The sequence below is a fragment of the Sinohyriopsis cumingii genome, chromosome 5 (genome assembly GCF_028554795.1).
Source record: "Sinohyriopsis cumingii isolate HCF-2022 chromosome 5, ASM2855479v2, whole genome shotgun sequence".
Lineage (NCBI taxonomy): Eukaryota > Metazoa > Mollusca > Bivalvia > Unionida > Unionidae > Sinohyriopsis > Sinohyriopsis cumingii.
In genome coordinates this window covers 72,486,704-72,558,792 of record NC_142965.1, presented here as the reverse complement: position 1 = coordinate 72,558,792, position 72,089 = coordinate 72,486,704, and the positions used below count along the sequence as shown (strand labels likewise).

Sequence of the window (72,089 nt, the reverse complement as noted above, 5' to 3'; positions counted from 1 at the left end):
CTGAATCGAACAAAGGTGGAAATGACCATCCGGTCTATTGATTACTTATGATACGTTTCTGAACTTCAATGATAAAAAGGACAAAATACTATTCTCTTTTCGATCAATCACAAACATTAGGTTGCTTAATATTCAAATTAGTCAATGTTCAGAGAATGATCTCTGAATTATAATAACGCAATTCAACCAGTGTTTTTATTTAAATGTATTGTATACTACTGTACGGATAAGTGGTGTAAGTTTAGCCACCAGGAAAAGAAGTATTACTGGCACTAAAAGCAGTGGTATTTGTGTAAAAGAAACACCGAAAATTTACGAGAACAATGGTATATACAACAGTCCAATTTAATGCATACTGGGGAATGAAGTGAAAACATACATACATACATACATAAATAGGGGCCCCAAGTTGCCGAGTGGTCTAAAGCGCTGTACGTTACGGATCACTGCCATCTCACCTCTGTCTGCTTCGGTTCGAGTCTCGGATTCGGCTAATGTGGATATGTGAGAAAGCTTGCCAGTAGTTTCTCGTGGGTCGGTGGTTCTTTCCGGGGTTTTCCCTGGTTCTTCCTCCACCATTAATACTGGCCGCCGTGTATAGCATATCGTGTGCTGAAAAATGGCGTTAAATCCTACTACAACAACTACAACATACATACATACATACATACATACATACATACATACATATACATACATACATACATGCATACATACATACATACATACATACATACATAAATAGGGGCCCCGAGTGTCCGAGTGGTCTAAAGCGCTGTACGTTAAGGATCACTGCCATCTCACCTATGTCTGCGTCGGTTCGAGTCTCGGATTCGGCTAATGTGGATATGTGAGAAAGCTTGCCAGTAGCTTCTCGTGGGTCGGTGGTTCTTTCCGGGGTTTTCCCTGGTTCTTCCTCCACCATTATTACTGGCCGCCATGTATAGCATATCGTGTGCTGAAAATGGCGTTAAATCCTACTACAACAACTACAACATACATACATACATACATACATACATACATACATACATACATACACATACATACATACATACATACATACATACATACATACATACATACATACATACGTCCCTCCTGCGGGTCCGGGGTTGTAGAATTGGCCCGACATGCCTCACTACGTCTCATAAGAGGCGACTAAGTAGAGGCAAAAAAATAAAATAAATGGAAAATGAAAACAAAGGTCAGCACAAGAGAACAATAACTGTTTCAGACTCTGACGATGAACCATGTGGCGTGGAATCTATTCCTAGCTTCATGGTCATCCAGTCCAAAGATGAGTCTAAACCACTTGCCGCACTATCTACATTTTTAGTTGAAGAGACTATACTTAGATTGGTCAGCTAACCAAAAAGTGTTAAACAAAATAAATCAGGTGGTCCGCTTGTAGAGTGCGAACGTAAAGCACATACTGAAAACATCCAAAAAAGTAAGGCCTTTCATGACATACCAGTAACTTGTTTCGCACACGCATCATTGAACACGTCAAAAGGCGTAATCCTTTGCCGTAACTTGGCTGGAGACAGAGATACTGAAATAATCGATACTGAATTCGTATCAAACGAAACAACAATCTGCAGACACCAACACCATTATACTCTGCTTCAACAAACCAACAGTACCTAAAGTTGTCATAGCTGGATTCTTAAAAGTCAAGGTTGAGATATATATACCAAATCCTCATAAATGCTTCAAATGTCAAAAATATGGCCATCATGTAAACCCTGTCGCTAGAGAAACCAAGTATTTGGCCGATGTGGAGCCAACTATGGAAAGGAACACCATGCAAATTCAAAGGATTGTAACGCCTGGAAACATGAGAAGGAAATACAGAGGATTAAGTACACCTCCAACACCCCTATTCCAGAAGCCAGGAAGCTTGTACAAGCTAGAACGTCCCTCCCTAGTACGACCTTTTCAATTGTAGTTAAAAACAACCAAAAGGCAACGAAAGACGACCAAGCATAAACAAACCCACATGAATCCTCTTCGAGCTCAAGCATTCCGCATTTCAAACCGGTGAAAAACTCAATATCGACTGAAACTACATTCAAAAACACTATACCGACAAAACACCAAACGTAATCGCTATCAAATAGGCAGCAAAAGGGATCTGATGACCCTATAAAGCTGCACAACAGGTTTGGAAACCTTGAGGATATGGATGTAGAAGAAAGTGCTCTATGTTTTCAGGGTGGCTCTCAAGATAGCTCCTGACCGAATAACAAACAATTCACCCCCGTACTTCCTCCAGAGAAATAATTATACAGATTGCCTCAGCGAAAGATCTAACCTAGTTCCACAATCTTCAATTTAAACATATAATGAAGAACACCATCATACAATGGAACTGTCGAATACTTAAAGCCAACTACCGTGATATTCTTCTGCTTTGAAACGAACATAATCCTGCAGAACTATGCCTTCAGGAAACTTTCTTGAAAGATACGGACAACATCACACTTAAAAAACTACTCCTTGTTTAACAGCTATTCTCAGAATGTTGACAGGGCCTCAGGAGGATTTTCTGTTATTGTGAGGAACAGAGCCTCTCATAGCGTCATCCCTTTAAACACAATGTTGCAAGCCATTGCTGTAAGCGTCACTCTACATCGAGTGATTACCTTTTGTTATACTTACATAACACGAAACACTAATCTAGTAACAAGCAAATTAGACAATCTTGTTCAACAACTTTTCGCGCCATTTGTTTCACTCGGGGATTTTAATGCCCATAACATTTTATGGGGATCAAATCATATAAGTGACAGAGGTCACAAAGCAAAAGGCTTCATTTCTGATTTATGTCGATATGACACCAAAATACAGACATATTCACACACAGGAACGGGTACAATTTGTTCTCCGTCGCTGCTTTTGGACTATGAATACAAGGTCGCTGATGACCTTCGCATCAGTGATCACTTTCAAATCTCCCTTGAACATATTAATTCTACAATTGATGACGCAATTCCACAGTGGAATATTAAGAAGGCCGACTGGGATAAGTTTAAAACACTCTGTAAAACTATGCTTAAAGAGCATACAAGTTTCAACGTTATTGATCCTATTCAGCAAAATTTTTTATTTTACTCGAGAAGAAGAATGCAGAAGAATCTATTCCCATGTCCTCACCAAACTGTAAAAGAACTCCAAAACCTTGGGTCTATAAGGAATGTTAGGAAGCCATTAGACAACGCCGCGAAGCATTGAACAAATTTAACAATCGTCCGAAGCCCGAAAACTTAATTATATATCGTATTGTCAGGGACAAAGCCATCCGCACTATCAAATAAAATAAAATAGCATAATGGAATAATTATGTTTCTTCTTTACACACTCGTTCCTCTATTAAGAAAGTTTGGGACACTATCCACAAAATAAACGGAAAGAGAAAACACAATTCTCTCCGACATCTGAAACTGAACAATAGCAATTTTAGTTCACAATGTGACATATCAAATATTCTTGCAGACAGTTTCTCTAAAATTCATCATCATCTAATTATTCAGAAGCCTTCCGAAGAGTAAAAACTCCAAAAGAAAAGTCACGTTTAAAATTCACATCCATCAACTCGGAAAGTTATAACCAACTGTTCTCACTACTGGAGCTTATGGACGATTTTGATAAGAAACATGACGAAATGTACAACCAGTTTTTGAAACACCTTCCAGAATGATCATTAACATCTCTTTTGAAAATCTTCAATGATTTTTGGATTACTTGTAATGTACCTAAATTTTGGAAAGAAGCAACAGTAATACCAACACCCAAACCAGGTAGCGATAGCGCAGATCCGGTCAATTATCGACCTATTGTACTCACAAGCTGTGTATCCAAAACAATGGAACGAATGATCAATTCTCGGCTTGTATGGTACATGGAAACTAAATATTGTATATCTCCTTTCCAAAGTGGCTTTCGATATGGCCGGAGCACCAATGATCATCTGGTTCGACTGGAAACATTTATTGGCGATGCATTTATCAAGAAGGAACATTTAGTAGCGGTTTTCTTTGATTTAGCAAAGACCTATTACACGACATGGAAGTACGGAATACTAAATGACCTTCACGATCTGGGTCTAAAATGCCGTCTGCTCTCTTTCATATAAAACTTTCTCTCACACAGAGAATTCAAGGTACGAATGGTCTCTACCCTCTCAGATCTGAACGAGCAAGAGATGTTTGTGCCCCAGGGCAGTATGTTATCTGTGACGCTTTTCAATATCAAAATTGATAGCATCACCAAGTGTTTGGTTTCTGGTGTGGATTACTCGTTATAGGTTGATGATTTTCTAATATGTTATCGATCAAAGAACATGCATACAACTGAAAGACAACTACAGCAAAATATAAACAAGATTCAAAGTTGGGCCAATCCTAACGGTTTCAAATTCTCGAAATCAAAAACGTTAAGTATGCATTTCTGTCAGTTACTAAGACATCATGATGAACATTAACTCACGCTGGACGGAACACCTATTCAAGATGTTGAGAAAACAAAGTTTTAGTTATTATCTTCGACATAAAATTAACTTTTATTCCACATCTAAAGAACTTGAAAGCTAAATGCTTAAAATCTCTAGATCTACTTAAAGTGGTAGCGCACACTGACTGGGGTGTCTATAGAAAATTGATCCTCAATTTGTATATAAGTTTATTCGCTCCAAACTGGTCTAAGTTTGCGTTGTTTATGGCTCAGCCAGAAAGTCATATTTGAAAATGCTTGATCCAATTCATCATCAAGGAATAAGACTCGCTCTGTGAGTTTTTAATACATGAAAGCCTCCTCGCTGAAGTGAACGAACCACCTTTATCACATCGTAGAGAAATGCTTTCCGCACAGTATGCTCTCAAATTAAAATCAAACCCTCTGAACACTGCCTTTTTGGTTGTTCTTCAACCCCAAAACAAAACTTTATACGAAAATAGACCAAGCGTCATACCTTCCTTTGACATTAGAATATCACCCAGCCTTGACAGTACAAAAATTGATCTTTCTAAAATTTAGTAAACGTCCATTCCCGAAACACCACCCTGGCTACTTAAACAAACAAAAGTATATTTTACGCTACACGATGGAAAAGAAATTCGAAACAAACCCTTCCATCTTCCACAACTCGTATCATTAACTCTTCACCGAATTTAAAAACTACACAAGAATTTATACCGACGAATCAAAGGATAAGGAAAAGGCTGATGCAGCCTTCGTTAGTGGAAATCACACAACACAAGTTCTCTTACCAAATAGCACATCATTTTTTTTAGTTGATATCGGAGCAATAGACCTTGCTCTGCAATATATCGAAAACAAACGTATTTTAAATAGCATCATCTTATCCGACTACCTATCAGTAACTCAGTCAATAAACAATAGAAAACTTGAGAACCCATTGTTGACCAATGTTCTCGTCAAAAATACTAAGATGAGTACTCCCACAATATCGTATACTGCTGGTTACCTAGCCATGTTGGCATTAAAGGTAATAAAAATGCAGATCGCGATGCTTAAATGGCTCTATTTCATGAACCATCTGCTTTTAAAATACTTTATCATGATTTTTATGCCTAGTATCAAAGAGACTTTAGGTCAGAAGTGGCAGGCATCATGGAATGATGCAGTGAATAATAACTCTAGGAGAATGGACTCCTTCGTACAGAGCCATGCGTAAGGAGGATGTAGTCACTGAAAGAATTCGAATTAGCCATACTTTTATAACCCACTCCCACATACTATAAGGTGAAGACCCACCACAGTGCATTTTTTGCAATTAACCATTCACTGTTAAGCACTTTAGATAGAGTGTTTCGACCTGCAATCTAAGCGCGATCAGTATTACAATGTGTATGTCATGAAGGAACTTTTCGATACAACTAACATCACTTGTATTATAGAATTCCTGAAAGCAGTGAACATTTACTCTAAACTCTAACTTTTATGCCCTCACCTTGAACGTTTCTATGCAATGTTTTTTTCGTCAGTAATTTTCAACAACTTCTCACTTGCCTTTTTTAACGTATAATATTTACATTGCCTGTTGATCGGGAAGTTTTATATATTGCCCTTAACCATCTTCTTGTTATTTTTTTAACAATTTGGTTTTAATATCGCTGGTCAAAATAAAGCCAATTATCTTTTTTAAATAATCATACATATAACCTTTTGAATTGCGCTAAATAGCGTAACTGTGCTTGTGCGCACATACATACATACATACCGACCGACAAACCGGCCTACCAACGTACATATATATATATATATATATATATATATATATATATATATATATATATATATATATATATATGGTAGAGTTTTGATAGCCGTGACTATTTTTATACAGTATATACTCCAGACAGAGTCCTTTCCCACACATTTCAATCTCCAACGACAGTTGAAGGTTGAGACTTACATATGATAATATACAATGAATTTGACAACCATGCATACAAAAAAACAAATACACCACATCACAACAATGGAAGAATATTAACATACACGAGTAATATAAACAAGTAAAATACACCTTTGCGTTTTGATGAAATAATGGTGTATTATCGTATGATGGTATATATTTATAATACTCAGAACGGCTACGAATCAAGCATTCAAATTTTCTTTATGTGCGGTCTTCACCAGGCTAAACTATTTTCTGATTTATATTGTCATAATGGTTTTGTTTGCCAAAAACCTTGCTATTTTGGCAAGCGTTTCAATGTTAGACATGACCTTGTAATAACGCGGATTGACATTTATTTCACCTGCAGCTCTATATTGACGAGGTCAGTTTCCATGGTTCATTGTCATGCAAAGGACGATCAAGCAATCAGAGACACTCCTGAGAATATAAAGCTAAGAATCGAAACAATCGGTAAATAATCGTCCTGATATTTGCGAACAGTAAGAAGAGTACTGAAATTTTCATGAAGAATTTCAAGCGGGAAGACTTGCGTGAGTCCGTTTTAGTAATACCATCATTTTCTTTTCCTTCTTCCACTACTTCTTCTACAATACTATTAGTAGTTCAGGAACAGCTTGGTACTGAGAGTAGTAATAGAAGGTGAAGTAGTTGTAGTAGAAGCAATAGTTCTAGCAGTAGTACTAGTATTTTTTTGTTACTATTATTGTATATGTTGCTGTTTAGTCTTCTGTCACTAATTACCATTCCCTTCCCATGACGCAAAATTTCTCCTCAACGACATCAAGCTCCACCTGAACATTGAAAACCGAATGTGTGCCCTAAATGCATTATTGGGATACCAAACAGCACAAACGCAGAAAATTATGTGCAACGAATTTCGCATTTAATATATGATTCTAAAGGCACTAGATGTTTTGAAAGAAACGGATGACGTCTTTTTATTTTAAAAAAAACGTAACGTCATAATGCATCGTCATATATATCGAGTGGAGAGTGATTATTGGTGTTAAAGTGTGTTGAAATATGAGAGGAAAACTGAGGATCTCAATATTTGTTTTATATGAAAGCGATGATCATTCCTTTAGAAACTTGATGAAGTGTTTGTCCAACATATTGCATGGTACATTTTTTACATGTTATCAAAATAAATCACATCAGTTGCTAGGCAGCTAGTGTTATACGTCCTGTTTGCATTAGAGCTACTGAAAAAAGTACTTTATCTTATGTTTGCACATTGAGAGCACCGGTGTCTGTTGCATTTAGATGACGAAAATTGTCCTTGTTATTTTCTGTTCGTTTAATTCTAATTAGAAAATCTTGCAAATTCTTGGGTCTTCGATAAGCAAGTATTTGTTTATTTTTGTAAAGTGATTTTTAGGAGACTCCAATATTTATTAATTATAATGCATATATTAGGTAATAAAGGACTATAGTGTGTTGTGAAAGGAATTATTTTATTCTCTTTTTTACATTTAGCTGTGATTAAAGCCTAATGTTGAGTAAGATTACATGATTTGTTCAGCGCACAATCAAGTATATATGTTGGATAATTTCTAGTTTGGAAATATGTTTTTAATTTATTCAATGAATTTTGTAATTGACTAACATTTGAAATAATGTGTCGGCATCTTTTGGCCAGGCTATATGGTATACCGTTTTTACTTGACATGGGATGACAAGAAGAATGTTCCACATATTGTTGGATATTAGTTTTCTTGAAATGAATAATTGTAGAGATAGTGTTATCAATATTTTTATTACATTTACCTCTAAAAATGAAAAATAAATACTTGATGCAGTATAAATAAATTTAATCGTCGGGTGAAAATGATTTAGACGATCATGAAATTCAAACAAATTTATTGATCGCCTAAATTATTTTCACCCTACGAATAAATATACTTTCACTGCATCTAGGACATTGTGATATATTATTTGTTATGGATTGTTAATGGATAACATTTTTCTAACTAGACCAATTAAGTACAGACAAAAGCAATTTTATTATTTAATCTAGATAACTACATCTTTAATTTAGCTTGGTAATATGACATTTCCGTACAATTAAAATGGGGCTTTGCGACATAAGCGGCTATTATTTATTATCTCCCTTATGAGGATTGCTATTTGATTTAGTGAAAGATTCAGTGATCTGTTAAATATTGTACAGAAAATCACGATACTATGCTTAACTAATCAACAAAATTGTTTCAGGGAGTGAGGAGGGGTGATTTCTAAGAATTTATCATGGAAATAAGTAATAAACGTGATGAACGTATGAAGGAGAAGGTTTCTTCACACAATACACAAACTTTAGTCACTATCACCGAATGATCTGCGACCAATTCGTTTCATCTGATGCCTTACAATATTTCGTGTAGTGCAAAGCGTTTTCTGTAATTCGTTCGAACTCGCATACGGAGGATCTGAAATGAATACAAATTTAATTATTTTGAGGATGTTATTGTATAAAAAATATTATCAAATCCGTCTATGTTCTCTTTACTGTTTTCTTGAGTTATTGTGAATCAATGATGTTAGAACGGTTGCATCATTAATAGGTCATCTAACAGGTCCGTAATATCAGTCTACTAATTATATCGTAGATGATTATGATTAAAAACCGTCAATTATTTTTTTTGAACGTTAATCGCAAAACTAAACTACGCCAACATGAAAGCGACGTGCCATTGTACGGAATAATTATCTGGAGAGAAAAAGTAAACAAAGTCTAGCGTCTAATGTATATGCGTACATAACAGATCAACGAAAATATGATATTTGTTTTAATAAGTTAACATATCTACAGCACTTTTTAAAATAAAAGCGATACGTATAATTATTTTAATTAAAACAAAAATTCTGTACTAATACCTAATACGTGTTTTTACGACAATACGAAACATATGAATTCCATGAAATAAAAATTGTTTTGATAATGTATATCTTTGTATTTTGTCACAAAAAAATTAATAAAACCTATATAATATACAGTAGACAAACATTGCTTAACACTACGTCATTTTTGTTGATAGTAACCGATTGAGAAAAAGATGTTTATAATTTAATGTATAAAACAGCGCGCATGCTATGCAAACAAATATAAGGTAATTTCCCATATCCTCAAAGACATAGCTTATTATTGGTAGATATTGACTAAAAGTAACTTTATTGATGCTTATTCTTGTTAAAAAATATGCGCATGTTAATTGTCGAAATGTTAAATGGCAAGATTGAACAAATATTGTTTCTTTTTGGTATAAGACCAAGTCAAAGTCGGACCAATACGTGGCTTACTGTAACTGAAACAATGAAATAAATTCAATACACGAAGAAGAAGAAGAAGAAGAAGAAGAAGAAGAATAAAAAGATGAAGAAGAAGAAGAAGATGATGATGATGGTCATGATGACGATGACGATGATGATGATAATGATGATGATGATGATGATGATGATGATGAATAGGAAGAGGAAGAGGAGAATTGGAAGCACTGCAGCATACTTTCCGACCCACCTCCTTAAATGCATAAATATTTGAAAGTACATGCAACTTACCAGCGGTACATATTCTTGAATACCCTTCTGTGATCTACCTCACTTGTTTGCAAATAAAAATAATGGATCATAACTGATCATTGTGATACGTGGAACTCTGATGTTTCTACGGGATGTACATTGGACTTTTTAAAAGTATTAAACCTCTATCCGATGTAATCTTATCACAATTGAGATCAACACATGATAAAGAAATCTTACAGGCACAGATATCTATGTATATCATACAGGCATTTGGTGTTCTAGTCCATTTTGTTGCAGTGAAATATAAAATAACGTGTTTCAATCGTTTTAGAGAGAACTACTGATATAAATAATATGTCCCAATAAAAAATATAAAATTAAAACATAATAATTTAAAAAGTGTGAACATGTGAAAACTGCAATCGGATTGGTGAATTGAAAACTCAACATGACAATGCCCTTATCGTCTTCGTCAAAACTCCGTAATGTTAGATACATTGATTTTAAACAAATTGTCAACCGATACCGATTTGAACTTAACTTGCTGTAATGCAACGTGAAGTTTAGTACATTTCTAATACTTCAAGCTCTAAGCTGCTTATTAGTCATGACCATTTGTGTTAGTCAGCATTTAAGATTAAACAAAGCCGACGTTTTTGCACCTTGCTTAGCTTTAAAGTACATTCTCGGCGAGTTTTCGAACCTTTTGGAAAGAGCCTATCTTTTTGTGGAACCGATTAGCAACTATAACGGATGCAAAAAGGTGGCCACGTAGTAGGAGCGCAACCAATATATTCTCCATGCATTTTATGGAAGATCTAAAATATAAACCACAGTTATTTTTGCATAATATTTGCTTCCACTGTCCGATATTAAAAGTAGCAAACATGAAAATTTCATAGTAGCTACTAGCGACTATAAAACAGAATGACAAATATTTAAACAATCAATTATAATTATTTAAACTAATAGCCGTTAGTTTGGTTCATAGTGTACGTTCTACAGAAGAATAAAACATATCTGATGTTGTGCGAATTCGCAAATAAACCCGATAAGAAGAAGAAGCGCTCTCAAACGTGTGAAATAAATGTAATGAGTAATATCTATTAAGCGTGCAACGCATCAGATGTTTAGATTAGTTATTAAATAAGATCAGTAATGTACAACTAAGATGCTACCAATACTGAACATACATCCTATTTCATATCTATTTACAAAGGTGTAAAAGGACAACAATCGAAGTGAAAATTGATGACATATATGTATGGCTCTCTTGGCTGTCATACCATAGTTAAATAAGCACCGATAGATTCATATATGGGGGCTTCTGTTGTATCATATGATATTATATAGGAACCCATATAGTTAGCACAGAAATGGTAATACAGGGACAATAGTGTTTACGGAGTCAAGCAATGTATTGGCTGACCTCATTGGGGTGACATATTAATTTTGTTAGAACATACCTCAATATGTGCCACGATAGTTATATATGGAAAATAATGTGTTAAATTTGTTAAATAGATTTAACATGGGAATTGTATTATAGGCTCAACAGTTTATGGGTCTAAATTATTTATGGGACAAATGTGTTTATTATGAAAAGGGAAAATATTAACTTTGTGATTGCTATAGGCTCTTTATACGCTGAAAAATCTATGATGTTACATGGAAACTGTGATAACAGATTTAGATGTTATCCAGCATACTTCGCATCCCTATAAATAGTGAGCCATCCCTGTAGCATATCGACGAGAATCCCCGTAACGTTAAATGCCCTCTTCGCTCCACGTGTCTGGGGTAGTGTCAGATATCCATTCAGATTACAAATCAACCAAATCAGCAGTCGCACTTTAAAAAAGGCTTGTCAGGTTGTGTAGTAGGAACGAGTGTGTTGTCCCGACCACAACATGTTACAGTGCATACACGCAGAGCTACAGTACAAAATATGGAAAACTTCCAAGACCAACACTTCATAGTGAGTACAAACACCGACTTATAAGACGATGGTTCAACACAGCAACAACAACCAAGTGGGGGACTAGTCAAAATCACCTTGGGCAATTTTTTGCCCAGTACACTTTGATTGATGCTCGTGAATTCAACAAGGCGGCAACCTACATATTTCAAGTCAAGTCAGGAAATGAACTGCGGTGCTGCTTTGCCATGCAACTAGATCGATGCTGTACCCTGCGGTATCATCGATGAAGCATGGCCGTGAGGCTCCAAGACTGCCATCAAAATTGATGCCGTTTGTATACCTTACCGATCGACCAGCGAAATGAATGCAGCATAGTCATATCTGGTTTAATGGTAAGAGGGATTCTATGCCTGTACCTACCTACAGATTTCATCCTTGCACCAGCAAACACTCCGGTAGCTCATCAAGGTATGACTGTCAACGATTACACGTTTATTCTAGCCCTGCCTAATAATTTTGACTTTGAAAGTCGATTACAGATATTCAAGGGCAAATAACCTGATTTAGCATACCTGTTTCTTATTAGTTGAAACAGCTGCCGAGAGAAACGTGGCTTCACCCAAGACCAAAGTCTAAATCAGAACAGGAGTGTTACAACGTGTAGTGGATTTATGCATACAGGAATGGTCTCTATGTAGTCCCCTGAAAACACATTAACGTTGAGATGATGCCCGTAGTACAGTTGATATGACATGCCGACAAGCAGCGGAAACAAAACCAGTATTCAAGTGGCGTGTGTGACGCCATTCATTTCAGTGTTTCTTGACTCCTGAAACAAAAGATGTTACCCCTCGCCCCAACGAAGTGCACATTACTATGTTCGTCATCTTCTCAAGTCATAATCTTCCTCCAAGAAAGGAACAAAAAAGGGATTCCGTCTTTGTTTAGAGAAAATCTACGATGTCTTCTCGGTATCGACAAACTCCAATCCACAAAACAAATAACTCAAGGAAAACCTAAATAGATCATTGAAAGCTGCGTGAATGTTGTTTGATTGTGCCGAAAGGAGCTGCAAATTTTTCCAAGATATAGAAACAAACTCTAAGAATGGCATCTTAACGTTTTTTGCCAAATGGTTAAAAAGAAAAAAGAAAACAAAGAGATGCTGGTTCAAAAAGGAAGTTTTCTTCCCATGGTGATAATAGACTTGCTAAAATGAGTGGATGCTTGTTTGTTAGGATGGATTGTTGGGCCATTTTTGGGAGGCGCCTTGAGGTACCTTTGAATTTTATAAAAAGAGGAAGGCTAACATGAGTTCTATACAAACGATGGATGGAGGTCAATCCTTGATACAAACAACGGATATATCATTAACCATTATAACCCAATCTCAACGAGTTATAAGTTATAACAAGAATTGCAATCGTTGATGAATTGAATCTATTTGTATTGACCCGTTAAATAGCAACGGTACGATCAAGCATTGCAGCGTCTTCAAATCATTCTCCACAATGCTGTAAACGAAACAGATCAACCTGCTCTGAGAGTTTTTCTATTCGATCACGAATCGACGCAATGATCTACTCAAGGACTTGAACCTTTCTTATTCATATTGTTTCAATTAGCAAATAAATTTAGATTTTCAAAAGTTTTTTTTTGTTATGTTAACTTATATTTAAACAAGTCGCATTGGCAGTTTCGTGTCGTTCCCGATTTTTTTATCATTATTTTTATAGCACTATTATTTAATGCCATGGTTAAATCTGGAAGTTAAAATATATTTATTCGCAAGTAGCATACAGGCACGTGCTTTTTTGAGCACTGTATAGTACGGTCCTTTATCAATACACTTTAATTGTCATCATAGAAACAAGAATAGTATGAATTTTAGTAGCTGTATGTTTGACGAAGACGTACACGCAAAATATACACTAGTGTGTTTTGGTTCATCCAAATGACATCAGTATAGGTAAACAGAATATAGCATAACAGGAAATTTACGTCAAATATTTTCTGCTTAAGCAAACATTTAAAGAATCATTCATCTCTGGTGATATATTTCAATTTCGTTGTAACCTGTAAGTAAATATTCTGCACTCGTGACATATGCGTCTGTTGTTTTGCAGGCGTGCTTTCCCACTGATGAAAAGATTGTCTTGCTTGAATCGGTGAGCTAAACTCATAAGCAATCCGTTTCTAATTTGTGTTCTTCTTCTTCTTCTTTGTTTACTAGGAATTTGATATTGTCCAGAAAGTTCAGTTTGACCTGATTCTTTTTATAAACACACAATAACAGAAGCATTGTTTCTATTTTTAACTTGGTCTCCGATTTTGATTCAGAAATCACTGAGACAAGTTAACAACTTTTTATTTTTATTTTATTCTAGGAATAACATTTCTAGTTTTTATCACGGTCATAGTGGGAGGACATTATTTATAAGTAAATAGCCTCCACTTCACAATTCTGGGTTTTCTGAAATTGTGTAGTATTCAGGTTTCATACCGATGTCTATAGAGAAATTAATAAGTTGGGCTTTTACCCAGGAAAGTGTGTGTCTGTGACCAGTTTGGTGTTGTATTTTAATCTTTATTCAGATTATCTGGATTCTAAAAGATAATTCTTTTTCCTGGAAATATTTGAATGCTCATATACAGAATTCTTGTACAAGACATTTGTTAAAATTTTATTCGGAAATTCAAACACCGGAATATTATTGACTGTGGAATAACAAAGAACTGTAGACGATGCAGCATCATAAAAGCTATAGTATACGTCATCGCCTTCCATTTTTGATTTTTCGTCCTGACTCGAACTTGAATTCATTAGAACATTTCATTATTAGAACTTCTAAAACTTAAATCTTGGATTATTCTTTGATTATATTTGGATTTGATTCTTAAAACCATAAGTTCTTATTTTTTAATTTTTACAGTGTTTTTCCATGGAAATAAATTATTTGTTACTTTTTTAAAAGCTTGTTGTTTTCACTCTTTCATTTGTTATTGTTTTTTAGAACCTAATCAAGTTTAAAAAAATTATTATTATTATTATTATTATTATTATTAAGCAGATTATCTATATTAAACCGCCTTATTCTATTCTTAAATCTCGCTCGATGAATTATGTAAACAAAATCTCTGCAATTGAGCAGATCAATGATTATGCTATATCCATAATGAGATTAAATCACATGACTTTAAGATGTGGAGCTCATTAGTTGAAGCGGTCAAAGGATGACATATCAAGGTAAGGATGTACCGATGTATGCTTGTTTGTAAGGATGTAGGAAGACACGTATGTAGGCCATCAAATATTTCTTCTTTTACTCATAATTTTACTCCTTCTAACATGAATACGGTGTTCCGGTTCTCTCATTTACACGAAGGTATGAGATTGCCCTGCATGCATTGTTTCAAGGAATAATGTCCAATCGTACAATTTAGTGTTATTTTATCAGCTGGTAAGGTACAATATACCACACGCACACACACATACACACACACACACACACACACACACACACACACATATATATATATATATATATATATATATATATATATATATATATATATATATATATATGCAAATGAAACAGTATCAATTCACATGCTCAGCACCTCATATATTAGATATTTGGTTTGACCGGTTTACAAGTATACATTTTTTTCAGCAACATACTGAAAAACAAAAAGGAAAGCTTTGCCGAATGTTGTATTTATACATCATTATTTTTCTCTTTTCAACTTTAGAACTTAAAGGGACACATTTGTCATCATCGTAACCAACCCATAAGGACATCATGTTTTCCATTTAAATGATGATCTCAGTTCATATTAGTGGTTACAAAGCATCTATGCACAGAATGGTTTCTGATCGACTTATTTATTAACACAATATCTTATTTATTTAGTGCCAAGATTGATTTAGCCGCCCATATATGCTCTTATCTTATGGCAATTCCACAAGACGAATGATGTAACCAATTATTTAAGGGCACATACACAACACAAATTTCTGGGGTCAAAATAAGAGGTCATAGTCAAAATAACTGAAGCAGATCATGTTGTGGTGTATATGTGAAGGTACGAGTTCACAAAAAACCCATATTTAGCCTAGTTATTTTTAGGGATCCCTCTGATGACCTTTGTTTTTGTCGATTTCTCTGGAAATTAGAGAAACAAAATTACGTCACCAATATAATATTTTATGAAAAGATTTTTTTAATCACCATTCTTTAATTTGCAAGTATATATATTATGCGTCGCAATTATTTCAAAAATATTTGTACATTTTCGGCGCTACCCATTTGACTGTATATTGCCCGTCAGTGCCTTCCTGTGTCATACGGCAGTTTTAGATATTGCTGGAATAGGGAGACCGATATAAACGTATAATTGCATCCTTTATAAAACGTCATTGCTTCTCTCTCTCTCTCTCTCTCTCTCTCTCTCTCTCTCTCTCTCTCTCTCTCTCTCTATATATATATATATATATATATATATATGTATATGTATGCATATATATCTATATATGTATGTATATATATATATATATGTATGTATATATATATATATATATATATATATATATATATATATATATATATATATATATCCCCCAAAACAGGTACTTAACTCAGAAGAGACGTATATCAGTAAGATATTTGCATATATATCTAATAATTCTTCGTTCTTACAATTCAGCAAGATTCTAATTTTGAAATCACACATACGCGTAATATATATATATATATATATATATATATATATATATATATATATATATATATATATATATATATAATATATATATATCCCCTGTAAGTATGTATGTGTGCATATATGTATCAATGTATGTATGTATGTATGTATGTATGTATGTGTGTGTGTGTGTGTGTGTGTGTGTGTGTGCGTGCGTAAGAGCGTGCGTGCGTGAGTGCGTATGTATGTATATATGTTTGTATGTATATATATATGTACATATGGATGTATGTATGTATGAATATCTTTTGCTCTATCCTTGTTGTTTGCATTCTAAGAACATGGATACTTGTTTGGTCCTTTGGGGAGTCGTAACCGAATTATATGAGCGTAACTCTAAAACGTTTTGCCTTAATACATTGAATAATTTATCTTATCCGTAAAATGCATGAAAATGTCAAATACAAGACTTCATTTGATTAGGTATTGAAAAAGCGATTTGATATTGGATGAGTAGGTTTTCGTCCTTTTCCCTCTGCGATATGACAGATTTTATAATTATGTCGTCTTTTCCAGATGTGTTAAACTTACATAAACATATACGTGTTGAACATACGTAAAACATTTAGTGGGAACATTGGAAAAATGTGGAAAGACAACTTTACCACGGATTTTACAATGTTTATGTTTTATTATTCATCAATAATGTAGCCTGCTGAATTTCTGTCGACGCACGGACAATTTGTACCACGTATTGGTGCCTGACTCAAGTAATGGGCCGACGCATTCCACTATCATTGTGCTAAATGGTTCGTCAAATGGAGAAAAACATTGCAGATGAGCATTGGGTGTCTTTTGATTTGGTTTTCCTAATGGAGAAGCAGACATTTCCAAGGATAAATCTTTAACGTTGTGACATTATGAATCCTTTTATATGACGTGAGATTTCTACGATGACGTTATAATTTAATTCAGACGGTTCCTTACCTTATGGTTCATTTCTTAATATACAGTGAAACCGATCAGAATCAAAACCCATGGGACCCCAACATTTTCGATTTTGCGAACTTTTCGGTTCCCTGAGATTTTTCAGATATGAGAACATCTTTTCTTTAAAGTTCTTATGTGACAAGAGAGAGAGAGAGAGAGAGAGAGAGAGAGAGAGAGAGAGAGAGACAGAGAGAGAATATAAGTTCGAGATTATCACAATTAAGAATGCTATTACATTTCAGTGTTTTGTTTTAATTATACGTATTACTGAAAAATTAGTCGAACAGACACGTTCCTACTGGAAGTCATTTCCTGACTCATTGATAAATGCAGTTGCTCCACAGATATAAACATCCGACGCTACAAGAAGCATCTAATTAATGAGATAATTTTATGTCTGTACCAGAGGGATATTGGAAAGATGTATATGTATAGACCGCTATTAAAGATGCATAAATTTGACTTCATTGTGCTAACTAAAGTTTCCTTGTAGATAAGTGTAGTTGGTTTTTGCTCCATTTATATGGAAATAAGTCTCACACAGAGGTCACTCACATACATTTTCATTCCACAGGCTATCGCATGCAACTCTTTCTCGATATGTGCTTAACTTCCAACAGACCTAGCTCACAAACATGTATATTCCACAGACTATCGATTGCATCTTTTTCTCGATATGTGCAAAAGTTACATCAGTTCCTATGAGTGCGCATGAGACATGAGGAACTGATCTTTCTTCTTGTAGCACTCTAGACCTTAGCCTTGTTTCATATTTATCACATTAAAGAAGAATGTGTTTTCACGGTCGAATACGTTGCCACTTCTGAGGATGCCAGTATTGTTTTAATTTCATGCTGACATTTATCATGAATCTGATCTTAATAAAACCAGTGCCCTTCTTTATCAATTGGCAGTGGTTCTATCGCTGCTGATAGCGTTTTGCAAACGTCTGAACATAGCTCACTTCTCTTAACAGACGCTGGAATGCATGCTTATTCATTGGTTGAGTTATTTTGCTGATACCCGCAAAGTTAGCAAAACAAACACCCAACCATTCTGCAGGGATCTCCTATGCAATGAATGTTACTACCTTCTGCCTCAATTTCATCTTATTTGAGTTCTATTTACCATTCATTTTACGACATCGCAATATGTTTTGTAAGCTTTCTGTTGGTATCTTATGTGGTCTTTGCATCATCTTCACACGTGCCCAGCGTAGAATGTCATCATCAATTACATTCACACCTTGAATCAATTTAAATTTACCTCTGAATTTCTGCTGGAGCATTCTCGTCGATCTGGATGGTCCTTGTGCAAATCCAAAATGTGGTTAATTTTCTAGATACATCATTGTATTTAAAAAAGCTAAAATGTTATTAAAATGTCTCGTATCAAACGCCTTCCCTGACAAAGTCTTCTATTCTCTCCGGTCGTTCGTCCAAATACAGCTGATGTCAAAATTCTTTCGTCTTTAGAGCAGAAATCCACACACTCGACAAAAATTGGATCCAATGAGGGTGGAATTAAATATTTTATTCAGTGTGGACGCTTGTATTACTATATATATATATATATATATATATATATATATATATATATATATATATATATATATATATATATATATATTCTTGTGATATACTCAAGAAATCGCTCTGCTAAAACAAAACAACGCAAAGCTAAGTTTGTTTAAAAAAATAATATTAATGTCAAAACTCAAAATGTTTAATACACGTTTTGATTAAGTAGATTAAGTATTTGTGAATCTCTGCTTTTCTGTTACAATTTGATTGTCGATCGATTGGTGGAGAGAGAGGAGTTCCGTGATCTCTATCTCTCTCTCTCCCTTTCTCTGACTCTGTCTGTCTGCCTCTCTCTCTGTATGTCTCTCTCTCTCTCTCTTTCTTGTTTTGCTTCCTATCACTGAGATATACACTGTGCTATGACTCGATTAACAAATGACATAGAACCAGCGGTGAAATTCCTCCGTATGCGGAATATCCGTCTTTGAAATCACTTATAGTGCCCTAGTTAACATACTAGAAATTTGACATCGTGGTATACGGTACCAAGCATTCGTCTATTAATATAGGCAAATGCCTTAAAAGCTGGCTCCGTTTTATGGTGGAATGACTAAATTGGCCTGTTGTAACACATATATGAGTGGTAGTGGTGCTAGTAACAGACGTTTTAGCAGTAGCAGCAGTAATAATATCACGGAGAAGAATATTTTAGTGACAAACAATCAGGCTACTGATTGTTTTCGTGATGAGACGGTTTACATGTACTTATCGAAATATATTTATTATTATTTAATCACGTATTGTGATTAATAAAGCATTATAAATCCATGATTTGTTTTAAGATAATATCAGAAAGATTATTTGATATTAGTTCTTTAAAAATATATCTTTTCAGGATGTACAGATGAGACAAACATGATGCGTGCATTGCTAATATGTCTATGCTGCTTACTGGAGGTTTCTAAAGGTACTTTCAGGAGAAATTATATAGCGAAATGTTTCTTATCCTATATAGACTTTGAACAAAACTGAATATTTTGTTCCCTTGTACGAAATTTGTTTAAAGCTTTCCCGCATATGAACGTTAAGATTGTCATGTAAATATTTTATCGTTCTCTTGTATTAAAGAATAAATAAAAAGAATATATGCATGTTTGATTCCTAAGGTCAAGTTAGCAAGTATTCCGGTCAAGTATGCTTCGCTTTAGATTGATTTGAGACTATGAGAACATGAAACGAAACAACTCGAAGGGTATCTGTTCTGTGGAGAGGTCACGCATGCCCTAGTTGCTGATGACTTCAATACTTTTAGAAGGTCAAAACATGACTGCTATGTTTTTTTCACATTGTAATACTTTAAATGTTAGAGACTGTTTTTCATGACTTAGATTTTGTTAATTTGGTAGCTGTTGTTGTTGTTATTGTTGTAGGGTTTAACGCCATTTTTCAGCAGTATTATTAGTGGAAGAAGAACCCAAGGAAACCCCGGAAAGAACCACCGACCCACGAGAAGCTATTGGCAAGCTTTCTCACATACCCACAATGGCTAAATCCGAGACGCGAACCGACGCAGACAGAGGTCAGATGGCAGTGATCCGTAACGGAGAGCACTTTAGACCACTCGGCCACTCGGGGTCCCTGTTAATTTGGTACGCATAAACACCCTCTAACTGACATTTAAAGCACCATATTATGAATCTTCAGTTAAAAATAGCTTTTATAAGAGTCGTTTGAGAAAATCGTCATTTATTTATAATATGTCCGTTCGACTTGCAGAATGGAAAACCTTAATTCTAAGTTAGACTGTACCTATCGGATTAGATAAACACACACACACACACATACACACACACACACACACACACATACAAACACACACACACACACACACACACACACACACACACACATATATATATATATATATATATATATATATATATATATATATATATATATATATATATATATATATATATATATATATATATATATATATATATATATATATATGTATGTATATATATATATATATATATATATATATATATATATATATATATATATATACAGACAGACATTCAGGCAGACATATTGCTTTTCTTATTTGAAACAATTTCTTTAAATAATCACTCTTTACAGGAGAAAACTGTAATGGAACCCATATGACTCTCTATGAACTTGACCGAAGAACCTCAAATTACTCAGCAGATCTATTTGGGCACTACATATATGATTGGAATTTAGCTAGTGGGTGGTATGACGTTGGTAGAAGAAACATGCCAACTGATCCCAGTATCTTACATGTCGGTGGTGGTTCATGCGGAGGAAATTATCCAGTTTGGATGAATGGTGAGTTATTTCAAATATGTCTTTTAAACAAAATATATTGAGAGCTTCAAACTAAGACAGGTTTTAAGACTGGGTGTCAGAGCTTGGTGAACTACATATGGAAGCATGTCAAGCATACCTCCCTAATATTGTTGGACAACACGTTCATACTATTTCTGTACTTAGTTCAAAAGATGATCTTTCAGAAGTGCTAGATATGATCTTTGAAAAAGCGCATATGAAAGAGAAAACAATCCAAATATCAATTGACTTTGCATATCGACATAAAATAAATATGTGTTTGTGTACCATAGTAGATATCTTGCATGTCGATCTTGGGATAAAGTAAGCTGAGTTTCAATATTTGTAACATTCGTACCAGTTTAATAAGTCTTTGGTATGACTCGGCCGGGGATCGAACTCACGACCTCCCTCATCCGAGGCGTACGCTCTAACCAGTAGGCTCTCGGCATTAAGATGTTAGTGTTAGGATAATGTGATCGGGTGGAACATCAAAACAGTGATTAGTACTTATGTATAGCATTGCAGATGAGAATGACACAAAATACAACACAGCATATCTATAGTTGAAACATTTTTATTTTAATTTATAGTGCAAAACAAGCACAAATATTAGAATTGCTTATACACGGTTAAGAGAATGCTTAACACTATTCATTTTTCAACAAAATAAAAAATTATGTTATCGTTCATTTCTTTGTTTCTTTTTTCTTTCACATAGGTACAATACCCCTTGCCAGCGAAGGAAAAGTTACTCGCACAGCTTGTTTAAAGAGCACGACTAGTTTATGTGACATCGCTTTTGATATTGAAGTTATTAATTGTGGGACGCATATGCTGTACTATCTACGGCCACTTTATCATTATTATGATTATTCTTATTATTATTATTGGAGGTATTATGCTGCCTACTGCTTTGGTAAGTATTTAATATATGCAAAATTGACTTCACTTTACGTTTGTCCTCGTTTTGGTCGGTTCATAAAGGTCATTGGTGAAATCACATATCTATCTAAATTTTACTGAAACATTGCATTGATAATTAACATGGGATATAAAAGACGGATATTCGTGGGTTTGTAAAATAAATGTACTTGCATGTCATCCATTTTGTCCCACGGACCCCCCCCCAAAAAAAAAATGTATGTCTTTAGGGTCAAGTCATTGATGGTATAAATTTCAATTGCATATATGACATTTGTCTCATCGTCCCTAGTAATTATATGGCATAGGTGTCTTGAAAGTTTAGAGATTCAGTTTGAAGGGACCACCTTAACACTTTTCTTCTAAATACGCTGTGGAAATAATCGGCAAAATCTTCATTGCCCCAGCGTTTGCATAGTTATATAGATGTATAACAAGTGTGCGCTTGCAGGATATATATTTCAATGTTAATGGACCGTAACGGTTTATGCCTTGAAACGAAAGAGTTCATGGCTAATATTAATAGTCTGCAGATGTAAATCCCTTGGTTGACATGGACTGTATTATAATGGTTATTTATCAAGTAGAGTTCCGTCTACTTCCCGTGCAAACTCTAGAGATATTGCGATGACAATATCAATATAGAGTCCAGTTGTCCCCACATGAAGTTCAATATTTTACTTAGCCGTAGAATGATAATTGTGGTTCTGTGTGTACTGGTTAACTATATTAGTGTATATGGAGAAACTTAATTGTTATGCGTCTTAACAAAACGCAGCAAACACTGTACGGGTATCTTATAACAATTGTAATAAAATTTTATGAGATATAGGTACTTACAAATACGAGATTAAGATACAAATCATGCAACATAATTACTAATATTACCACGATCGAGTTCAAAGTCTTGGTAAATAAGATATTTTTAATGCGAGTTTGCACAATATAAAGACCAACAACGAAAGTGACCGAGCAGTTTATACAATGAAGCTTTAATCATTTGTTCCTATAACTTATACATCATACACAGCCGGCAAAACGGAATAACTGCATGTTACACCGGATAAATACTAAAGTAATATTCCTCACCTTGCGACCTTTAAATGAGTGGAACATCAACTTAAGCAGTCCTCTATTTTCGGAATGGAGGGTGAACTAGTTTCATGGAGGACCGATATGTGAATGTGAGAGAGAATTCAATCAAATTTACATAAGCTTAGGTAATGTTATTCATATTAAAAAACTGCCTAGGCCGTTGGTTACACGAGAGCATAAGCTGGGATACTGCATTTAGCACAACAATCACCAGCAAAGCACATTTCCCACAGTGTTATAAATGATGCAATTCACTTATCCAGGCGACGTTAATTTCAGAGTTAATTCAATAAACCTTTGAAACTACTAACTTTGTCATCAGAACACACAATTGATGACCACAAATAAATCTAACATTGCAGCTAATAAGACTATATTCTTCATTGTCAGTGAGTATGTACACCCAAGTGTGTGTCTTTTCAATAAACACAATCAATACAATTATTATGCTGTCGACAAGCACCTTCTTGCGCAAAGAATCATGATAAGCTTTCCTTCGCACTTTACATTTTATGTGCTCTCTATTGCAAACTGTGTAAGTACATAATTTATTTCACAAAAAGAAACCTATATAAAATATGTAAATAACATTTGACAGTATATAATCGAAGGGTGAGATGGGTTTTTTATTGTCGATGACGTCCGTTTCTCTCAACTTGCATTTATTCAACTTTGTAACGTTAACAGACGGATTTGAACCTTTTGGTGAGGAACATATTGTGTGTTTGCCTTCTTTTGTATTATGATTCCATTGCAAAATTTTCCTAATTGTCAATCTCTTCAATAAGTGTTTGTTGATCATGAAAAGTGATGATTCATTTATTGAAAGGCATGGACTGTTTCCGAAACATAAACAAAACATAAAAGAGAAAAATGATCACATATACGTTCTAATAATACTCAACTCAATTTTAAATGGCCATGGTTTTGTGACAGACGTGGATGTAAACATTCACAACCCTTCGATATATGAGTGACACCTCTCTCTCTCTCTCTTTATATATATATATATATATATATATATATATATATATATATATATATATATATATATATATATATATATGTGTGTGTGTGTGTGTGTGTGTGTGTGTGTGTGTGTAAATAAATAATTCGCGAAATGTTAGTTTCAGTTATAATAATGTTTATACGACTTGTCTTTAGTCGGCCTAAACCATTTGTTTTCAAATTAAAATACAACCTAAATACGTTTAGTTTCCATTCACGTTCCTTTACATGAAACAATAGATATAACTAATGCTCAAGTTCTATATTTATTTTTGTCATCTTTTATATTCAGTAAAGTGTATCGAAGTCATCGAAAACTCATCAACACGAAATTAACAATTGTTGTTTTCATTCTAGACCCTTCGGACCTATCAGAGTCTATTAAGGTGCAGCCGTGGCTTGTTTTCGCTGATGAAAAAGGTGTACACGGGAAAATATTTAAAAAGCCAAAATTACTGTTTCGTTGTCAGATAAATGAAAATATGACTGATGATCTCTACTACTCAGTAACGTGGTAAGACTATAAGCTTGATATACATTTCTTGGTATAAATTTTCAAACTTTTGTCAACCATTCAACTATCTTTAACAGTTTCCCTCTTTCTCTTTCACTCTATGTTTGTCTAACGTTTTAAAATAATTTCGATGTGTTCATCTTTTTCAGACTGACATATGCGAAATGAAGCCGATTGTTTTTCACCAGTGCTATGGTCGCAATCCCTTTCTAAACAATGATTATGAGAGCTGATACACATGTGCAATTGTTCATTTTACCTTACGTACCTACATACAGCTTTAATCACAAAGCATTCTGTATTTACCTTTTTATATCATAAAAGGCAAGAATTTCGTTCAGAAAATGTTTGTTGGTCATGCCATTTTACTGTTAACTCTGGTATAGAAGTCTTTATCTGCTTGCGTATTGTCATATAAATAGTAAAAGCACGGGAGAGAAACATTCTTACACTTACATCAATGTTCGGTACCTTGGAATAATCCAAATTCTAAATTGTGACCATATAACAAAATAAATTAAACCCTTCAAGGTTAACTTAAACTTTAGATTAAAATGATTTTACATCCTTTGTGGAAAAAGAAAGTTCACCATCACCCAAACTCCAGATCGGACGTGATTGGAAGGCTAGCTAAGGGGCTGCCTGCTTCTTCTTAAATTTCGACCATATAACTGGTGAACAAGTAGTTCGTTTCTTTTAACTGATGTCAATAAGATAGAACTGGAAAGTTAAACAGATATAGATGTGTCTGACTAAGAAATTCAAGGTGATGTTAGGTGTATGAAAAGGTGTATGAAAATGAAGTAAAGTAAAGTGTTGAAGAATACTATATTTGCTAGACCGTCTTCAAAAACATACATAATAGTTATCACATTATTTTCTGCCTGTCAGCTTCCAATTAATTTTATGTCGTACAGTTGTAAGTTTGCTCCTCTTCCAATATGCATTATGCCAATCACCGTCACTGACTTTGTTCAAAAACCTAATTTATTTAGAACAATTCAGAGTTCACAAATGTTTGGAACCTATTGGGGTATTTGCGGCAAGAGATCTTGAAGCAAACACTCCTTTTTACAATCTGATATATTTTTGAGCTCGTTCGTTGCTACGCCCGTGGTGATCCTCCAACTCTCGAAGTCGGCACAGAATTATATATATAAAATTTAATATACTCTAGAGAATATACACACTTAGTTTTTTTCCAAACTGGGATGAAACATGTGTGTGTGTTGTTGAGTATTGTGATGTGCATATCCCGGGGATTTGAAGGGATATAAAGCCCACTCATACTGGAAGTGTGGCACTGGTATGAGGACCAATTACATTATATGTGCGAGTTGTGTTTGTAATAATGCACCACTAGCTATAGCTCGGTGGCCAATTCCGGGTCCTAGGCGCAGAGTTGTAGTTCTCGTCTGGCTTTACTTCTTAGGAACTGATTGTCAGAGTTTGTAACATAGGAAGGGTTTGGGTGCATGACCTGCATGGGCTTGTAAAAAACATTGAACCAGCCTCCTGTTCAAGCCCAAATGTCAGTTTCGGTTTCAATGCAGAGGTCGGAGCCTCCAACCTTGCTATATTTTGTAGAGCAGCATGATAAAATGATAAACCTGGAGCGACTGTGAAAGACTACGTCACCAACATACCAGGAAATCACTGTTTGAAACAGATACCTTGGCATTTCCTAATTCCTTGGCTCATACTGTGCAGGATTCCTACAGCAAGACGTTCAGGTAGCAAAGGTGCCTTAACTTCTGCCTCGTGTTAACGTTGCTGGATAAAGCGGCACTAGTCCTGAGCATCGAAATCTCTTTGTGTACATCCTAGTTCAGAGGTACAGTTATCTGGGCCATACAATTGATGCGTCTAAGTTGCTTGTCGCCCATCGCTTACGCCACAATTCAACCGCGAATGCAAGAATAAATGAAGGAGGCAATTCTAGTGTAATTTACCTTGACGCAAGACACTTGATGCATGCATGTAACCATGCCACTTGCTCCTAGGTTGGAGCTAACTTTTATCGCAGACGTGCACGCCATCTTGATCCGTGATGAAAGTGAAAACAACGACAATCGCTAATTATAGTTTGCTAGTCTGTCGACTGAATATGACGCAAGCGATTTGAACATCGATGAGTTATATGAATTATTGGCAACACATCGGAGATCTAAACGTTAAGAGAATGGATTTTCAAGTAAAGATAAATGAAATCACCAAGCTCAGTGGCATGGATCTCGCAGTTAGTGATTTGGGATAGAAAAGAGACTCTGCTTGAACGGTTTTAGTAAGAATCAAGAGAAGTGGCCACAGTGGCGAAAATATGCACCGATGGAGAGGGCGAAGAGCGCCAAGGTCTGCTGAATACTAACCACTTGGGCCGTATGGCATGTCATCACACAAATTGGAACAGAAGAAGCACGTCTGCCACGTTGACTTTTTGGAAGATCATGCTAACGATTAACGCAGCATAAGGGAAAAGACACAACGTTTGACTCTGCTCAGTGTACCAGAGATCTGGCTGAGCGACAATAATCTTCGTTTAGTGAACGAACTGGGGGTGGTGAGTGATCTAGCTCACTGCAAACAATAAGCTGGTTCAGGCTGTATACCACTGTCGTGATGAGCATCACCAGGCTAGTTTTGGCCGAGGGGTTTAACCAGAGAAAGTGGATTTTGCCATAAACACAGCTCAACACTGGCTTGTTGACTCAAACTACAAACAAGTTTGTAAAGACTTCTTCAAATTCCAGAATAACGTTGTCTTTGGAATGACCATTTGAAATACAGAGCAAGGAGATCTGGGTTTTCCTGGTTAGGCCAGAGGCGAGGTAGACAAGCTTCATCGTCTGGTTTTGATCCAGCTTTTCCGACCCTACAAATCGCTGTCGTTTACAGTTAGAAGTCGAGCCTAAAGCTCAACTTGCCAATACGCAATGAGACTTTGATCATTGATAGCAGCAAGAGAATGATGCATAACTTTTAATATAACCTCGTTACAATCAGGTATGACAAAAGTGTGAGTCTTCTTTTAAATTAGACATGATATAAGATACGAATCTCTATGACAACAGCTAATAGTCGAAGAGCCACTCCCTCCGCATTGTTGTAACAGGAAAGTCTTGGGAATAATTCATGATATACGCAGATTGATAGGTACGTGTCTTTTACTTCAAAGGAATAGCGAAAAGATCATCCCACCAATCATCTTCATCACTGCGTACTTTAACTCCACATTTTATATTTGCAGATAGGTTAAATTTCAGTAATTCATATTTGTAATCTTAGTATTCATGATATCCGTGTTTTGTTTTTCTCAGGTATGTCAATGACAAGTTCCTTCTTAGCAAAGGCCCTGTGCTACCGTCTGATATAAATGAATTAAACTTGTACGAGTCTGAGCTAATGGAACGTGGATATAAACTGGACATTAACGTGAGTATGATGATGTATAGAGGCAGCACTCAAATAAGTATCAATCGTATAAGTAGGTATATATATATATATATATATATATATATATATATATATATATATATATATACGCAAATGTATAAATATATGCATGCACATATTCAACACCATGCATTCACAATTTCATTTAACAAATTTACCTAACCATGTATATTCAGGCAGATATATTAGAAATATAAAGACCGAAATATATTGAGCTGTATATTAGTGAATAAAATAGTTCCGATATAAATGCATACGTATGATTATTTTGTACCAGGCCAGAGTTTATTACTTGTGTTCGTTGATAGTTTGTTGAAATGTTTATTACGTTTATGTCTGATTAAATGATATACTTGAATCGTCTGGTTTATGTAAACTGTACGTCGAATTTGATATTATGGATTACCATGAACACAGACAAACCGAATAGCTGTACTATGCCTTTCAAGCACAAGCTTGTACTTCATGCATAGAGCATCGACGATCAGCTATAGGTCGTACACTAATACAACACACATCAACAGCAATCATAATAAAAAAATTGTTTTCTCTGTGTTTGTACCGCAATATATTCCCTTTATTTTCTACCAAATTTAAAGAAAGATTTATCATTATATTTTAAATGCTAATACTGATATTAATACTACGTTAGTGCTAAGTGTACATTTTGCAGTATAAAATATAATATCTATATAACATCCCAACATCCCAATGACAACGTTGTCAGGTCAAAAAGAGTGATTTGACACACACACACACACACACACACACACACACACACATATATATATATATATATATATATATATATATATATATATATATATATATATATATATATGTATATATATATATATATATATATGAATTAAAGCTAACTGGAGCAACTGGTGTCTTGTTTTATTTTTAACAATTAACTTTGCCATTCTTATGAACGAAATACGAGCATAACAAGATTGACAGAAGATTAATGGTTTATGAGCCATTATTTTTATCTGTAAGTAGATATCTTACTTTTGAAGTACAAAATGTTTCAAAACGAACATTTGACAAAATTTGCTGAGTAAAGTCTAGTTAAATAATTTTGGGCGAACGTCGTCAAATAAAAGCTGAAAGGAACAATTTTAGTATAGTCATTTGTATAACAAAGTTTAAGCACGCTGATAGTAAAAGCTATAGAAAAGTGTACGAAGAGTTTTGATGACAATAATATCTTGGTAAGTATTTAAAAAAAAAAGAAATACACTCTACCTATGCTCGCTTAGATTGCTTATATATTACTTATGTAAGAAGACTGACATAAACTTATATTATGTCTTATGTTTACCTGTGTCAAAACGTAGACACAATTATTTCAGATACACTAGTATCTTTCAGTTTTATATTCAAATATTAAACATACTAATTACAGATAGAAAGGCTATGATTTACGCCGGGAATTGGCAACATTGAAGTTGCAAGACTATTTGCATTTACATTGCTACAAATATGGCCATGCAATGCATTGACAATTAGAATTACATTGCATTTATTGCGAAAGAATTTATCATTATTTGAATAATTAAACTTAAAGCTATTCACCTTAATTAAGGTAATATGTCAATTTGAAGTTCAATTATTTCGATAATTAAGTATTCATTTATAACCCCAGAAATAGTTAACATTTCATTTTTAAACTAAGAAACTAAGAGAGTGACTGACTTGAAATAGAAAAACGAATTATAGCTACGTTATATATAACGAACCAAATTCTATAAGAAGTACATCTCCTTACTAAAAGCAAACTAGTTAGCAAGACAGCTTTTGTCAAGTTCCACTAGTGCTATTTTATAATTATTATTGTTTTTCAGGTATTTGAATTAAGCACATTTATTTTAAAATGCCAACGTACCGTATTGTACATGTACATATATATGTCAACATACCATATTGTACATGTACATATACTGTATATCAATTAATGGTTGAAATAAATTAATATATATATATATATATATATATATATATATATATATATATATATATTGAAATTTGTCTATTTCATTTTTTTGTAATATGCATTTGAACATATTTGTGCACATATTAGAACCACATGAATACGGCAACATCGTCGTGCTTATAAATGGCGTGGCGAGCGCGGATGAGTCGGCAGGTACCGATAACCATATGTCATTGTTTTTTATGAAGTCCGCAATTGTCAACTTGCTAACTCCTTGGTGATCTTCTTTGTGCTGTCAAATATGCTTTTGTGGCGACAAATATCTCTTTCGTCTACGCTTGTTTGATGGTTTCTCTATTATAATACAAGAATGACAAGGAATACAAACTTAGTGTCACAGTTAAATATGTCATAATAAATGAATAACATGCAGTCATTTTATTAGACATATTCTTAATTGACGTTGCATTTTATTCCGAAATGAATCTTCTTACTGTCTAAAACTTAAATCAGTTAACTATATATGTAGAGCCATCGAAATCATGTGATTGTTACGTACAATTAGTAAACAGCAAACAAACGTATGACACTTAATATTTTTAACTATATGTCTCTGTGAAAACTGTGGACGATTTCATTCTAGTGTAATTAACATCTTTCGTCGCAAAAATAGATATTACTCATGCAATCGCTGGTTGAAATACAGACACGCTACTGGACGTGATTCCAGAAACATGATCACATGATTAATGTATAGCATTAATGTCCCACAAGAATGTTACCAATGAGAGATTGATAAGTAAGAAACCTCCAAATTTGAATTGCTGAAATTGTTATTAAATTGACTGCACTTTCATATACGATTCTTCGAATTCTCCTATTTTGGGACAGGTTATTTTCGGATCATTTATAGGAATTTAACACTCGTGTCCCCGATTTGGAACGCTGATTTCTGGATTATGGGAGCAAATTAACGTTTAGGAAGTGCATTATGCTTCAACTATGTCCGGAGAGAGAGATTACCTGACAACATGAGTCCTATTAAGAGAGTCTCCTGTACATAAATCAAAAGATATAGCTTTAACTTCCCGTATATAAAAAATGCACTCGTACTTTACCAACGAAAATTAATCCGATTATAATGAGATATCAAACAGAAATTATTAAGATTTGAATCCAAATTATTGATGATAAAGATTTAGCAATTTTTTGTAAAATTTTTAAAATAAAGCACTAGCGGACACACAAATAACATCACTGTATCACACTATTCATATAATCATTTACTTTGTTGCAGACGCAGTTTTATCCGAATTTTTGTTTAACCTTAACGTATGAGAATTGTTTATTTCTAATATATTCTCTCTTCAAAGATTAAATGCATTATCAACACCAGCAACAGTACTGAAAGTTTTCGCGGCAATTCCACGACAAGTTCACAGTATTGGTTTGGAATTCGAGTAAGTACATACTTTCTATAGTGTCATTTTGAGCAACGTAGGAAATTCAAAAGAACATCTATAAATCTAACAGAGAAAACTCGATTATCAAGATTACAAACACTAGACTATTTATTTCATGCAAACTGAACTGAATTAGCTCCAGACATAAAAATACTTGTTCCTTCATAATCGACACTCTTTATTTGAACAGCCCGTGACATACAGGTGCGTGGGATGTCCAAAGATTGTACAACTTAAAATAGAGTTTTCAAAACTCAAGGTACAATGTACTCAAACGTTCCAAAAAAAAATCAAATAAAATTATCTGCGTTGGCTGTACATAATTGTCATGCACTATTTGCGTTGAAAGGAAAAACGGAAGACAAAACTACTAAGAAAATTAATGGAAATGTTATATAGACTTCTTTCTTTATACTACGCTCTTGGTCTTCGATAGAGGAGATGCATATTATCATATTAACATTGTTAACTTTATCTTTATGGCAACTTCCCCTTTCATTAAAGTATATTGTAATAATATCGCATTGTATAACTCCTCTATTATATCATATCCATAAGTTCACATATTTAGGTAGGAGATTTTCATCTCATCAAAGTTTGAAGTTGATTCAGAAAGCTGGTTATTGTACTCAAGATTATTACTGAATATCATTATTATTAATTTCCATCGTTATTGATATTATTATTATTATTATCATTTTAATATTACATTTTGATAATTAAAATTAAAATAGTATTTGAGTCTAAAGAAAAGGTGCGATGTCCCGAATAGGAATGGAAAATTCCGACAATAACATGCATACAGCACTATGTCACTAATGCTCATATTTCCAGGTCCTAAATCCAACCGTGAACATGATACAAGGATCATCGACTAATATACAGCTGCAGCCAACCTTTCCAATCGGATGTTCCTCCAAGGTTGGCGACTTAAATCCACAGATCAAGTGTTTTTTGTCAGTCCATATGTTTGATCCGGACGATTCCAATGATTGCAAACGTAGCAGTATATCGGTTACGGGAAGTCAGAAATGTGGCGTTCAAATCCCCGGTTTCTACTATCATCAATGGAGAGATGGGGTTAGTTACGATAATGTGACCGAAATGACAATTACTACTAGAGATCCAAACGATTATCGTGAAGGACGAAATAGATTCGTGTTGAAGCTACTGACGGAAGGCACTGGACTGAACAATATTGTACAGGGCAGCAACATTAGAAATATAGTCGTAAGTATGCTTAAAAACGAAGCAAAATCTTATAAAGTCTCTCACGTTCTCTCTCGTTCTCTCTCTCTCTCTCTCTCTCTGTGTCAGTATGTCCATCTGTGTATCTGTCTCAATGTATTATAACTTAGAATGTTAATTTATTCAGCGATGCAAACTATGTGCAATATACGAAAACAGCATTATTTTATATTCTTCTTGTCCACTGCAGCTAATATGTACGTTCCTCACAAATAATTACGCAAAAACTCCTACAACACTTAGAATTAGCAAGAAACTGAACAAAAGTCTTGGATATGAGTAACGTGATGTTTTATCTTCAGGTGACAACGTCCTTTGAGACATCATGGCAAGGGAAGACCTGCTACTCATATGTAGATCCACACATGAAATCATTTGATGGAAGGTATGTGAAGATTAAGAAGCTCTACCATTATAGATTTTTTTATGTAAACACCCTCCAGTGAAGATGACAAAATTAGGATTACTTTTGGAAACTTATTTGTATAAGCTAATATTTAAATCAGAACCGTATCTCCACAATCACTATTGAGAACAGAGAATCACACATTCAAATAGGCCTTTTCTATTTAAAACTAAGCAAGCCAAAGTTTGTATATTTCTCATCATAATAAATTCCACAATCGCATTAGCGGTAGAGTTTACTATCCTACCCCTGAATCCAGACTTACAGAAAATCAGCACATTTAATCTTTTCAGTCTATATAATAAAACAGGAAATGAAACTATTACGCATTATGTCCACTTGCATAGGTAGAGCCAGATAGAACTTTTAGCGTGTTATAATCAAGGTAGTCATTCCAAACCTTCAGAAATGCTGTGAATATCTTCGTTGTTTAAGAGATTAATCTGACTACCCAGAAAACAGTCAATCATACCGTTAATCCTGCAGTTGATGTGACCATTTAGCTTGCCGTCTATCATATTCCTTTACCATCATTTCTGGTAAACCATGATCAGCTAACTCAACCGCCGAGATATTGTTTTGTTCACGGCATATTTTTTGAAGTGATGCCGTCCATGCCAGCGGTAATGTTTTATACAGATATCGATGTGGGCCCTGATGAGCATGTTCTACATAACGAGAGTAGGACTAACCTAGATGCCATAATAAACTCATATCCTACTGTGGAACGAACTTTGTTCAGTTTAAAGGCTTTGGTGGAAGAAATATACAGTGTGTTGAATTTTCTCCTCGAACTGCCAGCGAAGCTTATACAATTCAGTCGTCATTAGGACTGGACGAGAAGGTTGATGCAGACTAATATGCATCCTTCAGTTTACTGCCGCAGTTAGCTATGATAAAGAAACGTATCACTGCTTGTCGGATAAAATTTGTGATCTGGATAATTTGGGGTGTTCGAGGATAAACCCGTTTTGGACAAGTTGAGAGCACAAACTGCCACCCTTTTTCATTCCGGTCCCGTACCCAGAAACACAAAAGGTAAATGCACCCTTAATCAGTTGGGATGGTTTATTGTGAAAACTCAAAGTGGTCATCAATTAGTGACGTAAGAGATGTACTGATCATTCTTATCACCGCATGATTCCATATAGCATGATGCTATTGGCCACACTATGACATTGGTTGGGCGTGTCAGGACCTGTCTCAACAATAAACTCTAGACATAGATTGGTGAACTCATACCTATCGCGGCAAGTTCGAATCTTCTCAAGCAGCTGTGGTCACGGTTATCATATCCCTGTCCGCACCGGCTTCTCCGTCACGCCTGGCTATTGTTGGGGAACACCGCAAAGACGTGGTGTCAGCCTTCCACTGCAGAGAAAATGTATACTTTGTAGTAATATGACGAAACCTGGCACGTGTTCCGGGACTAGTACAAAGTCAACAACATTGCCACATATGTTCCTTCATCATGCAGATGATTGATTTCTTCCTTTCCCTGATCGAAGACGAAGGGTTACCTCCGGGAACTATAAAAGCCAACCGCTCCATGAATTCAGACACTTTTCAGCATTACGCAGGAGGGCTATTGGTCATGCTAGACCACATTAGATGGGCTTTCAAAAGTCAACTTGAATAGGCAAACTTCTCTCGCCATGTTTCATAATTGCAACCTTTTATTCCAACAGATGCTTTACACAGAACGTCGCTAAAATGGCTATCACACAAGATATACTTTGTGATAGTCTTAACATGGTAATGTATTGTGCCCTTTGAATGGACTCCAGATGTATCCAGTTCAGATCAGATGTTTTAACGGTAATAATGACACAGCCTGGCTATCTTGCTAAGTTAGCAAGGAATCAGGTGGTCATCAAATATTCACTCTCTGCAAAGGACATTTACAAGTATTTGCCAGTTCCCTCAAGCATTACCTGAACTGCAGATTGAATAATCATAGAATACTATAGCGTCTATATCGTCCAGTAAAGTCAAGACAAGCGGATATTATCCCTAATGTCATATCATCTTAGCTGATGTGGGTTATAGATTTTGCATCGCTTGAACTTCAAAGAAATTAGAGTCTCCTCAAACAACTTTCAACTCATGAGATTGAAACAATCTCCGTGAGCCTGGCTTTCTGGCACTGTCAACTTGTTCGACCTTTTATGTATGGGATCTAGCTTCGAATAGACAATATTTAATATGGAGTCCTGTGGCTGTTTCCTAGATGACCACAAAACTCAGTTGACATCAGCACAACCACTTCACAATTAGTAGTTTCTCGCTTTATTTGAATTCACCAGTGAGAAGAATTACTTAATTTTCTTCTTATCGAGCAAAAGTTGTTAGGAATCGTTGAGCCGTTGTCTTTCATACCTGCCATCCGGCCATCATTTGCACTTGAGGTGCACTTGACAGCAGTAAAATACTTAACATTTCATACTCCTATTACCTACTCCATTAAAGGTAATGTGATTGGATAATGTATTCAAAGATAAAGGTAAAGTGTTTTGTAAACGGTTTCCCCGGATAACAAGTATATGGTACCTTGCAATAAAACTTTCCCAACCTTCCCACGCATGTAACCAACATCGTTGACCAATGGCTCAGTTCAACACTGGCGTCACCTAGTAGTGATTAAGAGGAGGAAAAGGATGATAATTTATTCACATAGGCTTTATTTTGATTACCTAGAAAGATTCCGTATGTAGAGGAGTTTATCTTCCTAACACAGTTGTGATCCATTAAGTATTCTAGGAGCAAATTTAATTGGAGGAAAAAATATTTTCTCTCTTTTAATGAGATAAAACGTCGACATCGGTTTATTCTGAATAAATTAACTCTAGTATTGTTATGACTAAGACACATATTACATTTGGGGGGGGGGGGATATTTAAAAGATCACCTGAGCTAAACTCTATGTCTTTACAATTTACGCTTTTTGAAGATCATGTAGGAGAAATGACCAAATTACTGTTTCCTTTAATCATGTGTGTGACAACGGTCTTAGAAGATTTCAATCGCCTCAAAGCTTACAATTGCAATGAACTTGTAATCTACAGTAGTCTATAGAAACTAAACTATGATCAAAGATGTATCACAATATTGCAACCATTTTATAGTTGATGACTACAAATTGTGATGCTCTTTTACAGATATTATGAGAACCAAAACATCGGTACCTTTGTCCTATACCGCCATAGGTCAAGCAAACAAGAGGTAATGCATAACACGTCCAAGATGTAATTTTATTTGACCACTTAACGTGTTCGATTTCTATTACCTCAATAGCACATTAACATTTTAAAAAAGGAATTGATTTTCAGTAGTTGCTGTTATATCTCGTATATCTTATATTCACTACGAGTTTGTCTTCTTTCTGCTTATCTGTGTTCTTTTAATGGGGTTTCTTTTCATCAGAACCCCTTGATGAACTTAATGTTATTATGCAATTAAACAGACCAGCTGTTCATTGTCTTTCCTAATGCACAGCCTATCCCAGATTGGTTCAGTATCATTTTTGTTTGAAAATTGGACTTTATAATTTATTTGTCAGATTCATTTGTAATACTGGCATACAGAATAAGGTGAAACGAGCAAATGATAGTTTATCTATACATATGGACGGTAAAGAGGTTATGCCTAGGTCATTTTAGCAGAAGTATAACTGCTTCATTGATTTGTATTAACATAATAGGCCTTATAAATGGTATTGAAATAGTATTATATGTTTCTTATATTTACAGTGTTTCGGGGTTTGTGTTTTTATTGTTCTTTCAATAAATACGTCTGTAATAATATTTGGTTTCTCATGTTCTACATAAATGCTTTGTCTTATTTGCTCCATCTAGTTAGTAATGCTATATATATAATAATATTTGCAAACATTGCTGCATCCATTTATATACTTCTATGAATATGTAATATTTTATACGAAACATATTTTTAGATTGACCTACCACTGTGATTATAACATTGCAACATTGCTTCTTTCATCGCAGCTCTTCAAAATATAATTCTTATGAAAGAGCATGGAGTGATTGTTCCTGAAATAGACATTCCATATTACAGGTTCAGATGAAAACAAGAAGATGCTATAGTGTTGCAACTTGTGCATGCACACTGGCTGTGCGTGCAGGAGGTGATATTTTCTTAATTGACCTCTGCGGAACTCCCGGACTCATAAAGCATGTCTCGTGCAAGGAAAACATTCTAGATGTCAGACAAATCAGTCCATATTTGTACAAGGTGATGTTAAAACCTGTTTGTTTGCCTATAAAAGTAATAAAGCAAACCTGAACATAACATATTATATGAGGATATAAACAAGCAACATACATACTAGTTTCTAATGAAAGTAGTAGTCTAGATGTGGTTGTGAAGTGTATTGGGTGATACGCGCTATAATATTGCATGTTCAATTACTGGTATTATATGAATTAAATTTTTAATGTAATAAATGTTGAATTGCATAGAGCCATGCAAACTACAAGGTAATGATCAAAGATGAATTAAAAACATGTTCGCATAGTGTCTTTTAGAATCACTTTCCATAATAGTTTAAAAACTGTATATATTGCAGAGAATATTTCACCGAATTATCTTTTATCATCAGTTTGTTTTAATATCTGAAGACACTTCCTGCATATCTCAAATTTGAATGAACAGTTTTTATTTTAAGTAGTCCATGACTCATCTACAAGAACACTTGTATCAAAATAAACTGTTATCAAAATATCAGGCAAAGCAAATCTTCGGTAATCATACTCGACATCCACATTGCAGTGAATATGTTTGTTTATGTGGCAAATCATTGTATTCCTAAAAAATATCTTACAGAACATTAAAAAACATTGGTTCTAGTGTGAGGCTTGGTATTTTTACACTTGCAAACTTCAGAAAATGAACATTTTAATTGCAATTGAAAAATAGAACCACCAATTTTATATGAGTCCGAAAAGAATAGACTAAATACGATACTTTTAGCCCTGGCTTTGTTATATTTATGACAATTAGCCCGTTACTTTTTGGCATCAATAGTTTTAGGCAATTTCCTTAATAGTTTTGTCTATAAAAGCATCTGAGTTTGGAGGCTGTTTCTTCATTGATATAATTGGAATATGTATCGAGCACAATTACCCAGTTGTCGTTTGAAACAAATTATAAATATATTATAGTGTGACTATACCGTATCTTTCTTGACAGATCTACATGCCACTTCGGACCATGGTCTATGCTACAATTAATAGCTGGTGGGGATACGAACCAACTCTAAATCTGAATATCTACCCGTCAGTGAAGGATGTACAGAAAACACAAGGGTTGTGTGGTGTGCTAAATGATAATGAAGGAGATGATTTTACGACGCCGTCTGGAAGCATAGTATATGACAATAATGAGTTCTCCCTATCTTGGAGGTAACTATATTGATGAAAAATTATTTAAACTTTTGTAGATTGAAGGGAGTAAAATTTGCCTGGTCTGTATGGAATTCAAGTTTGCTCTAGTACATGCATACGGACAAAGATGAATAAATACATGTTGTCATCCTCGGGAAGTACCACGTTTTAAGGTTCAATGTAGTTATAGAGCTGTCCGACTCGTGCAATGAATAATTTCAGCACTAACTCTCATGTACAGTTGTACCATATGTTATTCAGACATGCTCTCATCACAAATCGAATAGATGAAATAAGGTCAAGGGAAAATAAACGATGCGCATGCAGAATTTAACTATCCACTATTTCCTAAGGGGACGGGAGACAGTTTTTATTTACAAATTAATGCCGCAATCAGCGACCTAGTATGAAAAAATCATACAGAAGTGAGGTCAAAAAGGTCCATATTTTTGGATACCTATATTAAAACAAAGCATAAGGATATTATCCACTTGACCAGAGAAATCAAAGGCAGTTCATAGCAAAAGAAGTTTATGCACCCCAACCCCAAATTTCTACCGCCAATTTTCATGTCCGAATTTCATTTTTGACACCATGTGATGCTCACGGTGCAAACACAGGCCCTTTTCCCAGACGACAATTCTGCACAACAGTGTGTACTAAACAGGCTGATACTCTTGAGACACATCAATATAATATACTGAATTTTACAGTCGATTGTGTGTGTATGTGTGTGTGTGTGTTGGCCTAATGTGTGCTATGTTATCTTCATTTGAAAGAAACGAAACGGTTAAATATGTAAATTTTGACAGTTTCTTCAATGTGGCACAAATGTTATATTATTATTATTATTATTATTATTATTATTAAAGAATAAATCAGGCTGACTCATTCTTCGATCCCGTGAATCACGATCCTGTTTTGTGGGATGAAAATTCACTATTTTGTGTCTGTCTTGCTGCCTTGAATACCCCGACACTCCCCATTACGTCATCAGGAAGTAAGTTCGATCCAATCTGCTCAGCTAGCCTTTCTTTATCCTGTAATACAAAGGATAACGCACAGGGTTCACAATATGAAATATGCAACATCCGAACAAAAAGGTCTAAACAGTCATTTTCCAAAGAGATCGAGAGGATTTTGAGAAGAGAAATTGTGGACAACGACATAAAAGCTCATAGTGTAAAGAAGGTAGGTTAGTCATGCAACGTATTCACTGTTTGTTTTTAATGATCATTTTGTACACTGTTTTATTTGTTATGTATATGAGCTATGATGAACGCATTTCTTTAAAGATAGAATGTATTTATACTTTGAAATAAATCACTTACTTTGGTTACATTAAAAACATACATAAATATCTGTAAATGCTTAGTAAAAAGAGGAAAGATAATTTTTGCCCCGATTTACTTAAGTTCTTATTTACTTTTAAGATATTTACATGCACTTCTCTGTAAAACGTATAAATTGAATATATACTGGACTTAACATAAATCAACAATATGTCGTAAGCATCTGTCAAGCATGCAGCCTAGGTTAAACTGGCATTTCCTTATTAACAACAACATCAACATCATCAACAATATTAATAATTTATTATTATTATTATTATTATTATTATTATTATTATATACGGTGTAATAATATAATATCAGCATCTTATATCAATTGTTGTTTTCGATAACGTCTGTCTACACGTAAATAAGGAACAAGTTACACCGTCACCATCAATTTATTATATTTACATGGAAATTCGTATTCATGTTATCATATGTTTGACTGATCGCATTACGGCTGTATATCTCTTTGCCTAGTAAGGAAACATTTTCCGTTTATAATCAAGACATTGGAGCCTACACTAAAACGCAATGGACCGCCTTAGTACACTATTTTATTTAACACAGTCGTCTGTAAACAAGGAGTTATCAGTCCCGAAATGTACTTATATTATGTACGACAACCCAGTTCAAGTACGTCTTACAAATAAACATGTGCCACGAATCTCGTACAAAAGGAAAAAATGCAAAAGATATATTTTTCCTGTAAGTACATTCAATAGTGTTGAGTAGTATTTTGAGAATAGCCCCAACATTTAGCTTTGTGGAACCTATATAACAATCCAGAGTACCTCCCTTTATAAGAGTCATAATTCATTTTGCACTGAAATTCGTTTATCTTATGATATATACTATATATTCACGTAAGGACGACTGCTTATTTGTGAATATGTTAAGTACTTTAAAAGGGAAGCATCGAATATTTATTGGGAAATTATCAGTTTATCATTCACGGTCTCCAAAATTGTAAAGCACTTCTCTATATCTTCAAAACGGAGACAACTGTGTATTTGCATACAATTCCAGGAAAAAATGCGGTTGAATATGAAATTATTATTATCAAGTATAATTTCAATTTAGGTCACATGCAGCAAAGTATTGTGTGTGCCAGTAAACCAACCTATGTATGACGGTATATGTAATGACTTATTTTAAAACGCTGATTGGCTGATAATAATTATCAGAGAGCAAACGTTTGAGAAGAAGCTTCAGTGTCCATAAATAGTAGCTAATTATCTTGTACCTAAGACAATCAACTCCACATAGGTACTATTGGATGTGAACACGGATATCTCACAGCAAGGGCGTATTTTATGTGTAGCACAAAAAATTGAAGCACGCAGTTATATGTTATGTTGTTTTAAGTTTTTTCTCACTAATTTCTCTTTCGCAAGACGTAAGTGTGAGTTACCCATCGTAGTTCAAGACTATAGTGATTTGTCCAAATTTTGACGATACTATTATTGGGAATTGATTTTATCGGCGTCCATGTATAAAGCAATAAATATTAATACTTCCACCGACCTATTATTTATGCAACCTACCTGTCTTTGCAGAGAACATAAAGTAAGCAGAACGTCTTTTCGCTTTTGTTTTATTACATTTACGAAAGTGCAAAGTCCTCGTTGCACTCATATCCTAGTCAAGCCATATTTTAATTTGATACGTCGCTGTAAAATAAGTCTAAGTGAATGTGCTTTAATCACGTTTTTTCGAGGAAATATCGAACCAATTATGGTTTTGAATCGAGCAGGTTTACTATAACGTACGATGCACCTTGGTGCACATGCATGAGCCGAATCAATGCAGACCCATCCAGTCATTCATTTTCTTACAGAGATACATTACAAATATTACTTTAGATGAGGCATTAGAGGAATGCACACGTTTCTTCTCCAACAACTGTACCACGGCTTTGTTTGAAGATTGGCTGCCAAACAGTAATCAACAATCCATGAACAGTTCCATTACTAACTGTGCTCTGGATTATACGGTAGGTGTTATATTGCATGTGCCATTTGAAGAAGAAAAAAAACGATGTCTGTTCCTAAATGAGCGTGTTATCTTTTTCACACGCATTACCTTATACAGATTTTCATTCTAAAATATGCATCAATGTCAATATAATGAAAGTAGGACATATATATGTATTCCCATAGTTATGACCGAATGTAGAATCTGAAGAAATATCAGTAAACGCAGTAGAGATTATGTTGATATAGAGTACTTAACATGTATCAAATTGTTGCTAAAGTGTATATTACCTTTAAGGTAATCTGTATTGAATAATGTTATTCTCACAAATATTTGTATTACTGTCACGCCCAGAAAAATAAAGATGAAGAAAAGGAAAACTAATATTGATTAATTCCATACACACATACACAAATATATATATATATATATATATATATATATATATATATATATATATATATATATATATATATATATGTGTGTGTGTGTGTGTGTGTGTGTGTGTGCGTGTGTGTGTGTGTGGTGTGTGTGTGATTTTGTGTGTATGTGTGTGTGTGTGTGTGTGTGTGTGTGTTAAATTAAAGGTAATAAATGTTGCACTGATGTAATAAACATATAATATGAAATATAAATGTTATGGTCGGTTTTTTGTTGCACTGGATTGAAATCTTATGTGTGCATATAATGTCAACACGGCCCGGTAAAATAGGTGCCTTTAACACTGATGATAGAAAAAGATGATTATAGCATAGATCTAGGTGGATGTAATGTATATGAGTTTAACTCAATTATTTATCAACTTGCCAAAGTTTAGGTTTTGTAAAATATTTAACATGTACACATATACATATTATTTTATTGTAATATTGCAGTTATAATATGCTACTTATAATATTGTCCGTTTCAAACATGTAAATAACGTATAATGATTGAGTTTCAAATGTTTGTGGTCAATTAAGGTTTCGAACAATAAATCCAATATAACCTCATGAAATATGGACCCCACAAAACAGCAAGTTTCCTCCACAACACTAACATTTTGTTCCACAAATGCTTCAGATGTTATTGCATCAAAACATGCAAATGGCGACATACATGATGCTACAACTTGAAATTTTGACCAGTTACTCGTAATATATGTTTGGAATCAGTTTGCGTTTCTATTACATTAGTTACGATAAATTGTGTAATATGGTATACATAACAATACAGCAAATATCTGCCAAAGCACATACCATTTTAAATGTTTTGAGAAAAAAGTAGACATATACATATAATTAAATGAGGAACTTATCTTTAGGGATATTAGCTTTGAGAGGAAATACTAATGATTTATTGCACATAATGTAGTACACAGGGGATATGTCACTGGCCAGTCTTCACTGTGAGACCTACAGGTCTGAAGTTGATGAAGAAATCGGAAGAAACAGTACATTCAGAGAGGCCAATCCCGAAGTTGTTGAATCCTTTCATGCTATAGCATGTATTAACGACTGCAATAATCATGGTGTTTGTGTGAACGGTGCGTATTTCAATTCTGTCAATTTCATCATATTTTCACATTTATTAAATCTAATAATGCTTTTTGTTAACGTCAATCCTTCATAGGTTTTTCTCTGATTTTATAGTTTGAAAGATTGTATAATGTATTTAGTGGGCACTACATTTGAGATAAAATTGTGGTCTAAAGCGCTCTCCGTTACGGATCACTGCCATGTCACCTCTGTCTGCGTTGGTTCGAGTCACAGATTCGGACAATGTGGGTATGTGAGAAAGCCTGCCAGTAGCTTCTCGTGGGTCGGTGGTTCTTTCCGGGGGTTTTCCCGGGTTCTTCCTCCACCATTAATACTGGTTGCCATGTATAGTCTATATATATATATATATATATATATATATATATATATATATATATATATATATATCACCATATTAGGCGTCTCCGTTATTGTTTATTTATTGGTCAAAATATTTTTCGACGACCTGCATTAGTCATGATTTTTGGGAATATAAAATAAAAAGTATAACACTTAATTTATTATTGCATAGAACCATATCATGTACGAATCTTCCATTATATTCAGTCTTAATTAAATAATCAAACCGTTTACATGTTTGCTGTTTATTACAGGATTATGCATTTGTCATGCCCAGTACATAGAGGAGGATTGTTCAGTGTCCCTAAGCAAGTATCCTGTAGTGGAAGATACGTACTCTGGCGGACTCTGTCAGAAAGATAAAGATGAATGCTGCGGAGATATTCCAATATACGGAACTCGCTTTGTTAACGGCACTACCAAACAAAAACTTGAGATATTTAATGTAATCAATACTGCTTTTTATTGAAGTTGTACTCCATAAACTTGATTATTTTGAACAGACAATCCCTTGATTATTCCTTTTATGCAACATGTTTGATTACTTTGATCAAGAGGAATAGCTTTAAATCTGTTACTTTTAATTTCATTTTAATCTAAAGGTCTATCCTGCGGGCAAAAAAATGCGTCAAAACATATTAACTTATCTTTGCAACTTCGTTCTCTACATATATAAATGGACATGCATCTTTACAATTGTTTTATTAGTTAAGTAATAAAGCCTAAGAGTTGTGGAAATACAAGGTAATTGTTTATAAAATATTCAGTAGCATGAAGACCTTGGCCCCAGTAGTAATGTCATCGGATCTGCCTTTACATCAGGCTGAATATAGATGTGGTTGAGATAATCTGATTCTTGCCAAGATTTGCTTTGCTATTATATATGATTGCCGTAACACCTGATACATCATTCCTGAGTGTCTATTGACTGCATTGGTACGATAATTAACCTTAATGCAATATAGCATATGAGTGGCCGATTTGTTTTTATTACTTATTCTTTGATACCTTTATGTTACTTAGTTCCACCAACCTGACTAGTCGCAGTGCATTAAAAACCTAACCGCTTTATCATGACCGAGCAGTCCGAGCTATCGGCGTTCGTTTAATTTTACGACAGAAAGAATCCATGAGATCAACTGGAACTTATAAACAACAAACGAAGGCAAACAATAAATAATACCTGTTAGATAGAAAATGTCTTTCGCTGGCAACTATGCTACTGTCACATGACAATCTAAATGGGCACAGTTACTACAGACAGTATATGTACCCTCAACTGGAGAGATCAACTCTGTTACAGTGCTGCAGATCTTAAGTGGTACACAGACATAATGGGCAAATAATTAAAAAGCACAGAAAATTCGTAACTTAACTTTCTTTTATAAAACAGCATTTTGTCAAAAATAACTCTGCATTAATGTCTTGCCAACCGTGGAGTGTAAGTTAAGTAAATTGTAAATAAAGTTAATCAGCTTCTCTTTGTCCAATATATAAGCAGGGAAACTGACACGAGCAACACTTCACTCTGCTTCCAGTGATTACAATTATAAAGAGATGTACTGCCACAAAAATCGATAATTTTCCTAATATTGACATAGTTATAGAAATCATTGCCTAAAATATTTCACAATTTCGTTATCTAGTTATCTACATTTTTGTGTCTAAATGTTTGAACCTGCAAATGAAGATATACTAACTACAGATGGAGTACGTAATTACAAAATGCACTTGTTCCAATTCTTAAATGCAGTTCAATATACTACGTTTAAAAACTGATAGATTTGTCCTGTAATTCATGAACTTTTAAATTTCATAAATCGTCTAGTGCAGCTAAATATCCTCATTATTTGCTGTATCATTTGAAGCATATAGTACCTAATATGTCAATCATGTAATTATAATTTCGTTTTAACAAAAACGCTGTAGTTATCTGTAGATCCAATGCGAGCACTGAACAGTTTACCTTATAAAACATCTAAGTTTCTTTTTAGCTTGGTTATTTCTGAATGTTGTATGTTCAGTATATCAAATTCTGACAATCATTTTGAAGACAACTTCATGTAATATACACGCGACACGTATGTACTGTTCACCACGATATTTATTGTTCTAAGGTCTTTTTCAGATATATCTCGATGGAACCAAAGTAGTTGAAGTACCAATCGTCCAATTCATCCCCGTTCGAAACCCCTTCGAGGCGCATATAAATATGCCTTGCCACCGAAGTCAAAGATCAACTGACCCTGAAAACAGTTCCATACCATTTATATTAGGAACACGGGTGTCCTTGACGAATGATGGTAGAAACTATGGCCCTGCTAAATTGTACTATATTCTTGACTCCAAATGCCAGGGAATTATCAATGATACCAACGGATACACGTTTTACCTGCTGGTATATATATATATATATATATATATATATATATATATATATATATATATATATATATATATATATATATTCTAACACTTTTATTAATTGTTAGCCAAATTTTTAACTAGGTATCCTTTTTATATAACCTGTCGTTTAAAGAAAGCATATATCGTATCCGTCGCCGTATAACGATACATGCGAATGTATGAGTAGTGAAAGAAGTGCATTAGAATTAAAACGAAATTTTAAAATGCGCCATAAAGCTTATGCAAATTATTAATAAGACAGGTGATATGATTCAATATGTAACACTTACAGTTGTGGTAACAGACATTCCATTATGATATGGTTTAAATGGGAACATAACGTTACTAGAATAAGTAAAGGGTTTTGGATATTCCTAAATATTGTTTAACACACTCTAATGATTGATCAGAAGAAATGGTAACATGTATTATCTTTATTATTAATGAAAGGATGGAACATGTTTCATAACTGGTACATGTTACAGTGAAGGGGAACAACATTCGATCAATAGATGCCAGCAATGTCACCCCACACTTGATCGCTTCTCTTGGACATACAGTGAGTTATAAGATTTTTATTCACAGGTATTGACACAAGACACGATTTTGAGTATAACAAAACTAAGGAACCTACTTGCTTAAATGATCATGGAAGAGTACTTATCGAAGTGTAACTTTTTACTTAGTCATTCACAGAGGATTCTGAAATCTTTTTAAGGTTAGTGTCCTTCAAGAGTAATAAGATACAAATGTACAACTCAGCAGATAACCGTAATCATCTGCATTGCAATCAGTTTTGCAGTGTTACTCCTCGTTTTCTGACTTCGATAATAAAGCATTCGATTGAATGTAGTGTGTTGATTGTTTCTAAGACCTTTGACATTGTGCCAGAAGAAATGATTCCATTTTGGCTAACCATTGGTCTTCGATTGACATATAACAATGACACAATTTTTCAACATATGAAATAACTAAGGAACCTGTGAGGTAATGCAGAAATAATTTTCATTTTACTCCTTACAAAGGAAATACATAATAAATTATAGGTAGAAGAATACCATATTTTGGACCAAGAGTTGTTTTTTAAATGGAAAATCTGGCTATTCTGTATTTGGCCAGTATTGTGGGGTTAAATAATCATGGCTGAAAATATATCAACGTGTAAATATTTACAAAGTCATTTTTAAAATTTAACGTAAACTCATTTTCTGACTTTAAATACGTTGTGAGTCTCGTCAAAGCAGCTATTTACATTAGGATAGCTCGTGTGTTCCTTCTATTAACATCGTCCCACAAAACCAGCAAAGCTAGCTTGAATGGTGCTAGCCAGGGGATGAGTCAGCACAAATCAGGAACTACGTATATCATCTTCCCATGGCAGCAAAGCTTGGTTAGTCCGTACTTTGCTTGATATCATTTACTGTGCTTGTTTATTGTTTACTCAGATCGATCTCCATCCCTTTTAAATTCGCATCCACGGTTAGTGAGATCCGTTCCTAATATGTCATAGGACATCATTCTAAATATCCGCGGATTGAAAGCACGATGTCATACAAACTTGCAATACTCTAACAGGGTACATTTTATATTAAACCATGGCATATACTGTTTTGCTGTGTTTGCTTATAAGTTCCAAGTGTTGGTTTGAAGAAAGACCTTACAAATGTAATATTAAAACTTGTAGTCGATTCACGGTTGAGTTCGGCTGTTTCTGGTATTGTCATGATGTAATTAGTTAATACAAAATGCGCTAAAACGCAACAGGAAACCAAAATTATGACCGAAGATTTACTTATTTGTGTAGCAAAATTGTAGAGCAGTGTCACATGTCCATCTACAGCTGAACAAATGGCATAAAACGGTCTATTGATCAATCTTTATGGTAAAGAACAACTATGTCATACAAGCGGTAAATACATTCGTAATCAGATATATGTTACCATATCACGAGAGCTGATTTGCGTTTGCATCTATTTCATTTAAATGTTAGCGGGGCCGTATCAGACTAGTACAATAAATACTTATGTGTCTTCTGTGGCGCAATGTTCTTATTAATAATCAGAGACAGTTTGTATTCTGACAGGTCACTTTCGTCAATTTGCTATTTAACGTGCATTTTAATAGAGAGGACATCACAAAAACACAGTAGTGATTAATGTTTACACGATGCCAGAGGTTTTGGCTCAAAGTGTTGACCATTCGTTAATAAAATGCATTTGCAATATTAGTTATAGCGGCTGTTACTCCAAGAATGCCCATATTATATTAATCCTATTGGACATATCTGGATTTTCGGGACGAGCATCTAAGATAGCTTTAGTAGCTTCATAACATCAACACATCTAAAGTTAAAGAACACGGTCGTGGAATCATTACATTTGAAACGGCCAGTATATGATAATGACTAAATACGAACATAATGTATTAGAACATCAATATTAGTATATAAAAAATATTATATTTGGACAATTAGGTTTTAACAAGAAATATCTGATTTGCTGAACAAAGTATGTTTTCTGTAATGTTTTTCTTAAAATAGAATAATCGTTATATAATAATTTCTAAATCCATTTGTATTAGGTCCTATACGGTTGATAGCATTTTATTAGGCCATGTGTAATAATGTCATAGAAAGCAGTTGGAATATCCAAGGAATTCCATGTACTGTTAATTAGGTCAAAATATAGCCTATTGTCAGCCTATATTTAGATAATTTATTTTTATAATATTAAATTTTCTCATCCCCAATTTCCACAACATATTTAGGTAATACTTAGCCATGAGCGGAATAATTTACAACGCAAGCCCAAAAACCCACAACAAAATCATTATTGGTACAGTATTTGTATGTATGGTCCTTGCAGACTGTACAAGAAGCACTGAACCTCTGTTTGTAAAGGATATGACACCTGTAATAATTGCTGTCTGCATCGGGACACTCGTGATCGTATTGGTGATTGTAACAATAAGCATCATAAAGTGTTGCCTCAAAAAGGAGAAACGGTACCTCTCCTGTCTTTCTAGTGCTCTTTATGTATCTGTATTTCTCTGTTCATCTGTCTCTCTGTCTCCCTGTGTCTGTCTGTCTGTCTGTATGTATGTATGTATGCATGTCTCTATCATATATCAGTACGGCATATACTATAAAATTAAACATTCTTATTTCTTCAGATATCCATATTGTAAGAGCAAACATCAACTTGTGTGGGTGGGTGTTTATTTGTGTGTGTGTGTGTGTGTGTATGTGTGTGTGTGTGTAATGGAAAGATACATCGTCTTTGAAGTAAAACTTTGAATTAGGCATTTCTTCAGTTACTACTTAAATGTAAATTATATATTTCTTGTAAAGATACTTATCCGTCACACTTAATTAATAGATTTGTGCTGCTTAACGTTATTATCAATCACACGCGTTGATTAGCTTAATATTGCAATTAGGAGTATATGAATCTGACCTTTTCAGCATCGCGGGCCATTTTGAAATTAACGTCCCAGTACCAACAGTCGCCCCGAGGACATTCGACAAAACATTGCTATTTTGCAGTCAGCAGAGCCTGCGGGATTCTGGAATTCAGAGAAATGGAAAGAACGTCTATACCTATAATACAACCGGGAACAATAGACCAGGAACGCCGGGATCTCTGTCTTTTCAGAAGGTTTTCCTAGAGATGGAGTTGCCTGAAAAGTATTAAAACAGGTTTGGTATCAAAATAGGTTTGCTGAAAGTTACGTTTAACGCTGACGATATTATTACTCCAACGTCGCTGATTTCATCCTCTTGCAGCATCAATGCTATCAAATAATACATTGACTCTTCTTTCTAAATGCACCTTTTAAAACCCCATGTAGATTATAAGATTTTATGGTAACATATTTTAATTATTTTTTAATTTTGCTAAACAGTATTCTTGATGGAGTGAAGGGTGATGCGTTGAAATTTATCTCGCTTGGTTTTTTTTTTTTGTTTTGTAATACAGCCCAGACATGTGGTTAAAGCTTAAAACAAACTAAAGGATAATCGATGGATACTATCAGCCAGGAATTCAATGAGTAAAGCATCTTTTGTTTCCTAACTTTCTTTTAAGAAAATAAAATTTCAATATTCCTTCAGTGACATAGGTAACTTCATGTGGTATTGACCTCTTTAAAATGGTAAATAATGTTTCCCTTGTTTCTTCTTTTCCCTTAAGTAGGGTATGTTTGTCGTTCGCTTTGCTTTGTAATGAACTTTTTTTCTTTTTTTTTATTATCTGTTTAGAAAAATAAAGTGTTTTTTTATTATGCACAATTAATATGTTTCTAATTTCATCTCTGTTGTTAGTTTGTACGTTAACGATTTTTCTTTTAACAGGTTTGTCTTCCGGAATTGTAATTAAAAACTGACAATAACAAAGAACAAATTAAAGATTGCATTTAGGACAATGGAATCTAACGAAATTGTTATTATAAAGATTTACTGTATTGTTACAACTGGTCTTGTATCGTACTATCTCTCTGTCCCTTGTTCTTAGTTTACGTACTGTGCACATTTAAATATTACCGATTAACAAGATCTCAATCTTTAGTCAAATGGATACCTTTGTTATTTAGAGAATATCTAAAATTTATATTATACTTTTTCGTTTGTCTCGGTGTATGTTCTAAAGGTTTACAAATATCGGATACAACAGGTTAGACTAAACTGTTAACAGTTGGTCAAAGGTCCTTGAACGCAGCATGTTATTTCACATTTAAAAACAAACATTTCATTATGCACATTTAAAACATTTCTATTCATCTTTCACTGTTTGGTACCAAACGAGATCATTGTAGACAACAATGTACCACGTCTGGATTAGTCATCGTGTTGGATTGTGTTATTTCTACACAACAGAGTGTATTAATGAATAGTCAAATAAACGAATACGACTTGGGGTTTCGTTGTACACTAAGTAAGCATATTCATCGGTGAATAAAAGATTTTTAGAAAAAAAGTAAGCAAATGGAAACATGTCAGTATGGGGTCCCTAAAGAGACGCGACGTGGATTTTAGATTTGATGTTAGAAATGAGGTATTGCAATAACGAGCCGTGTAGAAAATTGAATTCACAAATATATTGACCAATGTAATTTGTAACTTCCTTACCCACGTTTTTCTCCGCCTGCGGAAATATTTTATCTTCATTGCACTTTGTGTGCATTTCATTCATAAAACTAATACTTAGATTTTGTTTTCTTTTTCTCTAATTTAATCGAAATAGTGTGCTCTTAAAATGTTACATTGTAATACATTAGGAAATTTGTTAATTTGTCAGTACTGTTACTTTGCCTTTGTACTTAATTTATTTGTGTGTGTCATTAGACGGAACATCGAAGGCCAAGCATTACAAGTCAACAATAGAATTTGAAAGTAAAATAGCTGCTAATCTCTAATGACCCAATATTGGTGTAGACAAACAATAATTATACATTAACTAGCTCCTTGTGTTACAAGACTAATTCATTTTACTTTGTTTTTCTTGATCTAGTTTTCGCAATAGCTTATTTTGTTTTGTATACTTTATGTGTGGAATTACACAATGTAGACCACTTTTTCAAATAAGATTAATATTTCACTTCCATCTGCAGTTTTTCATTCCTTGTGCACAAATAAAAAGACTATCACTGACAAGAAATTACAGATCACATGATTGACATAGGGTGCTCATCAAATTGTTATTACAGAGTTTCCTTTTTTCTTTATTTCTTGCTCTTTTTCTACCTTGATCTCATCCTTGTGTCACCTTTCCTTCACCCTTTTCTTGGAGAATATATTAAAGTCTAATCAACTAAAACGTTCGAAGTATATACATAAGTGATGACAATCTATACTAAGTCAATACCTAAACGATTTCTTATCATATTTATAATTTAGCTCTGAAATTGACACTCAAAGCATATTGGACAATACATGCTGGTTCAAAGCGATACAACATATACAAAGCTGAAGATATGTCCAATGTGCCTTATGGGGTATATATATATATATATATATATATATATATATATATATATATATATATATATATATATATATATATATATACTTTCATTGTATGGTTCCTAAGTGAGGTCACTGCAAACGAAAAATGTATAACGGCAGCTTTCGCTATAGTAATGGAAAGGAAACTACATGTACTCAAGATGGTGAGAACAATGAACACAAAATACAAACATGGTAGATTTTGTTGTACAGACGCTTAACATAGTTATATATCACTTAAAGTATCTTTCAAGGAATTAGTATAGACGGTTCCAATGCAGGACGTGAAACAAACATAAAGCATTATCCGACAATAAGTTTGAATTAATCTACAAAATTAATTTTCCTCCTGTGGGAACTTGTTCCTCTATTGTTAATTATGTGTATTTCCTGAAATGTGCATTTAATTTTATTATAGTTTCGTTATAAATATTATTTCCTTGTGAACTGCAATAGAGTTTAAACAATGGCTGTTATTATTTACTGCTTTTTATTGGCATCTTTACTTAATTGATTTTATTTTGCTGAGTTTAGTCGTTACACGATACGCCCGAGTGTATATTGTTACTGTTCATGATCCAAGTACAAATAAAAAATAGTGGCCATGTCAAAATCTAATGGAGAATAACACTGTGCCATTCACCAATGTGATGTAACTACTAGAAATGCCATGGACAGGTGATCCATTAAATAGTAATGTTGTGTTATTATTCTTTTGTCATTTAAAGATACATGTTCTGATGAAAATACAGACGCGACTAGTAAATAGACTAGTGTACCTTCTCTCACAATTTGGTATTTCCATGACATTTTTTTATTTAAAGCTTGAAAAAGTATTATTAATTTGCAACGCACTCATAAAACTTGCAGCTTGAATCAACAGTCTGCAGCTTGGTTGAGCAGAAACATCTGATATGTTAAATGCACAATTTCTATTGTTTCCTACATTCAATTTTTTTAATGTCCTTTTATGAATGTTCTTCCTGTAACATTTGCTTAATATCTTTTCATATGTTTCACTGTGTGATATATATTTTGTCATTTGAATTTCTTGGATAATCTTTGAAAAGACTCCCAGTTGTCTGTTTTAACAAAGTGTAGATTTATGATTTTAACGTATTTAGTGTAATAAGCTATAACCATCTGACTGCATACAAGTTTTTGTAACAATATTACGTTTGACTCTTTCTTCCGTTTAACTTCACATCAAGTAAAATTGACAATTATCACAAAGACTGTATCGTTGTAGCATTCAAAGAATATATTTCTTTACAAAGTGGATCTCATATTGGTCTCTCTGAATGAAGTGGTGAACGATAACGTGGTAACGTATTAAGAGAGAATAAGTACGTTAGGTGATCCTCACTTTACCTTATAGAATAGTACATATGGTTAAACGCAACATATAATCATATCTGACATTCGAAAAATGACATATAAACATTAAAAACAGAGACATGCTTTTATACATGAATGTGCGTCTCCATTATGTCTTGTTTCGTTTCGTTTTGTTTTTCTGAGTTGTCTTTTACAGAGTACTCAACGCCTCCCCCACTACTCCCTTCTCATCTGCAAGAAAACTGTTAAAGGGTGTGAATTTCCCATAAGGAAAAGCCGCTGAAAATGCTTTCATTACTCATAAGCATTCCCTAAAAAATATGAATTTACACTTAATAAAATTGAATTTTCGAAAATGTGTGTGGTCATTCATAAAATAAATTGTTTGATAAAGTATTGCAGTATAAGACACAATCCATTTTTTCTAAAGTGCTTGTGTACATAAAAGAAAACTATAAGTATTCCTTGTAGTAAATAAACATCATTTAAAGGCTAATTGCTCCAGACAGACCTATAACACTTTAAAGGTGATTTAGTTTTCAGCGACATTTCGAATGTATGTTCCTTCTAACGACGGGTAAAATTGCATCGAAAAATAGAAACTTACAAATAATTATCTGCCACAGTAGTTTGAGTCATGCTTCGCGTTAAAAATGCTCATGTTTGATGATTCTATGAATACATGTCACTAAAATTCTTCATTCACACACGCGCACACACACACACACAGCAAAACATAGACACACACACCAGAGAAAAGATGAGTGTGTGTAAAGCATGAAATTGTAAACTGTATACCTTCGGTGTGGTTATGTTCTTTAAGACGTTTATTGTGACGTGCACCGAAGCGAAGACATGAAGTATTTTGTATTATTCTATACTGAAAACCATTATTACCTCAGCTTAGGTAAGGTTCTACTATTAAGTGCTACGAGATTATAAATATGGATTTATATATAATCTGTACTCATTCAGCTTAATTTAGGCTTTATCAATAATTAGCACTGACAAAGCACGCGAGCATAACAAGCTGTAAAAACTGAAACCATAATTTCTCACAAACTCCGTTGTAAACTACATGCTGCCGAATCAAGCAATTGCAATAGTAAGGATATTATATAATATTTATTTGCGAGAGCAACAATTTCAGCGCGTATGAAATTTAATTTATCTTTTGGAAGGAAACAAATAATGGTTAGAGCGTCTGCCTCGGTTGCGGGATGTCGCGGGCTTGATTCCCGACCGAGTCATACCAAAAGCTTTTAAAAAATGGTACTAGCAGCTGCCTCACTTGGCGCTCAGCATTAAGAGGTTAGTGCTAAGACTGGTCAGCCTGGTGTCAGGATAACGTGACTGGGTGGGACATGATGCTACATGTCTGCGGCATTATGACCCAGTGCTATACATCACTATAAACTGTCACACTGCAGACATCGTAGCGATTATGACTGAAAATTGTTAAAGCTACGTTAAAAGTCCTAATCACACACACACACACACACACACACACACACACACACAGAAACCGGATCACAAATCAATCACACAACATAATATATGCGCTGTTCTTTCCTTTACAACCTTGCTCTCTGACCCTTTTGTTTCAAACGTCTTCGTTTCTACAGTTAGTCAATACATACATACGTTTGCCCCATTGAGTTTTGTTCTTTCCTCAATTTACCGTCCAGATAAGTCGACACAATTTTCTTTATATCCATTACATGCCGTTTGCATTAGACACAGATTAACTCGCGCGGTACCCGTTACAAATATCGGATAGATTAGGACATTCGCGGTTTTTGCAGCTTGTAGTCACTTGGGTCCTGTATTGTATATACATCCCACAGAAGACCTGACAGTGAATACACATCATACAAGTATAGTTTCATAAATAAAAGACCTAGTCTAATGGAAGGGTGATAATAAACAAATCACATATTCAAATAGGAGTCCGACGAGTTATGTCCCTTATTCACGTACCGCATATTTGTCCCATTACTCACAGACAAACCTCTGACGCATGGACGTGTGTCTGCCTGTATGCAGAACGTCATCTTAATTTAACCTTTCCTGGTAAATTGAATCAACTTTTAGCAGTGATTCAGCGGTCTTTTTTAATTATGCTTGCAACCTTTCACAACATATGCATATGATTTAAAGGTGGTATGTCTTGAACAGGAGAAGCACAGTGTATATGCCATATCATTACAGTCCAAAGTGTCTTGTTTCTCTAAAAAGTCTTATAATTTTAAATGTTACTTTTAATAGCAATATTTATTAAATGATTCCGAAGAAAGTTGTTATGTCAGATACAAGTGACAAAATTATATGGCAACAAGATGTTAATTTGAACGTGTTCATGTTATTTTGTCACATTGGTCGTAAATAGCATAAAAAAAACACTAAGGACAATAACAACAAGCATATAAAAGTCATATATGATACTATTTATTTCCATATCTAGCATCTAACTTCTTTTAACGTTTTAAAATCATGTTTCCAAGTTAGCATAAAATAAATACTAATTCAAATAAATGTCTCTCAATCTAGATTAGTATTGTAAAAGAGGGTTTTGATAAAGATACCACATATTTATGTTTGATTGTATGCATACAGGCATGCATGCATGTATGTATGTATGTATGTATGTATGTATGTACGTTGTTGGATTGTGTGCACTCTAGAACATATAACCAAGGTTATAACTGGACCCGACAAATTCATTTGGTTCTGTGTTACTTGTGTTGGTTGTTACTACACAGTTTACACATTATTGGTTATGTCATGCCTATAAAATGGAAGCTAAGTGCCTTCTTCAAGGATAAACCGAAAAAGACGACAATAGCACAGACAGGGCTGCTACTGAAGAACCTGGAATGCGACTCCAAAGCACTTCCAAGCTAGCTTCCATGGCTCCGTTTGAAATCGGTGATGTACAGATATGTATCGTGGGCCAGTGGCCTGTATTACAAATAAACACTTTTATTATTATCATTATCATTATTAGTAGTAGTATTAGTAGTAGTAGTAGTTGTAGTAGGAGTAGTATCATTACTATACGTGTTTTTGTTGTTATTATTTTTGTTGGTATTCTTCTTCTTCTTATCGATGCTGTTATTGTCATTTTGGTGTCACCCCCTCTGATGGTGTCACCCGGTGCAGTCCGCACCCCCCGCATCCCCTTAGCGACGCCACTGCTGTGCCTGCTAGTCATGTATTTAACTATGATCGGTTATCCGCTTATGAAATCCGACTAGACCGAGCAGTGTGTGCTCTGTAAAATTTGCAATTCTTCATTTTGGTGTCACCCATCTGAGATGGTGTCACCCGGTGCGGTCCGCACCCCCCGCACCGCCCCCCCAAGCGACGCCACTGTATCTATCTACCTATACATATATATATATATATATATATATATATATATATATATATATATATATATATATATATATATATATATATATATATATATATATATATATATATGTATATATATATATATATATATATATATATATATATATATATATATATATATATATATATATATATACATATATATATATATATATATATATCCTCTGTTTCTTCCTAGCTCCGTGTTTATATTTATATATACAGACCCACATTTGTCTATATGTGTGACACGGCTGCCATCCGAGAGGTCGCGGGTTCGAAACTCACGGCGGCATCCAAATTTTTTGTGTTGTTATTCTTCTGTTCAATCTTTCTTTTTATCTCGCTCATCCGAATTTTTATATTTCCTTTTGACATTTTTTATTTTCAAACTTTCTTTCATAAGTCCCGATATATATATATATATATATATATATATATATATATATATATATATATATATATATATATATATTGTAATTTTACCAATGTGTCTTAGCACAAGCTGTTCGATTTTCGTTTGTAGCATACAGTTTGTGCTTTTAATCTAATTTTAGCAATCAATGTGTCGTCTAGTGTTTAGATGTTTTTGTTTATGGGCTTATTACCAAGTTGTCAAAGAGTTGGTGCAGATACTTTATTGTCAAATAAATGTACCTAATTTGCCGTAAAATCTGATCTAGTCGCATTAACTGCTAGGTAACAAAGTAACGTGTGGCAAGGTTCATCTGATAAGAAGGGGGTGAAAGATGATACCCTGTACTGCTTAATAATGGAAACCTTTACGACAGTGACAAAGAGCTGTTATTTACTAAACATATCCTTACCTTTTCATAGCTATATTTAGAATCTACCAATTACTACAGTGACAGTTACACGTTTAAGTGAGAGATCCCTATTCAGAGCTTATAGCTAATAAAGAATAACTATTATGATATTAGATTATAAAATATTTCCAAGTACCAGTTTAAGCTTAAGATATGAATACAATTTTGGCATGTTGAATAGTCATGGCAAAGTGTATACTTAAGGACTCATCAATACAAGGATTTCTCAATTACACAAGTTTATATTCACTTTAAATAAAGGCCATCATTGTTTAATACAATATATTTGCCATATTATATTTTCACAACGTAGTTTACTTTTCATGACGTCATCTCGTATTTGTTTGGTGGCATACATCTCTCTCTCTCTCTCTCTCTCTCTCTCTCTCCTATTCCTTTGGATGATTTCATTTAACTTAACCATCACTCATATGTCTAGAGTCATTGTCGCATGACACAAGCAAAAATTCCCAATGCTCGAATTTTCTTAGACGTTTGCCCGTATCTTGCTATGTTGTTCAAGACAGACTGAGAGTGAGCGAGAGGCTATGACGCCTCTTTGTACATTTTCATATTTAATGGATAATAATCGATTTTTGGAACGTTATAATAGGTTTGAGAAACAACAACCACAAAAGCAATAAAGAATTAAATACGTTACAGTATGGCTGCGTCGTAACCGACAAATTGAACTTATAGTGTAAAGTATCGATCAGCTATTGCAACTAGGTATCCCTGATATTATGGACACTTTGGTTAGATGGAAACGAAAGTGTAAACATACAGTTGCGACTAACCATTAACTGCTTTGATCGTCATCTGCATATAAGCAGATCGACAAATAGCTAAATGATTCTGCTAAAAACGGGTTAGGTTTTTTTTTACTGGAAGCCTGATATAGCGTCATTCATAATGCTGAGACTGCAACTACCCTTCGTAGAGGTCAAAGTGATAATTTGAAGATGCAAACGTCAGCAAATCATTTTGATCTAATTTGTCTGCGGTTTGCGGTGGATTGATTTGAATCTTAGTAATTAGTGTGGTCATCATCAGAAGATACACGTTTGCAAACCATTTCTAACACTGTGTTCAGAAGCATTATGCCTCCTTATCTGCTATAGATGCATCTCCTTCAAAACACAATGGTGGAATAAGGCGAAGATCAGGGTATGTTTATGTGGGCAACTTGCATGCAGTGTATCTCGTCTGTGATCGTCCTTCTCCTTTATTACGATTGACTAGTCTCCTCTGAAATTATAAGTTTCAGGCGGAATCGGAGAACTTAACAAATTGGATTTGTTACGTTGCGTATGTACATGGATGGTGTTTTTCGTTGATATTCACCTCATTAATTACAGACAATACTTACAATGTGTTGTGAAGGGAACCATTCAAACATTATACAAAGTTTAGACGATATTCCAGGTTGCAAGATGCTAATGCGGAACAGTTGATCCTATTGTCATGCATATATTATTTGACTTATAAACCTCGAATATAAACATAAATAGTACGTATGATTAGGTTATACAAGACTATAAGAGATCGATAGCATGTACAAAATGTGGACTATTAATGAATCTTCGTACGTTTCCGTCTTCGCTTTTTTTTTCTGTAAGGAAACTATTCAACTGGTTCAGAATTTTCAGACGGAATGATCCAACTGGGGTCAGAAACACTATATGGGTAATATGTGAGATCAATACAAAAAGGTCACATGTATATAAATTCTTATATTGCCAAATGTGTCATAAATATCCGCTTCTTAATATATGTCGACTCTGACACGTGCTCAATAAAATTCTTTAATAATAATCTGTAAAAAAAAGAATACCTATTATAATCATTATATGGTCATATATATTCCATTCATAAAGATATTTGTCTTGGCAAATCAGTTTTGTTGTTTTGTATTTAGGTATCGACGTATAACCAAGAATAGACCAGACAAAACTTTTTCTTAGAGAATTAAAGACATAACTGTGATCTGGTTGGTTTAATTATGATCATGTGTAGAACTGAGCAATGTATGAACACTTTGTCTAACTCGGATTGTGGATATATTGTAGTTGTGAGTCTGCATAATTGTATTAAAACAAACTCGTCAATATTGTTCAGGGAAACATTATAATAACTATATGAACATTCCTCAGAAAAACGTTCCTGACGAAAAAAATCATTTTGGCCTTATTTGAACAATCCGCCTCCTTGATTAAAATGCTTTGTTTTTAAGTACACCTTTAGGTTCCGATATTCTGTTATTTTTGTGTAGTCAGAGAAGCATTTATTTCGGTTTAGTAGAAGAGAACCAGAACAGTGCAAGGTTCATAAACTGGACGTGTAGATTGATGGATTACGAAATAACTGCAATCAGAGTTCTTTTTTTCAAGCATGAAGTAAGGTTCAAATAAGTAAATATGTAACTCGTGTTTTACGGTGGGATTCATTTGATATTAACACCGATTGAGGCATATACATAATAATGTACCGTCTAAAGCATTATGTATGCTATGAAAAGAAGTACAAGTTCGATTCCTATGTTCAAGGATGCATAACTTATTAGTAGCACACATTGATTTTAAAATAAAATTATATATATATATATATATATATATATATATATATATATATATATATATATATATATATATATATATAATACAAATCATATGGCGAATAACAGCCCTTTCAAGTGCACTGGATCCAGCAAGGTATCACATTGTCTGTGTAAAACTTTACATGACTTTGACTTGTTTCGGATGCTGAAATATACTAGTTTTGCACTCTTCGTAGTCAGTTTATTATCTCTCTCTCTCTCTCTCTCTCTCTCTCTCTCTCTCTATATATATATATATATATATATATATATATATATATATATATATATATATATATAATATGCTTAAAACCGCTCCGATGGCGTAATGGTTAGAGCATCCGCCTCGGATGCGGAAGGTTGCGGGTTCGAATACCGTCCGAGTCATACCAAAGACTTATAAACACGATACTAAAAGCTGCCTCTCTAGGCGCTCAGCATTACAATGGTTAGTGTTTGAATTGGTCAGCCTTATATCATTATAATGAGATTTAGTGGAACATCATGCTATCTGTCTTTGGCATGATGCCCTAGTGCTAAACATCGCTATAAACTGACACACACACACACACACACACATTCTCTCTCTCTCTCTTTATGCGCTTTGGAAGTTATGTTCCAAATAAGGAATCAAAAGATATGAGTAAGTCTTTCCTCGAAAAGTTAACAACGGAAGATAATAAGAGTGAATAGGTATCCTTTCATATGGCACGAGACCCGAAAACAATCAGAGATTTACGAGTTCTTTTCTATGATTTAAACAGTGTGCATTTCTTTCCTTAGAAGAAAAAGAAAAGAAGAAGAAGAAGAAGAAGATGATGATGATGATGATGATGATGATGATGATGGTGATACACATTGTAAGTGCTGGATCATACATTCCGAGCCACCTCTGCTCAAATTTTCATACCAAACACACATACGTGAAAACAAGTGCACATACACTTTAGTACCCTTCTGTTCAACATTTTTGTAAGCTGAAATAATGGAACACGCTGGATTATCCTGACACGTAAATATAGATGTTTCTACGGCAGGTGGAAAAAATGGTCAGTCGATGTTGATTGGAACTTCACTTGACGCAATACGATATGGTGTTTAATACGTATGTTGCAGTTGGAATTATTCAAGCTCTCATCTGCTACATCATGCTCTTCTTAGTCAGCGTATTACATTAAACAAGGTCGACATCTTATCCCTTGCTTAGAATTAAAATAATTTTCAGCTATTCTTAGACAATTCTGAGAAACTCCTAAATGATGCTTCTGCCAAATAATAAAATATGAAGCGGAACAGGTGACCACATAAACAAGGTACAAGCAAGATCGTTACATAGAAATCTCTTGATTCCAAACCGATGCTTAACATTTACCTTCATCGAACAATAATAACGGATGCAATACGAAAACTTATATATATATATATATATATATATATATATATATATATATATATATATATATATATATATATATATATATATATATATATATATATCATACACAATCTAAACAAGAATGTATGTATTTCGCTGCTATTTTGGCTTTTTGTAATCTCTCTACAGGAAAATAAAACTTATCTGATCCAGTGCGAGAATGCAGAAAGGGGAATAACTCATACTTATGACGCGTGTAGTAGTGACTAGTGTGCTTTCCCACTGAAATCATGACAGGTTTCAGAAAAAGACTTTATTTGATCTGTTATTAAAACAGAATAAGTATTGTATAAACTAAATGTATGCATACGTCTTATATGTTACCGTTTATATCGTATTTCATATCTTTTCCCAAACGTATCAAAGGATTTTAGTCAATGTACATATCGCTGACACGTGTCACACACAATTTACACCAGTGACGGTTGAATAATGGCCTTCTGTCACGCGTTGAGTCACAATTGATTGTTGATAGACAGATTGGAAGCAAAGTGGGCGGAATGTTTACATTGTGGTTCAAAACAACACTAAAAAAGTGTAAAACCCCTACATAAGCAATGACAAAAGGTGGAGGAAGATATATACAAAAATTTAAAACACCCTGCACATATATCTTTATGTAATACAGGTTTGTGAAGCTTAACCTGTACATGCGTGAAATTAAAACACTCGAGAAATAAAGCGAAGAATAAGAATACCACAGTCATTAATACTGAGTAATTGACAGTCTTATGCGCACAAATGTTGCATTGTTTCTAACAACATCACTTCTTGTGGTATCAAATCAGGAGTATGTATTTGTAATCCAAAGGGAAGATCAAACGAATACACATTGTGACAAAATGTGCATCGGTGTGTCGAAAATGAGAATGAATACGTGATTGTCTATAATTTAAACACTAATTTCACCTTATTATTTAGTAATTATTTTTAGTTTGCATTTTGGGTTTAATTTATTTTGTAGCACACGGTAGGCCATGCATCGTATATAGCATATTTCGTTGCAGAAGAGCTCTAGAAGAGTCCGGGAAGAACCACTTACCTATGGGAAGCTACAGGTAAGCTTTCTTTAGCACAGCCATTGGTAAGGCCAGGAAAGAAAGTGACACGGTGTGATCTGCAAAGGCGAGCGCCTTAAAATATTCAGCCACCCGGGGCCGACTTTTAATAAAACTAATAAGTAATATTATGATACAGATGAGATGACTTTGATTCTCACTTTACTGGGATATGAACATGCGTCCGCGTTTAACGACACCTTGTCTACGCGGACTAACCCATTTATCCTCCCGACCATGCACACATCCCCCACCCCAGATCGATGATAAAAATCGCAAGTGTTGGCATTCGTGCGTAGCATATCGAACTCGTAATTAATTCACATTTAGCACATAATCATAATCATATATAAAGAACGAAGGGGACACGAAGTAAGCAGTGGGCAGTCAATTCCGAAAACAACCATTTCTTTGAGCAGCACAATAACCTGAATTTATTTAAGTATCACCTTGAGTCGTTTGTGTTAAACCTGCATTCATGCGTCCAATATAGTAGCAAAACCCTACCAGGACACTGAAAGCTACCTGCCCAGACAAATATATCATCTTAAATGTATGTGTGTTCCTTATTGCACAATATTAAGGTATCACTGCCAAGAAGGTACCATGTGATTGACGTCTAGACCGGTGGAGATTTATTGACATAAAAATAATAACATTTATTTAATTAGCCAATAAATACTATAATGCGAGTCATTGTTCATCTGAGTCATGAACGAGGTCCAACGTCTTCTTGGGTACAAATCAAGAGTGGAACATGTAAACTGGCCTGCATTCTAAACAAATTAACTCTTGTTGGGGGCTGGAGTCACAATTCGGCCAAGAGTTAGAAAAAATGATTATGGCTTCTACTGGGTCAGTAGATCTTCCCATGAGTTGCCCCTTTTCGTCGTGAAATAAATAAAATGGCTGCAGTCATAACCTAACGTGCTGTTTCTTTCTGTTGCATTGTCTAAGGCGATAAAGTTGCAACAGAATTAACAAGTAATCAAAGCAAAAGCATTTTCCCAAGGATGAAGTTGAACAAGCTAGTCAAGGATTTCAACCTTTCTTATTCTATTGATATAGCATTAATGTGTTCGTATGGTCTCAATTCCGGGCAACTTGAGTGCCCGTTTTGTTTTGGTTTTCATTTTTTGTGTTGCTCGTGTCAAATACATTTAGATTTTGAAAATCATATGTTGTTCCCTTACGTAATTATAACGAAAAACCGTTCGCCCGTCATGCTTAAGAGGAATGTAATAAAAAAATCTTATTCGGGGCGCACACATATGGAATGTTAATTCCGACTAGCGGACCAGAACATGCAGATCGTATCGAGGACTTGCAGTTATCTAGTTAACAAATCCTGACTGATAGATTGTGATTTCTCTTTTCCAAACGAAGCCATACAATGATTTGTTTTTCTCCTCTTTCTTGGGAAGGAAAGGGAGTGGATAAAGGACGGTTTATATTAGTACTGTTGCAATTCTACAGTCTTAAACTGAATAATTAATGTAATACACTAAGTAATAAGTGAAAGGTTGAGAGGACGTTTAAGCATATGATTTAAATCTAAAGTAAATCAAAAACGTTGTATCACAACTCCAAGATAATAGAGTGATCCAAACGAATCCTTTGTCATGAATGTGCTTATGTACTGATATCACTGAATATTATGAATTCCCAGCAGTCGTGATGCATCACAGTGGCATTATCCAATGAGTTCGCAATGATTCCAACCTGATATTTTAGTTCAAAGTCAAAGAACACTTTTTTAATTCCAAAATATAATCCAAACAAATTATTCATATAAAATTAAATCTAAACACAACTTTGAATACAACTGTAGATTGATATTAAAAGAAGAACAATACTTGAAAATAGGGCCTCAGAATCAGAGTACTTTTTCCACTTTGTCCTAATATAGATCTCCACGACTCTATTACGACTCTAATTCGATATATTTCCTTAGTAAGAATTTAGCACCTCAACATATCAGACTCACAACGCATCACGACTAATCGGGCCTTACCATTCACTGATAAATTACCCCAAAAAGGCTCATTATGTAGAATACAACTCAATTAGACAACCACTGTATTGGTCGTTGACATCTATAGTTATTGGTCAAAAGTTAAAGGTACAATTTAGATATACATAACGCTAAAGATGTACCAATGTGTGGATATAAGTATGCTAGGATGTAAATTGGTAGTACCCCAGATGTGTAGGTAGAACTGCATTCTTTAATTCTTTCTTCTCATACGTTGTTTTACTCGTAACATTAACAAGGTGGTTTCATAGTCTCAATTACGGTACACTACATTCTGTCCAGGCTTATATTTTGTCTCTTGCCATATAAGTTGACATTTTGTCGATTGCGTTTTGTTCCGTTTTCTATTTTTCTCATAGAAAGAAAAGTGTATAATCTTTAAAAAATAAAGCTAACAATTATCAAGTTTTCAAATACAAATTTCAGATTCAATTGTAGTGGAAAAACTATATTAAGTTGATATTTTGGTGTACAAACACTTTAACCCTGGTATGCAATGATTCGATGATTCAAAGATTTATAACCAACCTCACGCACTGTTTGGTACTATTTTAACAGGTAGCAAATCACAATATATGAACTAGTTCTCTCTGTATGCTGTTATTAAAATGTTAACAATTGATGCATCATCACTTCAACTATTTGTTTATTGGTTCGACCTGGTTGGAAATATACATTGTTTAGCTGCATTCTCTATAAGAAGTGAAAGCTATAACCACTGATGTGTTCATTGACCATTATTTGTACGCTTCGCTGATAATTTTGCATTTAAAATGAAGCCCTTTCTATCATCCATGTCCTTCTATCCAGCCCATAATAACGCTTATGTTCCTTGATGCTAGTAGTGGTATCAACGTATTATATAGATCAAATTGAAACGATGCATAAAATGTTCTCTGATAGACGATTTTGCACGTGATATTATATCTCCTTATGGTTCATTATGTTTTATATTACGATAAATGAGCATAGAAATGATCCTTTGAGGTATATAAATTTGACGAAATCTACCTGTGTCAAAAAAATCGGTCAAAGTCAAACTTATTTGTGAAGATGACATAGTGTTGGATATATGAATATACGTTTTCAAGGAGCATTTATGTATTTAACCTATCTGTTACTTGGGATCTGCCAATGAAGTTATTTAGAAAATGTCCTCTATGCTTTAAAATGGTAACATATCGCAACAACATATTCAAGTACTGATTGTTTCCTCTTACAGCCGACTTTCCTGGAGTATCAGTATAAATAATTAATATAAATGAACAATGATACAATGATGATAAACATAAAGTTATTCTTAATACCTACAAACAATAAATCTGTAGAATACCAACTGACAAAAAAGGCGAGTATTCATTACATGAGCTGGGTGGCCAAATGAATAGTAGGTCCGAACTTGATCAAGTTTTATTGTAGAAGACTATTGGTTCCGAAGCACGCAACAAGATAATAACCCGACTTGTTAGGGACTTGCATACAAGCGTACGGCTTGAAAAAAACTTTTATTGAATAAACAACTTGAAATCTTCGTAGAAGAGATCTTTGTACAGCACAAATAACCCATCACCAGCATCGACATTATACAAAAGGAGTCAAAATCGGGAAGAAAAAGAGATGCTGACTATTGCTGAGTTCAGGATGTTAAAGGGATGTTGAGCTAAGTTTATCCATTGCAGTAGCTTCAGGACAGTGGACAATGCATACTAGTATATACCCGAAGACAAGTGCAAGAAAGGATAAATTAGGAGAAGAATTAGAACCCGAATGCTAAGCTTATAACCGTATACCCAGCCGAAATGACCATGACTCGTCAAATTATCACCAATTCATTCGATACTTGGTTTGCATATTGTGATGGGCAACTCAGAGCTGCAATGATGTTACACAAATCATACAATTACTTCCTGCCTTGTTACATCCTAACGTACAAACTATTACAGGCAGATACTGATGGACAAGATGCAGTCGAATTGGTAATGTCAGAAACCTTTTTTTTTCCTTATGTTAAGATAATGATTTTAACATCGTGCAGGCATGGAAACAAATATTAAATAGGAGCATAAGATGTACAGTATGATGTTTATAGATTAGATGGCCAGTGAAGTTTCATCATTGCTCCGCTTTACAGTGTCATATTCATTACATATGAAATTGATTTTAAAAAATACGAATCCCAGAACGTGACCAATGGAATTTTTGTGGCTTGTGCTTAAGTTGCTAAGTTTTACGACCGAGTGATGGAGATGATGCAATAATTCAACGCAGTCCTGCAGTCAGACAGACAAACGTTATTGTATAATTAGCTAAGTGTCTTTGCAACCAAGCATCTACTATTCTCTGTAACGTCCTCCTTTCAGGTTCGTCTAACCAAAGTCACTTATTGTTCCCATAATACAAACACAACACAAAGAAAAAGCATTTAACAAGATGTGCCAACATGTTGAAATATGGCTGAAATGTTGTTTTATACATTTGAAACTGGTTTCCGTTTGAAGACATATATTGGTCAGAATGTAGGTGGAACAATGTGTCGATTTGTCATGTCCCATGCTTGTTGTCTTGATTACTAAGTTACAAAAAGGAACAAATACTAATTTAACTTTTTGTGCCAAACAAAAACAGCACATTGTTTTACTTCTTTGTATTTACACAGAGGTGATATTATGAGCATAAAGGTTACTTCGAATCCTGCAAAGCACTTCTGTGAATTTATTCCAAAAATAAGCTCATTATTTGTTATCGGAGTTTATAGCAAGTTCGTCCGCGTGAAATATAATAGACCCAACAATGTAAATGCTTATCAATAGGTTGAAGAAGAAGAAGAAGAAGAAGAAGAAGAAGAAGAAGAAGAAAAAGAAGAAGAAGATTAAGATCAAGAAAGGAGGAAGAAGATCAAGTATAAGCAGTAGTAGCAGAGGAAACAGAAGATCAAGAATAAGAATATGAATATAGTGAAGAGGTAAAATAGCATAAATTTCAGGAAGAAGATGACAATTTCGATAAACAAGAAGGAACATAACAGGAATAAGAAGAGGAAGAGCAAGAAGAACAGAAAGAAGCCAAAGAAGACGATGAATATCGGGAAGAGGAAGAAAAATCGAAGACGTAGAAGATAATGACTAAGAAGAAGAAGAAGTGAATGAAGCAGAAGAATACAAACTCAAAAAGAAGAGGAAAATCATGAAGATGAAAATCATTCAGAAGATTAAGAAAACGACGAAGAAGATCAAGAACAAGATGAAGAAGACGAAGGATAATATGAAGAAGTTCAAGAACAAGAAGATCAAAATAATTATAAAACAATAAGTTGACAATAATCAAAAAGAAGATGTAGTCACGAAGAAGACGAAATCAGATCAAGAAAAAGCAAATCATAAAAAAGAACAACGAGGAGAAGAAGGTCTAACAGATGAAGAAGATCTAGAAGAAAATGAAAATAAAGACGAAGAAGAAGATTAAGAAGAAGAACAAATGAACGCGAAGATAAAGAAGAAGATGAAGACGATCAAACCGAATTAGAAGAAAAAGTTGAAGAAAAACGTGAAGAAGATCAGGAAGAAGATCAAGAAAAAGATAAAGATCAAGAAGAAGATCGAGATCAAGAGGAATAAGTGGATGAAGAAGGAGAAGAAGAAGATGATGACGAACATGAAGAAGAAGACGATCAAGAAGTGCAAGAAGAAGAATAAGAAGCAGATCTAGATTAACAAGAATAAAACTAAGAGGAAGAAAATGAAGAACAAGTAGACGACGCCAATGTTCAAGAATAATTAGATGGATAAAAAGATCAAAACGCAGATGAAGAAGATCAATAAGAATAAGAAGAAGGTCAAGGAAAAACAAGATCAGAAACGGCAGAGAGATCAAGAGGAAGAAAAAGAAAATTAAACAAAAGAACAATATCAAAAAGAAGATGCAGCAGAATAGGAAGAAAAATATCAAGAGGATGCCGAAGAAGAAGCGGGAGAAAAACACAAGGAAGCCAAGAAGAACATTAAGAATAAAAATTCGATCAAGAAGATAAAGTTAAGAAGGAGAATAAAATTATCAGGAATAATTAGAAAGAAAAGATCAAAAAAGAAGATAAAGAGGATCAAGAAGAAGAATAAGATCAAGAATGAAGAATATCAAGGTAAAGAGGAAAACCAAGATCAGAAGAACAAGATCAAGAAGATATTTTGTTGTTGTTGTTGTAGGGTTTAACGCCATTTTGCAGCACACGATAGGCTATACATGGCGGCCAGTATTAATGGGTGAGGAAGAACCCGAGAAAACCCCCGGTTAGAACCATTGATCCACGAAAAGCTAATGGCAAACTTTCTCACATACCCACATTGGCTGAATCTTAGACTCGAACCGCCGCAGACAGAGGTGAGATGGCAGTGATCCGTAACGAAGAGCGCTTTAGACCACTCGGCTACTCGGGGCCCCTAGGTCAAGAAGAAGAAGATGATCAAGAAGAAGAAACAAATGATCAAGAAGACCACGTAGAGGATAAAAGAGACGAAGAAGAAAAAGAAGAAGAGGAGGAAGAAGGAGATCAAGGTGAGTAAGAAGATCAAGAAAAAGAATATATATAAGATTAAGAAGAATACAATTAAAAAGGTCAATTGGGAGAAGCTTCGGAAGAAGAAAAGAAAGAAGAAGATCAATAGTAAGAAGAAGGCGATAAAGAAGAAAAGGGAGTTCAAGAAGAATAAAGATGAGAAGAGGAAGAAAATGATCAAAACGAAAAATAAGATCAGGACGAAAATCAGGAGGAAGAAGATGATGATGAAGAAAAAGAAGAATATGGTCATTATGATGATGATGATCATGGTGGAAATCAAGAATAAGGTCAAGGAATAGATAAAGATGCTGAAAAAGAATATCAAGATGAAGACGAGGACGATCAAGAAGTATAAGATGAATACGAAGAAGGAGATGAGGAAGAATACGATCAAGAAGGAGAAGAAGAACAAGAAAAAGAAGTACAAGATACAATAACAAGCAGTAGAAAGAGAATATATGCCGTTTTCAATTAATTCCCCCCCCCCCCCTTTGTTATTGCACTGTAAATACATTACATGGATTATTTTTATGGCTTGAAACCCGACGCAGACTTGGATATTAAGTATCGTCCTTACATGGTTTATTTCATTTATACTGTTTAGCATTTGTATTGTATTTGTCGGATTACTTTATGGATACGTAATGACCATTACACATTTTTGGTTTAAGGGTATCTTGTAATTGGCAGGACTGGTAAGTACGCTTTTCTATACTTATGCGAATGTACGTATCTTCCAACATCACCTGTTCCATCGGCATAGTATTCCAATCGGCTGTCACATATTCAGACCTTTTTTTAATTTTACCTGATGTAGATGCCTTGATATGAAGAAAGATTAGCCCTATTTACTTATACAAGACGTTTTCACAACCTACCGTTTAGAGGCAATCATATGATCATTCACATGTTCTTGTGATAACAAATATTCGTGTTAAATCCGTAGTTTGCCTAGAACCATGTGTTTGCAGTGAGTTCGACGTCTTCTTCACGAGCCAATGCTATTCTCAATCCAAACTTGTGCAATTACCAACGTTTTGTGATTGATCCCATGTTGAGGCTAAATCTTCATATAAAGCAAACTTTTGGAGTAATGCCAAGTTGTATTGACACTAAATGTTCATTGGGGTTCATCCTGAGCCTGGTAGCTCACCGAATCTTTGTATTAATCTAAAGTCTGTCTAGTATGTGAACTTTTTTATGTATTCCAAATTTATTTATTGCTACAGGTTTTTAGATCCAGCGTTCCTTTACACGATTACATATTTTTATAGTATTAACTTGTTTGTCACTTCTGGCTATTTATGTCCTGGATCGGCAACAAAACTGTCCAGCGACTGAACTTTCGTGTTGGTTTCAAGTCTGAAACATCATGTACCTTGTGGATCAAATCCATGTTTATTGATACGAATTTGAGCCTTATGAAAACAATATTTAAAGCGAATTTCCAAAACTGGGATGTTGCAGATTTTTCGGATTGATAACACTTTTATTTCATCGACGATTTCAACATTTAGTTCCATCTGTTCCTGTATGAAAATATCCAGGGTTATTCTCAGATCCAATGATTTTAAAACTTTTCTCAGATATGCACATTAAGAAATGTTTTAAATTAATATAATATTAATATTGACAACAATATTTATTGACCCAATCTAGTCCGATATCTAACAAAGATTGTGTTTAAGAACCATGTGTAACAGAATAGGATTGCAACTAAGTAAAATACAAGAACAGGAATTTTCTATACTACTGTATTTGTATTAATGTTTATTCCAGACATCCAGATACACATACAAACATGCACACCAAATTTATTTTGTATCCCATACTTGTTTCTTGCATGTACATAAGGTCATATTGTAGCCATACCTTAGAAGTATCGTTGCTAACCATTTGATGCGTGACTGCTATATAACACATAATAATGGAATATAGATATGTTGATGAGCAGGAAAACACATTGCAATGTTTGATATTTTAGGAGATATTTTAAATGTGATGCTGTTGTGGGCGGAGTAAAACATAGCATTTACACAGTGGGTTTTAAGCGACTCACTGTTGTCGGTGTCATTTTTGAGAAAGAAATTAAATTGGAGAAAGCTGTATAGCTGCGTCAGGAAATGACATACACATATGTTGTGCAGCCTAGAGTGGATACTGTACCAGTGCGGTTGAAAGAAAAAAATATGTTCAAATATCGGTGCCGCATACTTATTTTCGGGTAATTATCAATTCACCTCACCGATAAAATGCATTGTAACAAGGAAGTAGAGAATGACCGGGGCTTTTGGACGAGTAGGTCTTTTAAATCCACCGCGAGGGATTGAATTTCTAATGTATCTTTA

At 34.3% G+C, this 72,089-nt stretch overlaps 1 protein-coding gene across 1 annotated transcript; it reads left to right on the top strand.

Annotated features, from left to right (window-relative positions):
• Positions 1–42,032: 42,032 nt before the first annotated feature.
• On the top strand, positions 42,033–48,652 carry LOC149799435 (uncharacterized). The gene is made up of 5 exons (XM_089958196.1): positions 42,033–42,239; positions 43,574–43,745; positions 44,352–44,542; positions 46,226–46,495; positions 48,587–48,652. Exons 1-5 carry the CDS (start codon positions 42,033–42,035, stop codon positions 48,650–48,652), a joined length of 906 nt encoding a protein of 301 aa, XP_089814322.1.
• Positions 48,653–72,089: the final 23,437 nt, after the last annotated feature.

Bases quoted from the DNA above. Each gene is read 5' to 3' on its own strand.
- LOC149799435 (XM_089958196.1), top strand. From the start codon at position 42,033: ATGCATGAGCCGAATCAATGCAGACCCATCCAGTCATTCATTTTCTTA. The intron at 43,746-44,351 runs GTGCGTATTTCA...TGTTTATTACAG, and splicing joins TCATGGTGTTTGTGTGAACG to GATTATGCATTTGTCATGCC. The intron at 44,543-46,225 runs GTAATCAATACT...GGTCTTTTTCAG, and splicing joins AAAAACTTGAGATATTTAAT to ATATATCTCGATGGAACCAA.